General features: G+C 34.2%; 5 protein-coding genes and 1 long non-coding RNA gene across 8 annotated transcripts; 3 read left to right on the forward strand and 3 right to left on the reverse strand.

Moving 5' to 3' along the window:
* Positions 1-13,057: 13,057 nt before the first annotated feature.
* Positions 13,058-14,854, forward strand: LOC133805814 (zinc finger BED domain-containing protein RICESLEEPER 2-like). The gene has a single exon (XM_062243965.1). The coding sequence runs from the start codon at positions 13,058-13,060 to the stop codon at positions 14,852-14,854; it is 1,797 nt and encodes a 598-aa protein (XP_062099949.1).
* Positions 14,855-16,650: 1,796 nt separating this feature from the next.
* On the forward strand, positions 16,651-17,408 carry LOC133805012 (lachrymatory-factor synthase-like). Its single transcript, XM_062243110.1, has one exon. The coding sequence runs from the start codon at positions 16,726-16,728 to the stop codon at positions 17,239-17,241; it is 516 nt and encodes a 171-aa protein (XP_062099094.1). The 5' UTR covers positions 16,651-16,725; the 3' UTR covers positions 17,242-17,408.
* Positions 17,409-18,631: 1,223 nt separating this feature from the next.
* Positions 18,632-21,787, reverse strand: LOC133805011 (uncharacterized). Its single transcript, XM_062243109.1, has 7 exons — positions 20,998-21,787; positions 20,761-20,799; positions 20,562-20,632; positions 20,091-20,155; positions 19,648-19,737; positions 19,474-19,566; positions 18,632-19,360 (listed from the first exon to the last, which is right to left on the reverse strand). Exons 1-7 carry the CDS (start codon positions 21,723-21,725, stop codon positions 18,950-18,952), a joined length of 1,497 nt encoding a protein of 498 aa, XP_062099093.1. The 5' UTR covers positions 21,726-21,787; the 3' UTR covers positions 18,632-18,949.
* A 38,735-nt stretch (positions 21,788-60,522) lies between these two features.
* LOC133805816 (uncharacterized) lies at positions 60,523-61,683 on the forward strand. Its single transcript, XM_062243966.1, has one exon. The coding sequence runs from the start codon at positions 60,523-60,525 to the stop codon at positions 61,681-61,683; it is 1,161 nt and encodes a 386-aa protein (XP_062099950.1).
* Positions 61,684-62,010: 327 nt separating this feature from the next.
* Positions 62,011-64,007, reverse strand: LOC133805817 (uncharacterized). Its single transcript, XM_062243967.1, has 4 exons — positions 63,771-64,007; positions 62,955-63,692; positions 62,374-62,876; positions 62,011-62,277 (listed from the first exon to the last, which is right to left on the reverse strand). The coding sequence occupies exons 1-4, from the start codon at positions 64,005-64,007 to the stop codon at positions 62,136-62,138; spliced, it is 1,620 nt and encodes a 539-aa protein (XP_062099951.1). The 3' UTR covers positions 62,011-62,135.
* Positions 64,008-67,149: 3,142 nt separating this feature from the next.
* Positions 67,150-71,551, reverse strand: LOC133804700 (uncharacterized). 3 transcript variants are annotated; one of them, XR_009878585.1, is made up of 5 exons: positions 71,346-71,551; positions 69,429-69,666; positions 68,327-68,476; positions 68,117-68,238; positions 67,150-67,508 (listed from the first exon to the last, which is right to left on the reverse strand). It is a non-coding gene; the product is annotated as an uncharacterized LOC133804700 (long non-coding RNA). The 3 variants fall into 3 exon arrangements; XR_009878584.1 differs by having other exon boundaries at positions 68,035-68,238; XR_009878583.1 differs by lacking the exon at positions 67,150-67,508 and having other exon boundaries at positions 67,921-68,238.
* Positions 71,552-72,089: the final 538 nt, after the last annotated feature.

Genomic DNA, 72,089 nt, shown 5'->3' on the forward strand with positions numbered 1-72,089 from the left:
TCGTGAATCTCTTAAGGGAGTCTAAGTCCCACCCCTTGAGATGTAGAAATGATTCCATTTGAGTCATTTCTTCTCTCATGTATGCTACTTAAACACTCTCATTATTTTATTCAAACTTTGTTGCTAGTCATAGTTTGATTAAAATAGTTCCCCCCTTGAAAATAGTGATTTTGACCATAATCAACACCCCCACTATTTTATAGTTCAACATCCAAGATAAACATTTGAATATTAATTATAGAAACCTCTTTGTTTCTAAAATTCTCCTTTTTGTTTTAAATTGATTCCTTCATGAATCAAAATATTACAAACAATAACTTTAGACACCAAGCATGTCTAAATTTATCCATTCCATACACATATAGCCAAAATGATTTAGAATGTGAAATTCCAAATCACCTATCTGATATGATGACCAAATTAATCAATTATTGTCAACAAAATAAATTGATTAATTTTGGAGCATCACCCCCACATTTCTCACATAGTGATAATAAAATGTCACTTTAAAATAGAAATCTCTTCATTTCTATTAAGTATTTTATCCTCCAAGATAAATTTAGACTTATAATTCACAAAGTTCATCATGAGTCCTTTAAGCCACATGATAAACTCTCAATAGATCAAGATAAAAACCTCGATGTTTATCTTGATTTATTTACTTGCTAAAGCAAGACACGCTTCTTTGAAAGTAACTTTCACTTAGTTTCTTTCTTTTATGTGAACACTAATGTCATGTGAAAATTTCTCAAACAAATAATCACTAATTTTCACTTTTGGTTGTCTAAATAATCTCAAAATCACTTAAACAACTTTTGTGTATTTCTTAAGAGTCTCTTTAAGATTCTTTTAAAAATACAAATTTTACATCCATTGATTTTCTCATCGAAATCAATTTGAAGATGTCAATTTTTTAAACACTTTAAATCAAAGAAAATAAACCCTCATCGATTTATTAAATACTTTAATTTCTTATGTTTTAGTTTAAAATTATCTCATCATTGAAATTAATTTAAACATACCACCATCTTTAACCAAAATGAATAATGTTCTCTTTTATTTATCATTGGTGTAAAGATTCAAATATGATTATCCAATTTTGTAATGTCTCCTTATTGAGACATTATTTAAGATTTATTGTCACTAAATAATTCTCAAATATTTTTTTTTATTTTCCCACACTTTAGACAATATATTTTCTCAAAATTTTGGATCCATCTTGATCCAATAGAGCAAGATATTTCCACCAAAAGATGTAACCCCCTTAGGTTCATCTTTTCTTATCTGATAAAATGATATGCTCATCTCTTTAAATGAGAAAATTAAAAATTCTCAAATATTTTTTTTTTCATTTACCAAATAAATGGTTACTAATCACATTAATAATCATATTATATGGAAAACTATAAAATCATGATAATTCACATCAATATATTCTTATATATTAACATAATTATGTCTCAATATAAATTCACATAATTTGTCAACATATGTCTATCATATTAACATGCCTTTTGAATCACATAATTAATTGTAAGTATATCACAAATATCATACAATAATTCTCATATACACATATTGATATAATCTATTGATTCACAACATCAATATATAGGCATGTCAAAACTACCAAATTATCATGCTTTATAAAATCTCAAAACATAATTTTCATATCAATGTAATACTATCTCACCTATAGCATATACATATAAGTTTTATAGTCCCCATATTATGAAAATCATATCAAAAGTTCACTTCTAAGGATCACACATTAACTTTCACAAAACAACGTGTCAATTATGTCACAATGTATCTCATATTGTATTAACATGTTAACAACTACACACTTATTCATATAAGTTTCCTTATTTCTATCACCACATAAGAGCCACTAGATCTTCTAAGAGAAACAAAGAAGAATATTACCTTATCTTACCATCTTTTCACAAGATCTCTACGATTTCTCTTTCCATTGAAACAAACAAAGGTTTTAAGCTTTTGATTGTTAGATATATTTCCATTGTCTCAATGGAAAATAAGAAAATAAGAAATACTACTACAACTCTATGCAAAATAATACAAAGACACAATGATTGATTAAATAAGATTACAACTCAATACTCAAAATACAAATAGATATAGAAAAGAAATAGATGAAGAGAATGATAAGGACTACAACTCTAAAACAAAAGATACAAATAAATATATAAAGATAAAATAGAAGAATAGAAGATAAAATCAATGGTAGAAGAAATAACAAAAACAAAAAAGTAAAACACTCTCACTCACACAACCAAAGTGAAGAGCATTGGGGATCACCGACTTGAACAAGGTTTACAACCTTTGCCCAAAAGTTTATTTCCTCTATCTCAAGCACAAAGGGATTCTCTCAATATTGGAAATAACTCTCTGGATTAATCAAGTCTTTTGGTGTATTTCTAGCCAAGTGCTCTAATGGATAGAAATAGAGTTGTCTTACAAATGAGCATTAGGCTTCTATTTATAGAGTTCTGAAACACCCTTTGAATTTCAAAATTCACCAACCTCCATGGTTGTTACCAATGATTAATTGGATGTTTATGGAATTAAAAAAGAGTTTGGGGAGTTACTTGGGATGTTTAGAATCGTTTAAAGTGGAAAAAGGGGTTGAAAATTGGCTGAACACATCTCTGGTCGTGGCCACTAGCATGCCTGGCCGCAGCCTGGCTCTCTGTTCCCCAAGTTGCCGCCACCAATGCTCCTAGCCGCAGCCACAGGCCATTTTCAGCTTAAAAATGTCATTTTTTCAAAACGTTCCAAAATGTCCCAAATCATTTCCCACCTGATTTTGTAATCTCCAAACACCTAATGGGAGTTAAAAGTATGTCTCCAACAGCCATATTTCATAAAGGCTTTGTGAAGTCCAATCTCAAATTTGTAACATACAATCTACACATTATTGGGTAATATTTGGGAGTTACAAATTTGTAACTGATTTTGTAATTCCAAAATATGTCACATTTTGGCACACACGTGTCTAATTTTGTAACTCTCAATAATATGTTACAAGGTGTGACAAACACATTTTGTCACATTATTTAATCTAACAATATATTATATGAAATAATATAACATAACATGCATACATGGGAGGATTCTTTAAACTCGCCTCAAAGTTGGTAAACTCTACTTGTTTATTTTATTGCCACTTTTTTTAAAAATTCAGCAAGAATTGGTTTACCAACTTGTTAACATTACTATATTACCTCATTATGTAATAGGATTTTATTTCACAAAAGATTTTATTTCTAACTAGCCTTTTAGTTGTATTTGCATCAAATTATTAAAATATCATTTATTATTTAAAATATATAATAATTAGCTCATGAGAACAACTTTTCTACTCCCCACAAAATAATTAATTTTGACAAAATTAATTAATTTCATAAAATACTCCAATTCAATTTAGCAAAGTCAATTAAATAATTAATATATATATATATTAACCTTGAAAATGATAAGACCTCAATGTCACAATATTTTACATCTAAGTCATAAATATATAAAAGTTGGAACATTCCAATTTTATTCTCATTTATTAAATAAATTCTTTGGTCACCTTCTAAAAAGAATTTTACTTAATTATTTTGTTAATGAAAACTACATAAATACAAATGAGAAAAATACATATTTAAAGTATGAAAAAACAACATTTATCTTATATAAAAATTAAGGCATAACTTATTAAAAGAGATTTTTCCATAAAACTAAATAAAAATCAGCAAGTATGTTATCACATAATATTTATAAAAAAAATATACTCATAATTCTTTTAACAATTTCCACAAGTTAACCTAACATGTTTTTATGCTTGAACAAAATTTAAGAACACGTTTTTAAACATGTAAGACTATCACAATTCACAACAAGCCTAACTCACAATGCATGATCATGGTCATTTCTACACATCCTAATAACATGGCATATCTCAAATAACAACATGCTCATAACACAAAGTTTAAGAGTAAATCACGAAACCAAAGACACCACTCACAACTTTCTTAGAATACCCTAGGCCGAAACCCATCTTAGCATCTTTCTAATATCCAATTGCATTTTTTTTATTAACAAGATAACAAATTTTATTAAAACAAAAATAACCCAATATTAGTCCTTCAAAAATAAAATCATAACTCTTAAATATTTCACAAAACCCTAGCATGCTTCTATTTTCACAGACATTTCACATAGGTGAGGCCCAAAAATCAAAACAAAAACCAACACAAGGTTTTTCCTCACCTTGAGTACACCCAATGCTGAACCTAGTGTCCTCTCCCTTTTGATTGTTAATTTCTAACACCTTAACATGATAAGCAAATATCATTAGACAAACCAAGACCAAACTCTTATCAACAAACATAAGAGAAAATATATCCTTACCCTTGTATGTGTAGGCCGAAACCTAGCCTAACCCTCTCTAAGTTCTTGCAAAAATCAAACCTATCACCACCATGCATTTCATCTTTCTTAGAAAAGAATAATACTATGAACCTTAAACTCATACCTTAGGACCTCAAGCTTTGGCCTCTTCTTCTTTCTCTTCTCCTCCTCTTTTCTCCCTTACGTTTTCCTCTCTCTCTCTCTTTCTCTCTCCCTCTCTCTCTCTCTCTAGGTATGTCAGCAGCCACCAAGAGCTTTCAAGCTCTTATATTTCCTATATAAGGCCCCTAGTGTTCGAAACCTAGAGCTAGGAAAGAAAAGGAAATTTCCAAATTTCTAATATCCCATTTATTTTGCCTATTAACTCACAAATTTTCTCTCATGAATCAAATATTAGACTTTCCCATTTTCCCTTGATTCCTCACTTAAGTCTAATCCTCCTAAAATAGAAACAAGTCCACCATTGCTCTCCCTAGCCTCACACACCACTTATTCTCTCTGTAATCGGCCAAGCTTGGTCTTTTCACACTACCAAGCTTATATCTCAACTTTCCTGAAATAGTTCAAATCAACCAATCAATCCCTTACCTCTTTCTTCATTTTATTTTCTTTTAAATTTTCTATCAAAATTAAATTAATTAAAATGGAAATATTTTTCCCATTTATACTACAAGTGCTCTAAAATATTTCCTTCTTTTAATTAAATAAAAGAAAAAAAAAAGAAATATTTGGTAGTTTATTGCATGCTCACCATGCCTACCATGCACATGCATACACACAAGTGAGTCCATCACTACTAACATACACCTCCTTGCACACAATCAAATCTCATAAAGATATTTATAAAACAATTAAATTTCAATTCACATAATTACTACCAAACAATTCAATAATTAAAATAAAATTCTAACACTTAACAAAAAACAATTAAAATAAGACCTGATAGCACGTCTTCAGTAACCTGCAATTGAAGACTTGTCGAGGAGGTCCCCGAGGATGTAATCAAGAGCATATTCATGTGCCAATTTCTCAGGAAACCGAGAAGCCTCCCCGAGGGATACACCAACAGATTTCCTAGAATGTGGAGCCCACGAGAGATTCGCCATGTAGTCTCATGTGCCCACCAACTTTTTCCTACGCACAGTGGCAACTGAGTGGTGGTACTAGCACCTCATGATCCCCTCCTCCTTTTCTCATCTTCTTGGCATAGGGGGACCACTCCTTTTCCCAAAAATAAGCGTTCGTGAGGCCAACACAACCCTGTCGACCTCACCATATCAAGCACAGATCCTCCCTCTCGTCGACACATGTCATGCATCTCATGCACGAATTCCGCCTAATCAGAGGATTATTGCTAATCTCTTTACTTAATTATTTGTACTAATCCCTCCTTGCTTCCTATAAATAAGGCATTGAGTGGTCATTTGTATGGGGCTGAAACAACCCTATTTTTCGATCCTCCATTGTTACCTTGGAGCAAGACTATTATCTGCCCAAGTTGTAAACCCTAAAAGGATTGTGATTCCAACAAGCCTTCAATAATACAAGTGACTCATGGACTAAGCCTCGTTACGGCCGAACCACATAAAAACCTTCTTGTTTTTTTTTTTTACAATTTTCTACAAGATTTCCCTTTATTTTGTAGTTCGCATAAATTGGAGTCAATATGTATAATTAGTTTAGGTGTATTTATATATTTGTGGGTGTAAATATAATTCCCCTAAATTAAATTACCATTCAAAGTATTTTTTTTTAAAGACAAAAAGAATACCTTCACTTAAAATATATCCATATACTTATTTTTTTATAAATAATTTTTAAATATATTAACAAAACTTAAAATTTAATTAAAATAAATAAAACTTATAAGACTAAAACAAATAAAAATTATCTATAAAAAAAATCTAGGTTAAGAAGTTTTTCCTCTTTTCTTCTCTCTCGGTGACTCTCGCCGGAGCTATGGCTAAGGCGGCTAGGAATGGGGGAAAAGCTAAGGCAAAGAGCAATGGTAAGAAGAGAGGCCCATCTTCTTCTAATAGAATCATTAACATGCCGTCTATGGTTGCAATTCTGGGGATACATGAGCTGGAAATTCTTGACGATGCAGATTTGGAGTCTATGAAGTTGAGCACGGGTCCGTCAAAGGTGATACATGACTCCATTCCACGATAGACTGAGATTCACACTGATCTTGGGAGTTGGCTGGCTGCATTTGAGCAAGCTGTGCAGGATGTGTTATCAGGTAAGATTGCTTCTACTCCGATTTTGAGATCTCATCAAACTGAACAATCTATTGTCTGATCCAGTGGAGAATCAACAAATGGAGGAAACTCTCCTCTGAACCAGGGTAGGAAACTTGGTATCAAGATCGAACCAGAGGATATAGCTGAGGAGATTGGCTATTGGCAGCCTTCCATCGTTTGTTATGTTGTGGGAGCTAATCCTCCAGTCAGTATTCTAGATGGGTTTGTGAGGAGATTATGGAAGGAAAATGTGGATAAAGTTGGAGTACTTTCAAGAGGTGTTTTCATCATTCGATTCCATAATTTGGACTTCCATGATAGAGTTCTTAATGGTGGATATTTGTTCCTTGGTAAGAAGCCACTGGTTATGAAACCATGGAACTCAATTGATGATTTTACAAAGGAGGATATTACTGTAGTTCCTACTTGGATTCAACTGGGAGGATTGGATATTAAGTATTGGGGTGAGAAATCTCTTTTCAAGATTGTGGGGAAAATAGGGCGGCCAATATAAGTAGATAACATCACCAAACACAGGGATAAACGTTATTATCCTCGAATTCTTATTGAGATTAGTATGGAACAGGAATTTCCATCAACAATTGGGTTCTTGAATGAGTTTGACCAGGAAATTAAATTGCAAGTAGAGTATGAATGGATTCCAATTGTCTGTCAATGTTGTTCTGGGATTGGGCATGAGGCTCAGATATGTCGGAGGAAGAATCAAGGTAAGCAAGTATGGGTTCCCAAATAATTGAAGTTTGATCCAAATTTTGTGCAACCAGTAGTAGATGAGGAAGGTTTTCAACGAGCAAATAAGGGAGCAAAGGTGTCAGTTGTTTCTGCACAAGCAACGATACTGACAAACCAATATGTTATACTGACAGAGGAGCAAGAGGAAGAAGGATTCAACAGGTCGAATAATGGAGAGGGGGGAGATCCCTCTGTAGGACATGGATAAGATTTTATGTTGGAATGTAAGATGGATTAACAGCCAACTTAAGCATCGAGAGATTAAGCACTTAATCATTTCAAAGAAACTTGGGCTGGTTAGTCTTCTTGAAACAAAGGTTAAGAATAAAAATATGGGTACTCTATATTCTAGTTTATTTTCTGGTTGGTGTTTTACTACTAACAATCCTTGGCTAGATAAAGGAAGCAGAATAATTGTAGCTTGGAATCTGACTATGTATATTCTTGATATTAGAGTTTGTACTAGTCAGTTTATTCATTGTTTTGCTCGAGCCACACACACGGCATGAAGTTTTTTTATCACATTTGTATATGGTTTTAATGATGTGAAACTGAGGGATCAACTGTGGCTGGATATTCAGGGGTTGGCATCGAATATTAGTGAGGCTTGGATGATTTGGGGGGACTTCAATGAGATCATACATCAGAATGAAAGAGTTGGTAGGAAGACTACTATGAATCCTTCTTTGAGCCTTCGAGATTGCATGGTTACTTGCCAAATGGAAGATCTGAAGTTTTCAGGATGTTTCTATACATGGACGAACAAACAACAGACTACGGATCAAATTTATTCTAAAATAGATAGGGCTATGGTTAACTTGAAATGGACAGACCAATACCCAAACTCTGAGGCAGTGTTTCTACCTGAAGGCATGTTTGATCATAGTCCCATTCTTGTTTCATTTTATTTAGCTGTGAATCTTGGTAAACAACCTTTTAGATACTTCAGAATGTGGAAGGAAGCTTCATCATATGCAAATCAAGTCGGCACTAATTGGAATATCTTAGGTTTGGGTTCTGAGATGTTCAAATTAATTACGAAATTAAAGAGGCTCAAACAGATTTTCAAGGACATAAATAGGGAAAGATATCATGATATTCAAAAGGCAGAAGCTCAAGCCAAGAATTGCCTGATGGAGATTCAAGAAAGATTGCACCAAGATCCTCTCAATGAGTCTCTCATGTGACAGGAGCAGTTGGTTAGAGCAGAATTCATTCGGCTCAAGCCAAGAATTGCCTGATTGAGATTCAAGAAAGATTGCACCAAGATCCTCTCAATGAGTCTCTCATGTGACAGGAGCAGTTGGTTAGAGCAGAATTCATTCGGTTAAATAGAGCATATATTTTGTTTTTAGCACAGAAAGCAAAAGCCAGCAGGGTGATGAATGGAGATGAAAATACTTCTATTTTTCATGCATCATTGAAAGCTAGAAGGATTCATAATTGAATTTTATCTATACAAACTGAAGATGGCACATGGGTAGATACAGAGGAATGAGTTCAGAGAGATTTTTTAGAGTATTATCAAAACTTATTGGGGACACAATTGCAAAGCAGGAGGAAGGTTTCATAGGCTATTGTTGATTTAGGTCCAATCATCTTTGAGGCACATTCTAGGCTGCTTTTAGAAAATTTTACATCTCAGGAAGTTAAAGATGCTCTCTTCTCCATTCCTGTTCTGAAGGCCCCTGGCCCAGATGGTTATAGTAGTTTTTTTCTATCAGGATAATTGGACTTTGGTAGGTTCTGAGGTCTGCTGTCTTAGATTTCCCAACCACAGGGAAGCTTCTTAAAGAGATTAACACTACAACCATCACCCTCATTCCAAAGACTAAATTTCCGACTAAAGTAAGTGATTTCCGTCCCATTTCTTGTTGTAACGTTCTATATAAAATCGCATCCAAAATGATATGTGCACAGCTAAGAAGAGTTCTTCCTAATTTGATTGCGGAGAATCAGGGGGGATTTGTACATGGGAGGTATATTGCACACAACATCATGATTTGTCAAGACTTAGTTCATAATTGCGGAAGGAAACAATGCAAGCCGAGTTGTATGATTAAGGTGGATTTACAGAAAGCATATGATACAATAGAATGGGATTTCATAGAGGAGATGCGTACTGCTTTTAATTTTTCGAAGAAGATCATTAAGTTAATTATGACTTGTGTTAGATCACCAAGATTCTCCTTGCTCCTTAATGGCTCTATGCATGGATTCTTTGCAGCTAAAAGGGGTCTAAGACAAGGGGATCCAATGTCTCCACTACTGTTTGTGTTAGGTATGGAATACATGTCTAGAATTATGGTTAAAGTGGGCTCCTTATCTGATTACAAGTATCATGATAAATGTATTTCACTGAGACTAAACCACTTGTGCTTTGCGGATGACTTATTACTATTTTGTCATGGAGACTTTATATCCATTATATGGATTCGTAGGGGCCTTAAGCTGTTTTCGGGGACATCTTGTTTAGTACCAAATCTGCTCTATTCTGTAGTGGTATGGTGGAGGCTGAGGTAAATAGAGTGCTAGAAGCTTCAGGATTTACTAGAAGCTATTTACCTTTCCGATATCTTGGTATTCCAATATGTTCTAAGAAAAATTCTTCGGTGGAATGTGGGATTATTTAAAAAAAAAATGGTGCACAAAATCAAACAATGGAGCTCCCAAAACTTATCTTATATGGGAAGAGTTACATTAATTAATGCAGTATTGCTTTCCATTCATTCTTATTGGGCACAAATCATGCTATTGCCGAAGAAGTTACTGAAGGAAATTGATGCCATCTGTAGAGCCTTTCTTTGGAGACGAATGATTGATTACTCAGGGGCTGGTCTTGTTGCTTGGCCTAATATTTGTATTTCTAAGGCAGCTGGAGGATTGGGTTTCAAGAAGGTTATGGACTGGAATGTTGCAGCTTTAGGGAAGTATGTATGGGCTATTGCTTCAAAAAAAGATAATTTATGGGTTAAATGGATTCACAGTATATATTTGAGGCAATTTGATTGGTGGGAATACAAAGCTCCCTCGGATTGCAGCTGGTACTGGATGAAAGTGGTGACTGTTAAGGATCTCTTTAAAGCAAAAGTGGATTTGGCATCCTTTTCAGCATTGAAATTTAGTATTAGAACAGGTCATGACCTGTTGTTTGCTTCTCCTACCAAAGTGCATTGGGAAAAATTTGTTTGGGAGAGATTTACTATACCAAAACATAGGTTTATATTATGGTTAGTTATGCTTCAGAGACTGCGTACCAGGGTATACATCCACAATTACAACTCATCTATGGATCAATCATGTTTATTATGTGGAGATCATAATGAAGACATACAACATCTCTTTTTTCAGTGTACATATAGCAAGACTTGTCTCTTGCAAGTGAAGAAGTGGCTGGGTTGGAGAGTACAAACACAGGAGTATGATAAGTTGCTTCAGTGGATTTTCAAAACAAGGAGATGGAGTAGATTTCGAAAAAGCATTTTGACAGGTTTTGTTGCTTCCTTGGTTTGTCATATTAGGAGAGTGAGGAATGATATGCTATGGTAGGGCTGTGCAGAAATTTTTACAACCCGCCCAACCCGAATAATCCGCCCAAACCAACCCGAAAAAACCGCCAAAAAACGCAACCCGAATAAACCGACCAAAATTTAAACCGCCCAATTGTTTCATTGGGCGGGTTGAAAATATAACCCAACCCGCCCAATATAACCCAACCCGCCCAATTAAGCATTATATATATATATTTAATTAAATTTATATTTAAAAAAATAAAACCCTACTGAACCATATTATTAACTTTGTCTCTGTCTGCCTCTTTTCTTTTCTTTTTTTCCTGTTTCTTTTCTTTCCTCTGGTGTCGTCGCAGAGCTCCATCTCTTTCTCTCCTCTCTCTCTCGACTTTCTCTCAACATTGCAGAGCCTCCCTCCGGCGTCCCTTCTCTTCTTCAGTTCAAGCCTCCGACGTCCCTTCTCTTCTTCAGTTCAAGCCTCCGGCGTGACGGCGTGACAGCATTCCTTCTCTTCAGTTCAAGCCTCTCTCCATGCAACAACATCAAACAGGTATTAAGAGTGAGGTTATCTTAAACTTTCGTTGTAATTCACCCTTGATGTCAATTTGGAAACTCAGTTTTGGTTTTGTTATATTATATTATTTGACCTGTTTAGAACGACATCTATATCAATGAATTTCCATAACTAGCTTTGTGGTGTTTATATATATACACACAAATTTCTTGAATCAGCTTTGTCGGATTCACTCAAATATCACAATTAATCATGTTGTGTTGTTTATTATATAACTACACTTCTAAGCCCAAACACGAAGGGGTGTTAATAAAAACAAATAGAAACCATATACTAAACACAATACCCTTCAAAAAATATTACTCACTTGCAAAGTGATGGTTTGGCCTCTGGTGATGAGATGATCCACAGTCCATTTCAGAGCATATTGGCTGCTTTTGTCCTTGTCAATTGCCACTGCCACAATCTCTTCTTTCTTCTCTGTAACACCTCTTGTCATATTATGTATTAATTTCCAAAAGAGAGAAAATTAGCTTATATATAATATATATATATATTCTTTTGTTAGTGAACAAGATATTTAGAAACCCAAAATATAATGATCAGAAAGAAAAAAGTCAGTTATATTCTGGGTTTCTTCTTGTTCTGGTTTTTTAGTTTTCAAATTAATATATATTGGTCAAGAGCAGCAATTATAAATATGAATTATGGTGTGTTAAGAGATGAAAACAATCTCATTTTTCTCTCTAAGAGAGTTTGTTAGTAGTTGTTGTTATTATTGTTTTGGTAAAAATTAACAAAAGAAGAATTAAGAGATAAACAACTGAAACTAATCTCTTCCTAATCATCTGCTCTGCCTCTGAGATTTAATCCCACATTAGTCGAAGCCAGTTAATATTTGCCTAATTATAAATTATAATAATAATTATTATTATGTTTTTTTTAATTTAATTTTCTCTTCTTTTTGATCCATAATTAGATAATTATATGATCTCAAACTCAATATCTTTACTGTGTAGAACCATACTTCACACACACACGGATGAATGTTGTTCATTCTTTTTCCTTTGTTGTTTTTGTCTTTTTGGCAGTACTTATTTGAGCAAAATTGCTACTTCCTAATTGACAAATTTTAGATTTATAATCTAATATTGTATTTGGACTTGTTTTTGGCTAAATTATTTGAGTTCTTTTTTCAGTCATACATTAACTGCTTTTTTATTTGTAAATTGTAATCCATGTACATCATGATTTGTAAATTGTGGCATAAATCTTGATTAATTTTTGGTGTTTCACTGCTGCAAGTTTGATAATTTTTAAGGGTTCAAATATCTTGCATTCTCTGATTTTTTTTTATGGTTTGCATTTTTATTTGGTTTTCTCTTTTCATCTCACCTTGTGTTGTGTTATGTTTATCATATACATTTAGATAAGAATGTGTATGATATATTTTTTTGCAGATAATTACATATGGAAATTGAAGATGAAAATGTGGATGATTTGGTGAAAGAATGGATTAAATATGTAGAGACTGAAGAAGGGGCTGCTGAAATCGAACAACCGCAAAAAAGGAAGAGGAAAGGGAAAAAACATCAACTATTTGGGAACATTTTACTATGGTTAAGAAAAAAGTAAAAGGTAAAAATAATAAAGAGGAAAAAGAAGAGGATAGAGCAAAGTGCAACTATTGTGGAGCTGATTATGCAGCTGATAGTAAGTATTGTGGGACTAGTACATTGTGGAGTCATGTTGAGAAAAAGTGCAGGAAGTGTCCATTTAGTGATTGGGTAGAGCAGAATAAGAAACAAACGATGATAACTCAATTTACAAAGAAGACTCCTGATTCTGAAGTTAACTCAAGTGGGACTACCACAATGAAGTTTAGTCAGAATAAAGTGAGAGAATTGATTAGCAAGTACTTCATTATTGATGAGCTTTCCTTTAGGCATATTGAAGGGAAAGGGTTTCGCTTGCTTGTTACTCATTTTTTTCCAAATTTTGACTTTCTTTCAAGATATACAATTGCTCGTGATATCTACCAGTTGTTTTTGGAGGAAAAGAAAAAATTGAGAAATGAATTTGTCAATCGTAGGTTGTCTTTACATACTGATTGTTGGACTTCCATACAAAATATTAGTTACATGTGCCTAACTGCTCATTGGATTGATGACAATTGGAAGATGCAAAAAAGGATTATTAGTTTCATTCAGGTTCCTAGCCATAAAGGTGACATGGTTGCAAAAGAACTGATCATTTGCCTCAATCATTGGGGGATTACTCAACTTTTCTCTATCACTGTTGACAATGCCTCTTCAAATGATGTAGCTTTGAGAAAAGTCAAGGAATATTTGTCTGAAAAACCAAATGCTTTAGTTTTGGGTGGAGAGATGTTTCATATGCGGTGTTGTGCACATATTCTGAACTTGGTTGTTAGTGATGGTTTAAAAGAAATGAGTTATGCCATTTCTAGCATAAGGAATGCAGTTAGGTATGTGAGATCTTCACCAGCTAGGTTGAAGAGGTTCAAAGAAGCATGTAAAGATGTAAATGTTGAATCGAAAGCTTTATTATGTTTAGATGTGGTGACAAGGTGGAACTCCACCTACATGATGCTAGAGGCTGCATTGAAGTTTAAGAAAGCTTTTAGGTATTTGGAAGGGGATGCAAATTACACAAAGTATTTTGAAAAAGAAAGAGTAAATGGAGAAAAATTTGATGGCCCACCAGACAATATTGATTGGACTAATGCAGAAGTATTTGTTAAGTTTCTCAAGGCATTTTATGAACTTACATTGAAGTTCAGTGGGTCATTGTATGTCACATCAAACCTTTTCTTCCAAGAGATTCTTGAAGTTCAAGTTGAGCTGAATGATATGAAGAGTAGTACAGATGAGTTGATGAGTAAAATGGCGGGGAGCATGCAGTTGAAGTTTGACAAGTATTGGGGCAATGTTGAGAAGATTAATTTGTTGCAATATATTGCCTCTATATTGGATCCAAGATTCAAATTGGATGTTGTTCTTAACAGTTTCAGGTATCTCTATGATCCCATTCTAGCTGAAAAAATGATAAAGAAAGTTGAGAATATGATGACTACCTTGTATGCATTTTATAAGGGCACTGTTATGACACCTAGTTCCTCTAATGATCAACAAGCAAGTGAAAGTGTCACTTCCAATGCAAGTGGAAGTTCTAGTAGCTCATCATTTCTTATTAAGCGAAGGTTTATTTCGAGTGAAGTAACCAGCAATGATTTGGATGATTATTATGCAGATCGAAAGGAAAAGTTAGTTGAGGCTACTAATTTTGACATTCTAGATTGGTGGCAAAGGAATGGAAACAAGTATCCTATTGTCTCTCATATTGCAAGAGATGTTCTGGCTATTCAAATGTCTACTGTTGCCTCTGAATAAGCTTTTTTAACTGGAGGACGGATTCTCGATCCATTTAGAAGCTCTTTGTCTCCAAAGATGGTCGAGGCTTTAATTTGCTCAAAGAATTGGTTGACTTGTGAATATGATGCTCCTATTGTGTTGAGACAATACATGGACGAAATTGAAGGTTTGGTGACATCCGAGCAAGTTGAGTCAGGTATGTTAATGTTATATTTATCATTTTGCTTAGTTCTTATTCTTAACTAAATTTAATAAATATTAGTTTCTAATATGTTTTAATTTTATTTTTATATTAGAGGAATCGTGTATTACAAACACAGGAACTGAAACTACTACCGCTACTCCTAGTACTTTATGAGCCCTTTGATGGAGGAATCATGAGATGATTATTGGATACTTGGATTGGTATTATCTTTTTATATTTGTATTTGAACTTTAAAGTTTTAACGTGGTTGTATGATTTGTGATGTTTCATGGTTGGACTATTTTTTTTTTTAATTTTGGACTAAGTGTGTAATGTTTTACGGTGGTTGATTTAATTGTATATGGACTTTGGTTTGTAATTGGACTTTGGACTATATTAATTTTCTTTTTCATTTTAATGATATATGTTTGTTACTTTGTTTAATGATGCAATTATTAATATATTGCCAATTAATATATAAGAATTTTTTTCAAATAAATATATAAATTAATTAAGTTTTGTTTTATTTTTTTACTATAAATTTAAAATATGGTTTTAAGTTTAAAAAGATAAACTTCACACTATTAGTATTAGTATTTAAAAGAAAAAAATTACAAAAATTTAAAAAATAAATAAAAAAAAAAACTTCGGTTTGGGCGGGTTGACCCGCCCAACCCGACCCTCGCCCAACCCGACCAACCCGCCCCAAAAAATACCATTTCGGTTTGGGCGGGTTAACCCGACAAACCCGCCCAAATTATTGGACGGGTTAAAAAAATATTTCTTAATTGGGCAAGTTACGGGTCACTTTTGCTAACCCGATTATAACATTGGACGGGTAAAAATGTCTTGTAACCCGACCAACCCGCCCAATGCTCACCCCTATGCTATGGTCCCAAAAGGTTTGGTCTATAACTCTACGGTCCAAGCAATGCAAAGAGATATTAGCCTGCGGGTCTACACTATAATGCCAAACAAGACAAGCAATATAGAAAGAGATTGGTTTCATTCTATTTGTAAGGATATCTAAATTGTTGTATAGAGGATAGGTGTTACCGGGATTTATAGAGTTAGTCATATATGGAAATTGTACATGAATTGGTTTTGAGCAATACAATAATCTTATTCACACAAAAAAAATATATCTATGCCATTTTTTGTGCATTAATTTATTATAATATTTTTTGTAAATAGTTAATAAAATTGATTAATAGGACCTGTTTTTTCAGCAATAGACCTAAACTATAAGATAAATAAAAACAAAACAAATAAAACAATATTTGTTCCAGTTTTAGATTTTTTTTTTCTTTTTTTTTTTTAGTTTTTTTATTAATCAATTTATAAATTATTTACAAAATATATTAAATATATTAATGTATTTTAAGTGAATATATATTTATTTTTAAAATGAAAACTTCTACTAGAATCAGATGGAAGTGACCAGTTTAATTTTTTTATAATAATAGAGAGTTCGTAATCTTAAGTTAAACTTGTTAATTAACTTAAATTTGGGTGACCGAAAGGGTAATTTTAAAAATATATAACATTTTCTTTTTTCTTTTTCTTTTTTGAGAAAAAATATATAACATTTTCAAGACTAAGATTCTTTTATATGATAACTCAAGTTAGCAGTACTAAGAGTTTATTAAAAAAGCATCAAACCATCACTTTCTCCATTTCGCATCTCTTATTCTCACTGGTCTCAATGGCGGAAGAGAAAATACAGTGTAAATGGGAAGGAAAATCCTCTGCCGAATTGAAAGGCCTAACGGCAAATCAAGTTTGGCCTTTCCTAGAAGATTTCTGCAACTTCCACAAGTGGCACCCGACCATTGACACGTGCTACCAAGTAGATCAGGACCCCACCACGGTGGTCGCCGGAACTGGGCTAGGCCTGATCCGTTACTGCTCCTCCACAAGCACATCACCATCCGGCGAGTCCGTATTGCTTTGGGCCAAAGAGAGGCTCATGGAGATCGATCCAGCCCAACGGCGTTTGACCTACGAGGTGCTCGATAACAACGTCGGCTTTAAGAAGTGGGTGGCCACTTTCGATGTTGTCCCTCTCGACGACGGCGGCGCGTGTGAGATACAGTGGTCTTTCGTGGGAGAACCCTCGGAGGGTTGGAGTTATGAAAGCTTGGTAAAGTTCTATGACTCTTCTCTCCAATCCATTTCTAAGAACATCGAACAAGCTTTGTTGGTGACCTCTTCTGTTTAGTGGGTGAAATTAAAATTATTTATCTTTTATTATATTTTTATGGTTGTGTTTTTAAATATGTAATAATAAAAGAAACCAATAATTTTCTTTAATATTTGGTTTGAACTTGTTGTACTAAAAAATGGTTTTAAGGGTTCACTTTAATATTATCTTTTGGGTCAGGGTTACATGGCGGTTTCTCTCTCTTTCCATTATATTTGAGTGTGGATTTAATATTATATGAATGACAATAAACGATGGATAATTAGATTTAGAGCTACTTTCCGAGGAAGAAATATAAAGATACAAAGTGATGTTTGGCAATTAGCATTTAAAGTCTTTGTTTCGAAGTTTACAAAAGGTAAATGGTTGGGGTATGTTTGCCCCTTTCTCTCCACCACCACCACCTGATTGAGGCAAAGTTTAATAATGACCTATAATTTAATGAGTATTTTCTTTTTATGATTGATTATTGAAGCTTTAGCTTAAAACGTAATTGAGAGGTCACGACTTTGGGCCATTTGCAAAAGTTTCTACTTTTTGCGATAAGATTCTTTTTTATGATCTATGATTTAATTATGAATTATAAAACTTATTTTAATTTAGACAATAATTTCTCTAAAAATAATTTTTGAATTTAAAAAATAAATAAAAACTTATCCAAAACACTTTTAAAAGTAGTTTTTGATTTTTTATTGCAAAAACTGAAACAACTTCTAAAAAAAAATCAGACGGAGAAGTCAAAGTCAAAGTAGTTGGAAGTTAGATTTGAGTTTATGAGTATAAAAATATTTATTTAATGAATATGAACACATTACAGTTTAATTTGGAAAACAGCCTAGCTCAGATCTCGAATACGGGAATTGTATTCCACTTGGCAGAAAATTAAAAAAATATAATATTAATTGGATTACTATTATTTAATATTGAATTATAATAGAACAAAAATTTAATGGTGGCAAAGCTTTTGGTCATTGGATATGAAAGAAGTTTGGTTCAGAAGAAAGAAAGCATAGCATGCCAACACAAACACCGGTCAATTCGATCATTTTGGTTTTTTTTTTTTTTCTATTATTGAAAGGAAGGTTAATAAACAATATTACTCCAGTATTAATATTGCTTGTTAAATTGGTTTTCAGCGCCAGACGTTCTATGAGCATCGTTCATATCTTCTTTATTAATATATTATTGGTCAAACAATCAACATCAAAATAAATAGTTTCACGCAAAATAAAACGGTCAACATTATTCCTTTTGTTTTTGGAGTTTTCAAACAAATAGTGCGGTTGAGAAAATCCTTTTATTTATTTATTTGTGTGGTTGAGAAAATCTTTTCCTTCCTTTTCAAGGCTCATACATATCCCATGTATGAACTACTAATTTACCAAAAAAACAAATGAAATCATGCACATCACGTAAGATTCCACAGTTTGATTTTTTTTTTTTCACTACATTATATAACCATACAAGTACCAATTTCCTGGAATTTACTACGGGAATCATTTCTACGAAACCAAAAGACACCATGAAAAATGTTTTCTTAACTACAGATTTCATTGAATATATGTTTTTCTTTTATATATATATATAAATATAGATATAGATATGTATACAGCCTACCCAGCTTCTGCTTCCCTGCACGTGGATTGTCCTCTCCAACTTTCTTAGAAAGTAGAAGAAAGAGAGTAAGGAAAATTCACCTTCACCAAAGATTGGTGCCACTTTTTTATCAAGGCAACATCAGTTTCTTCTCCATCCAGTTTATGATATCCTGACCAATGTCTTCCCATTCAGGCTCAAAGAGAAGATCATGCAAGAAACCGTCATACAGCTTTATGTCCTTGAAATTCGATGCAGCCTCATTGTAGAGATCCTGGGAGGCTATAGGATCAGTGACTGTATCAGCTGTTCCATGAAGAACAAAGAATGGTACAGTGACATTCTTGAAATTTCTCATTAAATGGGATGAGATGCGCAGTATTTCATGCCCTGTGCGGACCCTTATTGGCCCAGTGTAGACTAGTGGATCAGAGTACTTTGCCAACAAAGCAGCAGGATCCCTAGAGACCGGAATGCCTCTTTTGTTAGCACCTTTAAATTGGAACTTGGGAACAACAAGCGAGAAAATTGGTGCCACTGCCTGTATAGGGACATGAGGAGATTGTCCATCATATGATAAACAAGTTGGAAATTAATGAGACTAACTATATAACAAGAGCTGAAGATGTCCGATCAAACATCAAAAGAATTTACCACAACAATTGGATGAGCTGGCTTAACACGCAAAGCAGGTGACGTTAGTACAATACCCTCGACCATTTCTTCAATGTGTGGGTAGGAGGCCGCCTATAGGAGCAAACTTATCAGATAGGAGTTGAATGAAATCAACTAAGAAATAAAATATATACAGAAGTTATAAAGCCTAACCTTCAAAACTACAGCCCCGCCAGTGGAATGACCAAAAAGGAAGCATGGTACTCCAGGGTTCTCAGATTTAATCTTTTCCAAGAAAGCCCCCTAAAGAAAGAGAAAACACAGGTCATACATCACTATGATTGCATACAATAACATGCAACCAAAATTTCCAAGCCAGAGTTCATCAGCAAATTGTAAAAGATGATCACGAGATTTCTAGGCACCATAAACTTGTCAAATAAATTGATACGACTGAAAATTTGCATCGGCAAGTCTATAAACACATGCAAGTGAAATACGGGAAACAAACACTCTGGTAGTTGGAAAATAACAAGTAGAGATGAATTTCAAATTTCAAAAAGAGAGACTTAAAATATAAATAATTTTCTTTAAGTTCCAATCAAAAGTTCAGAATGCATAATCTTCAAGTCATGGTTTGCATTGAGAGAACTTACAGTATCAGCAACAACATGGTCAAGTGAAGGAACATAGCCGTGCAATCCATCACTCCCACCATGACCTAACAAGAAAGGATCATCAAGATCATGCGAACAAAACAATTGGAGAAAATTCATCCTAGATTAACAAATTTATTAACGCTATTTATTAGAAACTTAAGATATATAAGTCATTCAGAAGGCAGAAGTCATTATTCAACTTCCTATCGAAGACTGAAAATTAATTAGATTTAGAGTAAAAAGGGTGAGCTTCATCCAATACAGATGATGTCCTTTCTAAAGTTATAAACAAACACGAATACAATGCATATAACAATCACGGCCTAGTTTCAACTTTAAGAAACCTTGAATTGATCACTCCATGAATATAATTATTTTCGTGAAACTAATTTGAAACTACAGATAAAAAAACTCAGAAACACCAAACTTAGAATCAAACTAGCTAAGAATCTTAAGAAACAAATTTACCTATCCAATCCATTGCATAGACCCCAAAGTTGCATGAGTTTAGTTGCTTTGCAAACTGAACGTATCTTCCACTGCAAAATGAGCAAACCAAAATGCCAATTTGATTTAAGTTAATGTTGCTTCACCACGCAAAACAAAAACATATCAAACAGCTAATTTCAAGTATAGAAAGGACCCAATTAGAACAGTCCAACCTTACCTATGCTCATTAAGGCCGTGTATGATGATCAATATACCCCTGAAATTACAAAAGCAAAAACGTTTAACCAAAAGAACATAATAGAATATAAGTGACATACAAGACTCAAATTCTCCAATCTCAAACAGTTCATCGGAGTATAAGAGCAGAATATTTTTCAGCATAAAGTGCTTTAACAAATTCCAAAAACCCCCAATTCACACAATCAAATCTTTGAAATGAAATCAAAGACCTTACTTCATATCACCGGAAACCGGGACCCAAGACCGGCAAAAGAGGGCGTTCCGTCTAACACCAAAGAACAACGACGAGTTCCAGCGGCAACGGCCTTCCTCGTTCCCAGAATCAAAACTCATGTCCAATCCTTCAGCCAAGGACCTCCTCCTCAAGGTATCCTCGACCTCCCTCCTCCTCCAGACCGATGCCTTCCACTTCTCTGACGGAGGCTTATCGGAGAGAGATAGCGGCGCATGGCGGCGACGGCGGCGAGGGAGGATCAGAAGGAGGATAGAGACAAAGAAGGTGTGAACAAACAGGAACGCTGACCTCAACGCCTTGAGAATCGGAATTATGCGGTTGCTGGCCCCGGAGGTGAGGGGCTCCATCTCGTTCATCGACATCGGAGAGTCAGACTGAGACTGAGACGCAGAGAAGGAAAAGGGGTTTGAGAGATTGGAGGAACGCAGACAAAGAAGAAGATGAGGGAAAGGAGAAGAGAGCGGCTTGTTGCGATTGGTATTTATAATAAGGGAGTCCTCGTCTGACAATCTGGATCGTCTGGGGACGTGGGACCCAGAAAGGTGAAAGGTGGCTAAACGGCGTCGTAGCTGGGAAGGCAGGCGTTGGCGCTGGCGCTGGCGTTGGTGAACGAATAAGGTGTGCTCTGGGTTTGGGCGTGGTGGCGAGTAGGAAAAAGTAAGAGGAGTTTGAGGCTGAGGCCAATGCCGAAGACTTAAATGATGCATTTGTCGTCACCTTAACGAGGCGACTCAAGACTAGTGGTTCGGGTAAATGGTTTTATTTTATGGTTTCTTGGGCCAATAGCTATATAGCTCGCTTCGCTACTCTCTTTGGTTTGTATTTTTTTTTTCTGTATCCAAGATAGTAATAAATGACTATATGCAATGTTTGGTTTGCATGTTAGAAAAATGCATAAAGTTGTTCCGATTTGTACACCATTTTTTTTCTCTCACATCATTCTTTTTTTTTTTAATTACACCCTTTATAAAATTTAAAATTTGAGAAAAACAATTTACACTCCTTCCTAATTTTCATGAGAAATGTGAAGGTGTATTACTGATACAAGTACATGGCATATTTAGTGGTGAAATTTAATATTAGATCTCACATATTTGAATTTAATAAGTATTATGAAGTATGACGGGTTTCACCTCATGTGTTATTAGACACATAAATATATTAAATAATAAAATTCAATTTTTATTTGGGACAAAATTACCATTTTTTTTAAAACAAAATATTTCTACAATTATACTTTATCAAAATAATAAAAAAAAATTGGCACATTTCCATATTTAAAAAACAAATCAATTGTAAAATTTAGTTATTATTCTAGTAAACTCAAAATAAGAACAAATAACATTAATTAAAAGCTTACGATGCCATTGCTTAGTAAGTTTAGCAAGGGAGGCATAGTCCCTACAGAGGTGAAGTGGGTCTTTTCGCTAATGAGATTCAAAAGTTTGAAAGTTTTGGTATACGATGAGTGGCAACAAGCACTAGAGAACGAATGCCATTCTAATAAGAAAAGAAAATCAAGTTTGAGAGTCTTGGGTATGTGATGAGTGACAACATGCTTGATTTTGATGAAAATTTCTAAATCTAACTTGGGTTTTTTTTTTATTATTTATTTTTATTTTTATGGAGATTGGAGAAGCATTAGAAATGTTGTAAGTAAGAGACAGCTTTTCTGAATTGGTTTTAGGAATTTTGAATTCAATTTTCTAGTTAGTGAGACACAAATTATTTGATTTGGTATTTAATTTTAGAGTTTGAGTACGGAGAAGAGAGAGAGGGGATTGCGAATCTTACATTTAATTTGTTTTTGTTAATTTAATTATATTATCAAATATATTTTAAATTTATTAATTAAATAATTAACTTTAATGGTATGTTTACTAAAGGGTAATATTAATCAGTATTGAGAGAAGTTTGTGGGTGTTGGAAAAATTTTACAGAATTTTTATTTATTTTCATGTAGATTTAATATTAAACAAATTAATATGAGATAACCTAGAACTTGTTTCTAAAATTGAATTCAAAGGGAAACAATGATAAGAATACTTACAGTATACGCAGCGGAATGTATGAGTCATTCCTTCCGTTTCTCTAACCCTTGTATCCTTTCTGTCGCAGAGTATTATAAAAAAACTGAACCGATCTTCAATTTTCTTCACAATCTTCTAAAGTATTATTGGAATCACCTAGACTAGAGTGGGCAATTCTCAACACATGAGATAGATACAGAGAGAATAAGAGAAAATAACAAAGAGGCTTAGAAAAGGACTTGTGTTTAGAGAGAATCTAAAAACTGTCGAAAAATCTGACTTGTGACTTTTGAACTTATCTGTTGTTTGTTTTTTGACTTCTCTCTAAGCACTCATTTTATAGACTTAATTATGTTATTTAATTTAATTAAAAAATCAATAAAAGAATAGTCAATTAATAGCCCTAGGTCGAAATTATCATGGGTTTTAGGCCCGTGAAATTTCTCATTTGATTATAAGCTCATTGGACTTAAAATCAAGGCATGTATTATTTTCTATTGATTTAATTATTTTAATAATTATTTAAATCATTTATCAAATTAATTATTTATAATTTGAACATTGATTTAAACTTATTTATTAATTTAGATACCAATTTATCTTAATTAATAAATCTGCCATAATTTCTCTTTTCTTCTCAAAATTACATAACTCTATGAAACTATCCAAAATTGACCTGATCAACTTTCATAATTCTAATTGATAATTAAATCAGTTAAGTGAGACTATCTAGATGATTTTATCCAAGGTACAATGGGGACCATGGGCCTATGAAATCAAGTTCCAATAAGTTATCATAAATCTAACAAATAAATTTACTAACTTTTTAATTCCTCGTGACTCCACTAAAGACTCAGAATTGCACTCTTGAATTCATAGAACGTTATATAACAAATATAGATACGATATTAATTATCCATTATTACAACTATAATTGTCACTCAATCATCTATCTACAATGAGATGGGACTAAAATATTGTTTTACCCCCCCCCAATTTTATTTTATCTTTAAAACACTTAGTTCCTTGTAAATGATAATTCAGTAAACTAATTTAATTACTGAAATGAGATCTATATCATTTAACACCTTGAACCAAACTAAAAGGAAATCATCGTTTCACTTCTTCATCAGAAATTATAGATGTGCATATCTATGATTAAGACTCCCACTCAATTATACTACCGAGTTCCCAAGATGTAAGTATGGGCTGGTCTATAGGGTAACCTAGTAACGAACAAGTCAAAGAACTCAAATAATACAATCAGTTAGAATACTAATCACTCATAATTGAGATTGAATTGACATATGGTCAACTATATGATATGACTAGAATAGATAATAACGGTATGTTTACTTATCTTATCAACTGTCAATATCGGTTTAGTCCAATGTAACAAATACATCCGATCTTATATACTTTGCTAATGTTCTGGAAAGAACATAACACTATATTGTGTAAGTAGATCATATCGTAGATTGGCAAGTCAGTGCAAATCTTGTACACTGACTAATCTTAGGACTAACTTATTTTGAACATATAATCATATTTATATTCCATTGTGATTAGGTCATTATAAATACGATTAGCTATATGCTCGGGATTTAATAAAAGTTTATATTAAACAAATAATCATGAAAATAAAATATGTGAGCAAAGTGATTAACCAAGTCAAAAAATGATTTCTATTCTCTTATTGATAATAAAATGAGATTACAAAAAAATTTAGTTTTAATTAGGGCATAAAACCCAAACAGTGGGACCCACTCAAATTAAGGAGAAATGAAAGGGAATAATTCTCCTTCCATCTCTTTGGGGAAAGACATCACCAGTAAAGACTCTTTTCTTTAATAAATAAAATTTAAAAGACAAATCTACCCTCATAAAATTCTATCTCATCTAACCCTAGCATAAAACGTTATTCACTCTTCTCTTTCATTTTCATAGTAAGTTGTGTAAAAATCTACTTTTACTCCAAAGCTTTAATTTTTTTACAAAGTGGCAAGATTTTATGAATCTTTTCCAATTAAAATGATGTATATTCTAATTTTGATAGTTTAAATGTATATTGTGTTTATGTATTGTGTATTGTATTGATTTTTTCCCCTCAAATGTCATTGAATGAATGCATTTTCAATTGAATTTTTATTGTATGTGTTTTGTTTTATTGATTATATCTTGAAGCTTGTGCCATGAGTTTGTTTTGTTAAATTTTTTTTAAGGAAAAGCTTATATGATAGATGAACATTTCTTAAAAAAATTAAAAACAAAGCTTATATGATAGATAGATGAAGATTTATTTTAAAAAATTGAGAAAAAACTTAGACGATAAATGAAGATTTCTTTTAAAAAAAATAAAAAAAAAACACTTAATTTTACTATTACTATGCAACATGTTACATTCTTTATATTTATATATATATTATATATAAGTTTATTAATTTTGTAATCTCTTACGTATCTTTATATATATATAAATACATACCTATCTTTAAGAAAAATAAAGTTTTAAAAAAAATTAATCTTTTAAAAAAAAATATTCCTTATAGTTAGACTCCATTTTTTAAAGAAAAAGGAAAAAATCTTTAAAAAAATCTTGTTACTATACCTTTCATTAAAAAAAAAAAATCTAGCTTAGACACAAACTAATTTATAGTTCTAAAAATAATTCTAACTAATGTGATAGTTTTCTTAAAAAAAAACACACACACATACATTGGCTTAGATACAAACTTTTGAATTATATTTAGGGAATTTGCCATATATACGACTTTTTAAACTTTTTTTTTCAATTTTTACGGCTTTTCTTTTGTTTTCCATTTTTATATTTTGTTTCTTTTTATTTTTATGTTAAACTTACTTTTTTTAGTTCATTTGTATGATGTCTTCTCCCTTATTCCTCTTTCCATTGTAGTAGACCTTCTCTATTGCCTCTTTCTATTCTTTTGTAATCGGTAACCACACCCATTTTCTACTCCTACTTCAAACCCCTACCCACCCTCTCCTAAACCCTCCCATCCATCTTACTCACACACTCGGTCGAATCACAGAAGCTAATTGCAAAGGTGGCCACCAAAGCTTGAAGCCACTGCCCTTTGTGTCCTAGAGAAGCTTGAAGCCTAAAATCCTTGGTATGGTAATGGACTCCTATTATTTTCCTTCTAATTTATGAGTTTCATTTTTTCTATACTTATTATAGTTCTCCTAGCAATTCAGTATTGTGTGTTATTTGTCATCTATTTTTATATACATGCATATGGTAATGATTTGGGTTCTCAGTTTCATATGATTTGTGGTTTTGTTTTTATGAAAATCTATATTATAGTTTATTTAGTTTATGGTCCACTACTTGTTTGATGAAATGTCTCAATGGACATTACCTTAACCAAGAAAAGTAATTTTCTTTTAGTTATGATACTCATGAGTGATGGATTGTGTTTTCTTGTTAGAAATTGTTGGGACATACTTGACATTAGTTTTATAGGAAATATGTTCATTGGCACCTAAAATGACATGCCCCAAATATGATATTTGCATACAAATGGTATTGCTGAAGTGCTTTTAAGGTTGTGCAAAGGTGTTGTCGGTGAGCATTTTCAGTATGGTTGTAGATGAGAGTGTTATTGGCTAGCTAAACTCGACATGACTCATATGAATTGGCAGTTTCAAGTTAACAAATCTCATAGTGGCGAAAAACCCTCAACATTATTTATGTCTTGGGTTGTAAAACTACTCCCTTGCACATACCTGCTCCCATAATAAATTCTTCTCTTTCATTGTTACACCATACACTTCTGATTTGGAGATTGGTACCTGTAACTTCCATACCAACTCCCTTGAGATGAAGTTATGTGCTACCCCAGATCTATTAGCATAACCACTGACTGTTCTTGTAGGAGACCACAAATAAATAACCCAACTAATTAAAAATACAACTCAGCAACACCTTCTGATTAACATGCATATGAGGCCTAACAATAGCTAGTAGTCTTCCAATTCTACTTGGATTGTTGTAGTACACTATGTGGCAACTGAATCAATGGGAATATATATGAATCCAAAACTAAGAATTGGCAGCTAGTAGTGTCTCCTTACCTCCACCTGTTCGTTATATTATATATTTGTTTGGGATGTATATATTTATACGAATATTGTAATTGGATTAAGTTGCAAAGCCCTTTATTTATTATTTATATAAATAGACATTTATAAATTTATAGTTTATTATTATGAGGTTGATTAAGGTTGCAGTTGCATTTATACTATGCCAGCTAGGCTTTCTCCTTTTAAGCTCATGAACTTGGTTAAATACTAAATAGTTACTCTATTTTCTGGCCCCATCAAAGATGTCTCTATGTTCCTTTGTTTTGGGTTTTTGCTTCTTTGTTTGCTTGTTGTTTTATTTATGTTTGTTTAGTGTATTGGGCTTTGTTTTGGTTCTTTTTATGTTTTAACTTAGTTGGTTTAGTGTTCTAAGTTTGTTTTGAGATTTTTTTTTTGTTTTGTTGAATAATGGTGTGGTGTTCTTTCACCGTTGTCTTCAAAAGAATTTGGCTTTTGGTATTATTGGTTCAGTTTTGTTCCTCGTTTTAGATCGTTCAAGGTTACAGAACTTTTGATGGTGTGATCGTTTCAGTAAGGAGTATCATCACCTGATTGCAATATTTTTAATAGGCGTTCATTGTATTATATATTTGTTTGAGATGCATATATTTATACGAATATTGTAAGTTGGATTAAGTTGCAAAGCACTTTATTTATTATTTATATAAATAGACATTTATAAATTTATAGTTTATTATTATGAGGTTGATTAAGATTGCAGATGCATTTTTTTAGTTGCATATAGCTCAAAGATGTTTTCTTGTTCTCATGATTTGTTTTTTGCAGGAGTACATACTGGGCTTATAATTCATGGTCCATACCAAAATTTCCTCTTCCTCTGGTTCTCCTATTTCTTCAAAAAAGCAGCCCTCAAAATCTAAAATAAAGCTAATAAGAAGAGACCATTGAGTGGTGATGCTAAAGGTAAAAAGGCTATTAGACAAAAAAAAAAGCCAAAATTAGCAACTGATGATCATATAATTCCATCACCACAGGTACATTTTCAATTTAATTATTCATTCATTTTATATTATTTTTATTTTGTTTTGTTTAAAAATGTGTTATTTAGGTTGCAACAAGTTGATATTGGTTGCTTTATGTTTCTTTTTGTTTTATTGTTGTGTGTTTAAAGTCGCCTCAGATTGCATTAGATTGTGGCTGCATGTGGTTGCATCTAGTTGATTGTGGCATCGAGAGATTGCATCTAGTTTATTGTATCTAGTTGATTGTGGCAACATGTAACTATTGTGTAACGCCCTGGATAGCCAAGACCGTTACACTATGTGTTTATAAAGGTGTTGGACTTGCTAATCAAGTCATTTAAGTAAAAACGTGTTACTGAAACTATAATGGAACTAGGGTTAAAAGATTTTGGTCTCAAAAGCCCCATTTCTTATAAATAAACATTTTCTGTTTACACGGGATCCCAAAAATAATAAGATTAAAATCATTTACAAAGATTCAAGATTTAAATACTAGCCACTCTAAGGCAAAATAGACTGTTAAGCATTCCTTGTCCTGATCCACTCCTCGGCCATAGTGGCCGAACAGCTGGCTATGTACATTCAGCCCCGCAGCTCTCCGTCTCAAGGTTGGTCGAACTTGCCTTTGCCTTTACTTGCACCACGTAGCACCCGTGAGCCAAGGCCCAGCAAGAAAATACAATATAGAGCATAATCAATCAACAGACAGTCAAATATCTCATATCGCATAAGCATGTACTTAATCAGTTTAAGCATTCATGACAATCAAGTGTTCATCATACCAAGTATATCAATTCATATCAATAATCAATCCACATATGATAACTAGGGTTAGCGCCCTTAGGCCGCACCCTCTGTTTATCCCACTTACTCCGGCCCGCTTAAACCGAGCTCAGTGAATATTAAGCTGTCCTCGGCTACCAGTGGCCGAGCCGCGCCCTATGCGCAAGTTTTGTTTACGGCACCCTTAGGTCGTTCATCACATGTCCCATGGCATAATACCATCTATGACATCATACAGATCTAGGGAGCTCTTAGTCCCATCACAGACATATAACTGAGAGCAGTTTTCTTACCTTTAAATTTGCTAGCTTCGTTTGCTTTGATCCTTGAGCACGATCCCTCTTGAGCCCTAGCGCACACCTAGTCACAATCATAGATCAAAATCATCACCAAACCTCAAGTCCAAAACCTAGCCTCGGGACCAATCCCGAGCCCTCGGGAAGCCCCAATTCCACCAAACGGGGTGGTGGAATCGAACCCCAAACCCCCGGGCAAAAACCCTTGAAATAACTCAAAAACCCCTTTCTGGAAACAGGGTAGCGCTACAGCGCTCTAAGGAGAGCGCTAAAGCGCTACAAACAGAGCCCAAAATCATCCCAGGGTATATGTCCTAGCACTACAACGCCCAAAGGCTAGCGCTGTAGTGCTAGTCACAGAACAACAAATGTTGTTTTTCCCTCCTTCGATTTTCCTCGAGCCAAACCTTACCAAAACTTCTCCAAACTTCAACCAAACTTAGAATCAATCTTACTAACATGTCTAACTCATCCCAAGCATCCCAACCACATAAAATTTTAACACATGCACTCCCAATATCAAAATTCACCATGGTTGAACCTCAAACTCAAAAACTTTAGCAAAACAACCAAAACCTCAGAATTTAGAGCTAGAATTTCATACCTTCAATGGGGATTCGACCCTAAGTTAGCCTCTACACCTCCTTGGCTTACTCCTCCTCAAACCCTTAGCTTGAATTCCCTAGAATTCCCATCAAATTTAGCTTAGACATCTTAGTTCAACATGAAAACCAGAAACTGAAGAAAACCTCAAAGTCTTACCTCAACTGATGAATAACCCCAACTAGATTTCCCCAATCTGATCAAGACTTCAAGCTCACAATCTCAACCTTAATCTCCTTGGATTTTGGCCTCAAACCCCCAGATGAAAATGATGAAGAGGTCCCAAACCGACCTTGGAAATGCCCTGCTTTTCCTTCCCCTTTCTTTCCCTTCTTTTTCTTTCTTTTCTTTCCTTCAGACTTCTATTTCTTTCTACAAGTTCCACTAAGTGTAAAGCCTCAGTTATACCTATCCTTTATAATCCAAATGACCACAATACCCTCCTCTTTAATTCTAAATATTTTAATCCACCTAGGGGCATTTTGGTCATTTTACCCAATTCCCGCTAATTCCTCGAGTGTCTCTAATATTTACCACTTACTTCCCGACACTTAGCTAGTCACCAATTATATTCTTCAATGTCAAAATTAACCCTAATATATTCTCTGAATTCCCATTTATACCCTAGGCTCGCCCCAAGTCGGGTATAAATCCCCGCCGTGACTTTTTTGCTAACCCGCTCACTAGGATCGTCTTGAATCACATATCACAAATATATCCACATAATAATGTGGTCTCAACAATTATCACGTATATATACAGTTATGCAATCAATGAGCCAAAATTACAATTATGCCCTTTCTAACCTAATCAGGGCCTACATGCATACTAATACACATAGTCATGCATCTCAGATATTCAAATAGTCATATAGCATACTTTTAATCATTAAATCACATATATTCCAATTATGCCCTCCCGACACACTAATCAAGGCCCTTAAGCCTTATTAGTAAATTTGGGTCATTACATATTGTGTGTTTAAGGTTGCATCATGCTGTGTTTGAGGTTGCATCTAGTTGCATTAGGTTCACTTTAAGGTTGCATATAGCTGCATCAGGTTGATTGTTATCTTGCTTTTGTTTAATTATTACTATATGCTTTAGTATGTGGCAGCATGAGGTTACATCTAGTTGATTGTGGCATCATGTAGTTGTGTTTTAAGGTTACATCTAGTTGATTGTGGCAGCATGTTGTGTTTAAGGTTGCATGTAGTTGTTAGGAGTGTGTCCTAAAAGCATGTAAAGACATTTATTTTTCTGTGAATAAATAAATACAATGATTTATTATTATTGTTATATTTAGATTGTTAAATTATTATTTGAATAATTTTGTAAATATCAGAAAAATTCCATATTCACTATTGAGGATGTGATCTTGTATTAGTACGAGAGAATTAAGATCACATGAATGAATAAAAATAGTCAACAACAACAAATTAAAGTTATGGAATTCTTTAATTGGAGATGTAAGTACGGTTTACTGAGTATCATAATGATACAAATAATCTAGATTTGGATTATTGATGTGGTAAGACATCTCGGTAAAGGTGATTTATATAATATGATTATATATGACATGGACCGATATGAATTAAAGTCTTTATCCAAAAACCATTTAACAATAAAGACTTGTAATTCGTATCATAACTGATGATCATTTATAGATCAACCTAAATCCTGAGTGTTCATGAACTCCTGTTCATGTTTATTAAATCTTTTGATTCATTCGTTAAGGTCTCTTCAAAGAATGAGGCTAATGGCTTTTGTTTTGGAGATTTAATATCATGGATGGCTGGGAACATGTATCAACAATACGAAATCTAATATTTCCTAACGGATCGTATATTAGTTCCCTTAAGGGTTAATTCTGGAACTGAATGATTTTGAGCTCAAATCTATAATTAGATTATAGATTAATTATTCACTAGTGAATTAATGGTACTTAAGGAATAAGAAGTAAATTAGAAAGGTAAAATGGTAATTCTTCCATTCTAATTTATGAACTAATTAATTAGAGGGTTGAACTATTGTAAGATGGTTATATCAATGGACGACTTAAGAAAATATTTCTGTAAAAGTATATCTCTAACATAAAGAGTGCAATTCTGAATTTATAGTGGAGTAATATCAGGATTAATAAATTAACTATTATAAAGAGTTTAATTATTTAGTTTATTTATTGGAGCTTAATGTTATAGGTCCACGGTCCCCGAAATGGCTCAAACAATCACTGACAAAGGTAAATACAAAAATGGGGAAAAAAAAAGGACTTATGTGATAAGTAAAATATTTTTCTATGTATCAAACATAATTATTGTTTAATTATGTGTAATTAATTAATTAAGAATTAATTAATTATTTGATTTGACAAAAATATAATTAATTTTGAACTAATTTATTAATTTTTTTGGGATTTTTGGTATTTAAATAATAATAAAAATTGGGAAAAATCACATGCCATCACTGGCATGTGATACACGTGTAGCACAGTGCACAGTCACTGTGATACGCGCATAATGGACTGTAATCAGTTTCTAGGTTCCACAATTTTAGTTATTTAAATATTAAATAAATAATGAGATATTGTAATTTGATTAAAATATTATTATTTAAACAAAAATCTGATAACTGATTAGTGATTTTCAAATTGTTTAAAATAACTAAGATTTTATTTTAATATATGGGATATATTAAATATAGGATATCAGTTTTACAGAACGTAACTTTTCAGGGATAGAAAAATATCTAGAAATCTCTCTCAGAGAAAGAGAACAGTGACACAAACAAAAGTCACTATTCTTCACAAAACATGGGTCCAAAATTTATCAGATCTCATGTGTTGAGAATATCTGATAAATAGTTTTTTGCCTATTGTTTGTATAGCGAGCCCACACTCGTTCTTTGTGTGCTGAGAACATTTTGGAAGATCTTGGTGTGAGATCTCAAGGATTTAGCCATACAAAAAGATAGCAGCAAGGAAGGACCTGAGGTCATTTTTCTATTCATGTCTTTGATTCAATATATATATATATATGCATGTGAAGAAGTAGATCTACAAATCTTATGGGATTAAACTAACAATTTGATTGTTGTTCCGCTGCGTATAATCTCTGATTTGATCAATAAAAACCAACAGTAGTTGCATCAGGTTGCTTTGTGATCTTGTTATTGTTTAAATATTACTATATGCTTTAATTTGTGCCATCATGTAAATGAATCTAGTTGATTATGGTTGCATTATGTTAATGTGATTTATTGCGACTCATTATTCTATAGTTTTTTTCATTATTTTCCTGTGCTTATTTTGCAGGGTATGCAATTCATTGTGCCTCCTGAAAATCATCATCGAGCAAAATGTCATGCCATCATCAAGCACAACCAGATTACTGCTATGCATCAATTGTTATCTCCAAAACAAATTTATGATTTTGCTGATTCTTGCTTTGGACATTTTCTGTCCTTGCCATCCTTCGTCATCCAGTATTAGCTAATTCATAATTTGTTGCTTAGGGAGTTGAAACAACCCAACCCTCATGAGATTTGGGTTGGTGTAGCTGGTATGAAACTTTGTTTTGGGATATAGGAGTTTGCACTAGTCATGGGCATTCATTGTGTTGGATCATACGACAAGCAGGCATATGCTAGGTCAAGCAATATTTTCCTTAACACCTATTATAAAGGTATGAAAAAGGTAACTGAGGAAAATGTTCGTGACATTTTTTTAATAAAGGGTGGAAGAATGATGAGGATGCAGTGAAGCATACCAACATCTACTTGCTGCACAACTTTTTGCTTAGCTCCTCTTCTTTGGATGCTGTAGTTCCCCAAGCTGACTTTGATATTTTAGACAGTGGGGAATTTGGTCTGTTTTCTTGGGGTAAGGAAGTGTTTAAGGTTACTATTGAGTCATTGAAGAACAATGTAGGAAAGAAAAATAAAGATTATTATTATAGGCTATATAGATTTCCATATGCCTTTCAAATATGGTTTTACGAGTGTTGCCCATACCTGAATGGAAACTTTTCTCATCTCAATGTTGGATCTATCTCGCGCATCATTAATTGGACAAATAATGAAAATATTAAGTTTGATAAAGTATTTTATACTTTATTAATGGGTTGTGCTGATGTATGATTTATTTATTTTTTTCTCACAATTATTTTTGTTTTATATTATATATATATATATTGACAACTTTTTGTTCTTTTATAGCTCCAACTAAAAAATAAAACTCCAACTGCCAAGGAAAGGAAAAAAACTTCACTTGGAAGAGTTATTTCTAAAAGGCAAGTAGTTGAAAGTTGATGGTAACCTTGCAACTAATATTGGTGCTAGAGTTGCAGCATCTGGTTCTGGAGTTGCACCTCATTTTGCTAGAGTTGCAACATGCTAATGTTAGCGATGATGATTTTGTGAACCCTCCTCCCCGATCATTCACAGGTGCTTCCTCATCTTCTATGCCTCAGTTCTCTGTACGTGAAATGCAAGGCCAATTGTCAAGATTAGAAACAAGTCAAAAGGTTCTTGTTTCTGAGGTTGCTTCTATAAAGACAATTGTTAATGGATTAAGTTTTCATTTTGAATCATCCATTTTAAAGCTGCATGAACTTATTATTTCCCATATTTTGGGAAAACAAGTACTTGTCTATATTTTTTTGTAAGGTTTTTTGACACTATATTATTGTATGTTGTCTTATATTTTTATTGTTTATCTAGTTATTGTTTAGGGTGAAAGTTTTGATGATGATATTGAAAGAAGAAGTAAGGCAATGCATGATGAATCTAATGTTGTTGAGTTGGATTCTAAGAAAGTTGGTGATAAGGAGAAAGAGGTTGCCACTAATTGTGTCATTGATGAAAAAGATGATGATGAAGATGATGAAAAGGATGATGTTGAGGATGAGGATGAGGATGAGGATGAGTCTGATGAAGAAAATAATGGTTTTGATCATGATGATGATGATCCTATTGGAGAAGAGAAAAATAGTGAAGATAGAGAAAAAGAAGAAGATCATACTTATATTGCGTGCACTAGTGGAGTCAAAGATGCTAGTAGTGGGCACAATAAGGATGACAATGTTAGTGTTATTTTCTATTTTTTTAAATAAAAAATATATTACTTGTTTTTCTTTTTCATGTGTTATGTTTATGATCTCATTTCTAAGTTATATTTTTTCTTTGTAGGTTGTTGATTTTTCTGATGATGTTGATAGTTCACATTAGGTTGCACCTAAGATTTCGGAGGTTGCATATTTTGCAACAGAGGTTGAAAATGTTCCCACGGTGGTTGCAAAGATTGATAAAGAGGTTGCACCTCAGTTTCCCAAGGTTGCAAAATTAGCAACAGAGGTTGCATCCCATCGTGTATCTCGTATTCTGAAGGTTGCAGAATTAGGAACAGAGGTTGCACCTGATCTTCCAAAGGTTGTTCCTAATCTTCTAGAGGTTGCAGAACAGAGGATGTCAGCAAGGCTACATAGGTTGCTGGAACTATTGCATCCCAATCTTTTTTTGATAGTATGTCTGACACGGCATTGGAGGAGGCTATGCAAAATGCTATTAATGTTGTAAAAGCAATCAAGACCACAAAGGTAGTGTTTTTTTGGTTCAAACTATAGATTTTGTTTTTTCTTTCAAATGTTTTATTTTATTTTGTTTTTGTTACTGTATTCTTATTTTTCTATATTTATTTTTTCTACATAGGAATCTGCTCCTCATTGCACTGCTATTGTTCCATATGTTGGTAGTGGTGGGAGTAACTTGGGATATGTTACTCATATTTTTGCCAAGAAGAACAATCCAACTGCCTTTATACTTGCAATCTCCATTTGTGCAGAATTTTGGTTCTACTTCTAGTCAAAGTAGTGAGGCAACATCTGGTCGAGAAATTAAGATTATCAAAGGTTTTTCCTCATTGGATGACAAAATTGGGGAATTGCCAGACTATGAGCTATCCCAAGATTTCAACAAATGACTTGATTATGGAATGATAACCAAGAATAAGTAAGAGTCTTCAAGTTATTTATTTTGTTTTTAATTTTACATGTTTATAATTGTGTTTTGTATTGTGATTTTTTAGGGTCAAAATGTATTCAAAGAAAGACAACCTCATTATCCCTGGTCTACAACTCGGTGTAGATGTCATTTGCCAAAAGACATGGTTCCATACCCTTCAATATAGTGGCAAAAATCTCTTCAAAATAGTAAGTGTTAATGTGTACTGCTGTTATTTTTGGTTGATTATGATTTTAAGTTTGCTTATGTCTTAATATTTTGGAGTTGCATTTGGTTGATGTGGGTTGCTTAGGGTTGCATTTGGTTATGCTTCGTTTTATTGTTAAGGTTATTTTTTATACATTAGGTTTGTTTTGTTGTTCTAATTGCTATAATATTGATTTGTCTTGATTTTATTGTGCATCATGTTGATGTGTCTTTTTATTATTTGAGGAAGAAGGCAAAGTACTGTGACAATTGTACTATCAAGTTTATCACAACTGATTCTCATTTCCAGACTAGAATCTATTCTATCTACGAGACATATCTAAGTTGGAAAAGTGATTTTGCGGTGTTGAATTGCAATCAATATGTTGCAGAAGTTATCATGGGCTATGCCTTGCCTTGGAACATTTCTTGGTCTATGGTTGATCATGTCTTATTTCCTATCTTGCTTATGAAGGAAAAACATTGGTTGTTGTGTAGATTATCATTTAAAGACAGGTCAATGTATGTATATAACACACTGACGTGTGATAACAAGGATCACATTGCTTTAAAAGCAGTAGAGCCATTTCGTATATTGCTTCCTCATTATTTGCATATCACTGGATTCTATGACTGAACAAACATAGACTTCTCATCTGAGGCTTATGCTGGGAAGTCAATGAGCGCTACTTTTGATGTAGTGTTGGATGATGATTTTCTATGTAGGTTGTCTTGGTGAGTTTTATGTTTTCTATGCTTTTTTTTTTTTTTTCATTTTTTTCATGGCTCTTTTTTATTATTTTATTTTCATATTCTAATTTATTTGGTCTATCCTACATGTCTTTATGCAGTGATAGTGGCATACACATGTTCTCATTCGCTGAGTACTTTGTTCAAGATAAGGATATTCCAACATCTACTTTTGATGTTGATATTCATAGATCTAGGCTTGTCTATTTGTTTTATTCATATGCAAAGGCAAAGGAATTTTATGGATATGAGAGTGAGTTTGAGTATTCAGGTCGGTATGCTGCACCTCGCAAGACTCAAGCAAAGAAGATAAAAGAAACGAGAAATGATAAAGGCAAATGTATTTCTTAGCTTTGTTTATGGTGTAGAATATTTATTAGTTTTTTTAGAAGGAATATGTTTCTTCTATCTAAAGCAACTTTAAATTTCTTTTTTGCATATTGATCAAATATCTTAAGCAACAAAGAGATTCAAATGCTATTTTTTTTCTTATATAACTGAAGCAACTTAATGCAAAATCAAATGAAGGCCAATGAAATTCAAATAGAAGCCCACTGCAACCACATGCAACCTAAAGCAACACATGGCTAGCTCAAGTGCAACCCAATGCAACTCCTAATGTGAGTTATCCATATGGAAACGAATGCAACCCTATGCAACCTAAAGCAACTCATGGAAAGCCTGAGTTACCTCTATGCAATCGAATGCAACCAAATGCAATCCTTAATGCAACCTAAAGCAACCCACATGCAATTTCAAATGGAATCTTACATAAACGCCCACTGCAACCATGTGCAACCTTATATACACGCTCAATTAAACTAATGCAAGCGTAACCTACCCCAATGCAACCCAATGCAAATTCAAATGTAACCCAATACAAAATAAATCATTAAAATTTAACCAAGTGCAACCTCAAATGTAAGCCCAATGCAACTTAAAGCAACCCCCTACGATCTCAAATGCAATCTAATGCAACCTACAATAACTTTAAGTAATTCTTTTGTAAATGCAACCGAATGCAACTGCAAAGCAATTTCAAATGTAACACCATGCAATATTGTACATGTTGCAACAAAAGTTGCACATGTTTCAACACTGGTTGCAATAGACATTGATGAGGTTGCATACATTGCTATAAGTTTGCATCTTATATGCAACCTCAAATGCAAGCCTATTTCAACCTAATGCAACCAATTTTGCCACCTTAAATGCAAACTGTTATGCCATGGTTACCCCAGAACAGTTACGGTGAACCCGAAATTTGACTTGATACCCGAGTCCTTTGGTTAAAAACTTGCATCTAAGTGTTATTAACAGGCTAAGGTGGAAAACCAATAAAAAGGAAAGGATATATATATTATTTAATACATAAAACTGTTCATGGGCCCATAAAAACTTTTACAAGTTATTTACAACTCAAAATAATCAATACTGTTTCAAATTCACAAACTCGTCGAACTAAGCGGCAAAAATAGGGTAGACCCCCTAGTTCCTCTGAGAACTCCTTGGCCGTGGTGGTCAAGTAGCCGCATATGTACACATCACCACCTAAGCTCTCCACTCAAGGCTGGGTGAGCTTTTCTTTCCCTTTACCTGCACCACATAGCACCCATGAGCCAAGGCCCAGCAAGAAAACACAATATAGCATGATATAATATCAACAATGATCATAATAATCATTCAGGACTTTCAGTCCAAAACAAGTAAGTGACAGTCGCAAAAGTCACTAAGATGGGTACAACTTCCTTCAGCCTTGTGAAGATAGGATCACCGGGGCTTAACAGGTAAGTGAACCTTTCATTAACTTAACCAGGATAGGTGCATGGTGACTAGTCAACAACATAACCTTCCTCATGACTCTAGAGTCATAACTATGGAACACGGTTCCCTAGCCGTGTGACAAGCGGTCACCTGAGCCTTAGGCCCTGGCTCTGAGTAACTAGTCTTAGACTAGCCAAGCGCTTATAAGATTCATCGACCTTAGGGTCGGTCCAGCATTAATGCCTTAGAGTCATTCAATGTTGATATCGATTAGATCTAATCTTCATTTGGCCCCGCGTTCATGACGCTATGCCATTTCTGACTCTTAGGTCAGTATCCCTGACTAGTCAGTGCCATATACAAATAAAAAATATTCACTAGCATTTAATATGCAATCCATGTCCACATTTATCAACCAACATGCCTCAATAACAGTCATGCATGTCACATACACAGGGTGCATTTTTCTTACCTCAGGTTCGAGTGAGAGATATTATAAGGACGACCCCTGAGAACGATCGATCTTTAAGTTCCTTAGCGGTTACCTAATCACAACCAATTATAACCTCCATTAATGAGAATCAACATGGATAGGGTCTTCACCGAAGCACCACTCTCGGGACCTCGAAACATGCCCACACGGTGAGTAGATTCGATCCCGGGCTTTAAGGATTGAAACCCCAAGTTAAAAACCCTTAAAAACACTCAAAACGGGACTTTGAAGGAATAGAGTAGTGCTACAGCGCTGATCCCTAGCACCCCAGCGCTATACTCAGAACCTCCAACACGCCCAAAAGACCCCTATGTAGCACTATAGCGCCCTAGGGTGGGAACTATAGTGCTACCTCCAAACCTGATGCCCCCTAAAACCTCCTTCTTCATCTCCTTCGATCCTAACCTGTTTCCAATGCTTCCAAATCCCATTTTTTATGCCAAAAGAACCCAAAAACCATTCTAACATATCCCAAACATCACAACCATAAGAACCTTAGCCAAAACTCCCATCAAAACCAAGATCTCAACCTAGAAATCTCAGCTGCAAAACAGAACTAAAACAGGGCAAACCAGAGAATTCAATGGTTAGAAACTTACCCAAAGTTCAGCTTATGATGCTCTTCAATGGAGGAACACACTCCCAAACTCCCAAGGCTTACTTCCCAAGCTTGAATCCTCAAGAAGGGCTCAAAAATCTCAAAGGAAAATGAAGAAAAAGAAGGTACGGGAAAGCTCTCCAAGTTGCTCTATTTTTCTACCTCTTTCTTAGCCAAAAATGGTTATATCTATCCTAGGGGTGAAATGACCATTATACCCCTAGGTCAATTTAAGGCTTCTAAAGGCTCCCAAGGGAAAAATTGGTATTTTCCACCTATCTCGTTAATCATAATTAACGCTCTCCAATTCCCGCTATACTAAATAATCTCAAACACCAATAATTCATATTCCGTTACCCTCTAATTCCCGGTAACACTCTAATCATTAAAATCACCCCGAGACTCAACCCGAGCCCTGAGCTTAAACCTGTTGTGACTAGACCGCTAATCAATAATCCAAGATCGTCTCATACCGAATAGCTCGATCAAACCCACATTATAATGTGGTCTCAACATATATCATCAACATGCATACAAATATACAATTATACCCTCAACGGGCCAAATTACCATCACACCCCTGTAATTAAAATGCAGACCCACATGCATACATTTAACATCATATTATAATATAATCCACATATACATGCATATTATCGTTTAATGGAATAATTAAACAAGTATGGCCCTCCAGGCCTACTAATCCCGCCATTAAACCACATCGGAGAATTCGGGGCATTACACCTGGTCATAACCAAATATGGGATTCCATCAATAAAATGAACAACAAAGGTTCCCAAACCAAAACCTAGCCTCCGGGACATCAAATCCTAAGGTTTGAATCCCCAAGCCAAAAACCCATTTCTGGTCAAAATGCCACTAAGGGCCGCGGCCCGCCCCTCAAACAGAGGCGGCCTCCCCCTAGCTCCCAGCACAGGCCGTGGCCCGCCCCTCAAACAGAGGCGCCCTCCCCCTAGCTCCCATCATGGGCCGCGACCCTCCCTGGCCATGCCGCGACCCTTCAGCCCTTCAGCCACTTCCTCCCTTTTTCTTAAGCTTGGGTCGCGACGCTCCAGAACAGAGCCGCAGCCCCACCTGGAACTCAGCCAAAAACCTGGTTTTCCTCTCTTCAAACTCATTCTAAAACCCCATTAAAACTCCCCCAACATCACCAAACAAAACCACCAATTGATACCACAACTTACCCACCATACAAGCATCAAAACCCAAGCTTTACACCAATCAAAACTTCCATTAATTCCCAACTAACCACATCAAACCTCTTGACTAAAACCATAAAAAAACAGAGTATAGCTTAAATTCATGGATGAATTTCTTACCTCAAACTGGGTTTGAGTCCTCTTCAATGGATGAACTAAGGTTCTAAGCTCCAAACCTTGATTCCTTAGCTTAGTTCTTCAAATGAAGGTCAAGAATTCCAAAGGAAAATGAAGGAGAAGGAAGGTACAGGAGATAGAAGGAACTTGCTCTGTTTTTGGTAACTTCTACTGCCTTCAATGGCATATATCAATCCTAGGGGTGAAAAGACCAAAATACCCCTAGGTCAAATAAAGGTTTCTAAAGCTCCCAAGGGTAAAACCGTCCTTTCCCACCTATCTCGTTGATCATAATTAACACTCTCCAATTCTTGCTATCCTAGATATTCTCAAATACCAACAATTCATATCTTGTTACCCTTTAATTCCCAGCAATGCTTTATTCACAAAAACACCCCGAGACTCACCCCGAGCCCCGAGCTTAAACCTGTTATGACCAAACTGATAGTTTATATTCAAAGATCGTCTCATGCCAACTAGCTCGAACAAATCCACATTATAATGTGGCCTCTAAAATATATCACCGACATGCATACAAATATACAATTATGCCCTCAACGGGCCAAATTACCAAAATACCCCTGTCATGAAATGTGGACCCACATGCATGCATTTAACATCTTTTTATAATATAATTCACATAACACATGCATATAATCATTTAATGACATAATTAAACAATTATGGCCCTCCTGGCCTACTAATCTAGCCATTAAACCACATTAGGGATTTTGGGGCATTACAACAAGTGTGAATGTGGCTGAACTTTCTAATTATGAATTGATTCATGTTTCCATTCCTTGATGCTCGTAACATCCACTTGCAATTTTTGTCAAGGCAAGCAACAACATACTCTTTTTTGCAAGACTTTTGCACACAATATTGGAAATGATTACTGATTGCATAGTGGCTCAAGACTGTCTTCAAAGTCTCTTTGTCTTTATAGATTTGAGACAAAGCGATCTCTTGGTGGTGCTTGTTGTTGATCACCAAATCTTCATCAATCTCAATCACTTCTTCTTCATCATTTCTTTTGTCTAGCAATTCTATAATCTGATTGGACACCAAGTTTGCATAATCAATAAAGTCTACAACCTCTTTGGCGCCACAATCAAGAACTGGTTCATCATCTGAATTTGATGCCTCTCCTTCTGCTTGTGCAACTTCATCATACGGTTGATTCTATGTTGTTGTACTCCTAGTTGAGAAGAACGATTTCCTAATTGAGTTGATCTCAGTTGTGAGGCACAATGGATATTTTGTTAAATCTGTTTCCTTTTTCTTCAAGTCCATGTAGAACATCAATTGCGAATCATCAACAATTTTGAAAGTAGGGTATCCTTCTCTAAATTGATACACGATTTTTAAAACTGTTGATTCTGGTTGCAACTTCAACTGTTCACATATTATTCCAACTAAGTTGTTGTAGGTGCAACTATTTGGAATGAGTAGTCCACATACTTCAAAGTTGATGTAGTTTCTTCTATTTTCATCCCATTGCCCACTGTGTTGGATTAAAATTGCAACGCTATCCATTTCCTGCAATCAAATTAACCTAATAAACAACAAATGAAGTACATATTATTTTTTATTAATATGGTAAAGAACCCAAATCAATATCCTAAGAAACCTAAAGCATTTCAAAGAAATTCACTGCAATCTCAGCTTCAATCCCATTCAACCTACTATAGCTCTATGGAACCATGGAGTGCAATTTCAAATGTAATACAACAAACCACTACAACTGCATTAACCGCATTATTTGCAAATTATAAAACAAATCTATGAAACCAAATGCAAAATATAGCAACTTAAAAACACTCATCTCCAACCTCAAATAAAAGTCTACTGCAACCCCATGGCAACATAAAGACTAGCGTCTAATATCATTCATATGCAACTCATGTAATCCACTATAATGAATCTCACTCAACCTGAAATGCAATCCAATGCAATGATTTGCAACTTATAGAAACACATGGCAACATATACAACCCTATGCAACTCCAATGAATTTTCAAATGCAACCTAAAATAACCAAAATGCAACAAAAGTTGAACTTCATGTTATCAAAGATGTTGTAGATATTTCAAAAGAGGTTGCAACAAAGGTTGCATAGAAGGCAACCCCAACCCCTAATTTGAGATATTTATATGCAAATGAATGCAACCTAAATCAACACATACAACTTCTATGCAACCAAATTAAACCCAATGCAATTCTTAATGCAACTTAATGAAACCTAAAGCAACCCACATGCAAGGCCAAACAACCCCAATGCAACTTAAAACGTAAACCTAATGCAACTTAAAGCAACCCAATAGTATCTCAAATTAAATCTGATGCAACCTAAAATAACTTTAAGTAATTATTTTGCAAGTGCAACCCAATGCAACTGCCATGCAATTTCAAACGAATTTCAATGCAATGCCATGCAATATTGTAGATGTTGCAAATGTTAGGACAATATGTATTGCCTCAATGGAAATGGTAAGAAAATATTACAACTCTATGCAAGATATTACAATAGACAAGGATTGATTAAATAAAGTGTTACAACTCTATAACTGAAAAATACAAATAAAAGGAGAAGGGGATGTAAGATGATAGAAATAGAAAGTACAACTCTATTACAAAAGATACAAGTAAACTAGAAGTGTTTGAACAAAGGAAATAAAAGGATTACAACTTTTAAACAAAAGAACAAGTAAATAGAATAAGAAGAAAAGAAGAAAGAGCAATAGAAGAAAATAGAACAAGAACCAAAACAATAAACTCTCACTCACACAACCAAAGTGAAGAGTGTTGGGGATCACCAACTTGAACAAGGTTTGAAACCTTTGTCCAAAAGCTCATTTCCCCCTAACTCAAGCACTAAGGGATCTCTCACAGATTATAGGAAATTCTTTCTGGAATAATCAAGCCTCAAGTTGTTTCTAGCCAAGTGCTCTAGTGGATAGAAAAGTTGTATCTTACAAGTGAGCATTAGGCTCCTATTTATAGAGTTTAGAGACACCCTTTGAATTTCAAATTCCACCAACCCCCATGGCTGTTACCAATGATTAATTGGGTGTTTTATGGAATTAAAATAGAGATTTGGGAGTTAATTGGCTGTTGGAATCGTTCAAAATTGGATAAAAATTGAAATTGTATGAAGCTGTCAGCCACTAGGGCCGCGACGCTTGTTCCAGGCGTCGCGGCCCTCAGTCAAGTTCAGCAACAAATTTTTCAGTTTTTTCCAAAACGTTCCAATTTATTCCCACTTGATTTTGTAACTTCCATATACAATATGAGAGTTAAAATCACATCTCTATCAACCATTTCTCATATGGCTTTAAGAAATTCATCTCAATATTGTGTAACAACAAATCTACACAATAATGGGTGATATTTAGGAGTTACAAATTTGTGATGAATTTGTAACACCAATTATGTTACATGTTTGGATATTTCACATATATCCAAATAATGTAACTCTCTATTATATGTTACAATATGTGACACTCTATGTCACATTTATTTAATCTAAAACATTATATTATAAAATAATATAATATTACATTATATTATAAAATAATATAACAGCAACTAAAGTTGCACATTTTTCAAAACTGGTTGCAACAAAGGTTGAAGAGGTTGCATAAAAGGTTGAAGATGTTGCATAAGAGGTTGAAATGTTGCAACATTGCAACAAATGGAACATGTCAACAATTGGTACATCTCACTTTTAACCTTAAATGTAAACCAATACAACCTCATTGTAGAGTCCCAGAATATTTACTTAGCTAGCTAGATAGTAGTAGTAGCAATAGTTAGTATTAGTTAGTAGTATGTTAGTTACCGTGGATTTTGGTTCAAGTCAGGACTTAGTTGGAAACTCATAGCAACAATTATGGATTTTATAAGTTTAACATATAGTTTAAGAATATTAATTATAACATAAGGTTTGATTAATATTGCTGGTTATAGAGATATTATTTATTATAACCTAAGGTTTAGATAGAACCATTAAGAGCATGACACTTGTCATAATCATGATTATTAAGGAGATTAAGTATTTTGATGAATAGTTCTAATAAAAGAAAGATCAAGAAGCTCTAGAACCTTCCAGCAGCTGTTAGGATCGTATTATGACTTAGTTAAAGATGTTTATCCAATTCAAATTATGCTGAAAAAGTGCAAATGCATGTTTAATAACTCTACGTATGCCGATATATCGCAGCATAGGGGTCGATATATCGCCTACGGAAGTTACGGAAAACACGTCGACTTTGGACGAACAACCGAACAAGCCTTGGGAATACAGAGGGAGGCGATATATCACCTAGGGTGGGCGATATATCGGCTCCATGAGTATAGTTTTGAAAGTTTGACTTTTTGAATTTTAAAAATAGTCTTAACCACTTAGACCCGCCTTTGAAAGATTTTGACCGAGTTCTGGGCATTAGTTGAACGAAAATTCAAATCTTTTTCATTTTTATAATCATTTATTTATTCAAATTAAAAGGGGTTAGTTTCACTCCTTGAACTCTATAAATAGGACCTAGTACTCAGCCATTTTCTTCATTCTTCAAACATTTGATCAGAGCCTCCAAGGTGCTAGTGTTACTATAGAGAGATACACTTGGGTTTTGGGTTAAAGTTTTTTCATTCTAAGCTTTTAAAAGCACTTGGGAAGTGAGAAATAGAGTGTTTTCGGTATTGAGGTTTAGACCAATTCATAAGGTCATTCAAGGTATTCCTATTCCTTAAGTCCAGTTCTTTATAAATCTTTAGTTTCTTTTATTCAGATTCTAACTCTTGTTATTGATTCTTGATTAAGTATTTAAGTTCTTGAAACTTAAAGTCCTTCTTGGTAAGTTTCTTCTTGATGGTTTAGTTCTCATATTCATCTTTATTCTTAAAGATTCTCACCCTTTTCTGCTGTTGGTTTATAGGAGTTTCTAAATCTCGTTTTTGTTCCCAAATATCCCGGCTTTTGGTAAGGAAAATAGGATAGGCTTTATGTGCATATATGTTATGTTATGTTATGTTATGTTTATGTTATGATATGTATATATATGGTATGTTTTATAGTCCTTGGGCATATGACTTGTTTAGCTAGCAAGCCCCAATAATTTATGGGCATATGACTTGCTTAGTTAACAAGCCCCAAGAAGTATGATGACCATTGTAGTCTTATATGATATATGTTCTTGATAGTATATGTTATAGTCTTATGATGTATGTTTTTAATAGATTTTCCTTGCTGGGCATTAGGCTCACTTCTTTATTTTATTTTAGTGTGATGCAGGAAAATGATTATGGAGGCGGAAAGATTCTTGGTAGCTTGGCTTGTGTGTTGAGGATGAATGGAATGAATGGTCTGCGTGTCGATCGAGGACGAAGTTATTTATTTGTAGTCTTTTAAATTATGTTTTCTTAATGTAATTCTGCAATTAGCATTTAAAATTATGTTTTATGTTTTGTAAACAATGGGATCCCATACCCTATAACATTTAATTATACACTTTTATGTTATATTTTTTAGAGTTTTAATAAAGTTATGATTATTTCTTATTTATGTTTTCTCCAAAATTAGTAGCTAAGTCTAGTAGTTTTTAATGGTCCAATGTCTTAGAAATAGTTGGGTCATTACACTCATGCAACAAAGAAACATATGGCAACATAATACAATTTCTAAAATGCAACCCAAGTAATATGTCAAAAACAACGTAATAAATTTTTCAAAAAAAGCTTCATGCAACACGTAGGAATAAAGTGCAATCTAAAATGCAACACAACAACTAATGCAACCAAATACAACATATTGCAACCATATGCAAAAAATATAAAACAGCCCCATTATTTGCAAATTATAAAACAACCCCATGCAACCAAATGCAACATATAGCAACTTAAAAAACTAATTATTCAAAATTAATCATGTTAAGCAACTTACCTTTGCTGACTGAGACTTAATGCCACCTAGCTTTGATGGATTTTTTGCATTTTCAATTGGTATTGACAGGAATTGAAAAGTGTGATTAGCTTGTTGATTTAGATATGACAGGAGCAATTTCTAGTTGAAAATAGAGCTCACATTGTGTTGTTGCTTCAGATGAAAATGGAACTATATAATTGAAAAAGAAACCCTAAGAATATATAAATAATAAATAAAGTGTTTTGCAATTTAATCCAACTTACAATATTCTCATATGCAACTTACCTTTTGCTGAAACTATATTTGAATTGATTATAATTCACCTATATTCTAAACATCCATTATCAATTAAATGCAACCTAAAATGTATAACAAATTGACAAATAAGTAAGAATAGATCATCATAAACTTCCAATTAATCAAAACAAAGAAGAAAATATAGCTATCTAACATAATGCAATCAACAAGTAAAACCCACAATCTTTTAAAAGAAAATTACCTCTGAAATGGAGATTCTGACATTAAAAAAGAGCAATTGACTTGAGTTGCTCATTTTTATTGAATAATAATATATAGTACCAATAATTGGAATGTAGAAACTCCTAAATTGGGATAGTAGATCTATTTTACAACTTTCTTCAGAGAATCTGAAATGAAAAATTGAATCGTTAAAAAAAATTCTAAATCGTTAATAAAAGTTGAAAAAGAAGAAGAAAAACTGAAATAATATTTAATTGAAGATTACAGAATACCCATTGTTTCACATGTTGTTGGATTTGTGCAATTTTAGATTTTTTTTGGTTGCATTATTTATTGGATTTCGTTTGCTTCGGTTGCTTCGGAATGGATGTCGTGGAGGAGATGAATTTGTTTGCTTCAGCTACTCTGGAATGGAGGACATGGAGGAGAAGATGGCTTATCGCTTGAAATGGTGGAGCAGAGAGCTCTAATTTTTCATAAAAAACTAGAAAGGAAGAGAAGAGAAGGATACCGTATTTTTGGAATAAAAAACTTTAAATTAGTATATTTTAATAGATTTTTTATATACCGTATTTTTGGTTATTAATTTGCTACTTAGTGTATAAACAAAAAATTCCCTTATATTTATTGCAAACTCCTAAGTTTATTTAATGGTTATAAGCTAATTAATAAATTTACATAAATGCATATATACATTAAATACATAACACTGTGAGCACTATTTCAAGTACTTGTTGAGTGCCTTTCATGTTATTAAATCTCTTGTAATTTTTGTTTTCAAATATATTAATTAAGATGAAGTGACTTTTATAAATATGTATATTTTCAACTATCCATTAGTTTAGTATATGTCTATATGCATATTCATCCAAACTAATGTTATCATAACATTTTTTATAGTGTGCCTTAAGAAAGTTCACATGTCTTTGTACACTCTAGAATTTAAAATATCTATTAATCAAGGGTTTATATTTTTTTGGATCCTGTATTTTGTCTCATTGCCTATTTGGACCCTGTGTTTTGTAAAATAGTTCAAATAAACCCCTAAACCCGATTTTGATAAAAAAAAATTTGAACTAAAATTACAAATAATTCATCAAACAAACAACTCAAAACAAAAATACAACCATTCTGTCTAAGAACTGTATTGTTATGTTCAATTTTTTGTTCATCAAAATCAGGTTCAAGGGCCTATTTGAATCATTTTACAAAATACAGGGTCCAAAAAGTAATTTTTCAAAACACAGGGTTCAAACAAGTAATGAGATAAAGCACAGTGTCCAAAAATATATAAACTCATTAATCAAATATGTAATTAAATACATTCTTAGTACAAGTTTGATATAAAAAATTAAGGATTAACATTTTGTAGTTAAATTATGATAATTGCATTGTTTTTTATGCTAACATATTGTAATTTTTTTTTGTAGTCAAATGACTCGTTTAAGTTTAGCAAGAAAGCAAAAAACTATTATTGTGATACAAAGTTTGATTGTTGTAACGCCCTGCATAGCCAAGACTGTTACACTGTGTGTTTATAAAGTGCTAGACTTGCTAATCAAGTCATTTGATTTAAAACGTGTTATGAAACTATAAAGGAACTAGGGTTAAAATGTTTTGGTCTCAAAAGTTACATTTTCATAAAGAAAATTTTCTTGTTTACACGGGATCCCAAAAAATGTTAAGATTAAACTGTTTACGAAAGATTTAAGAACTAAATATAATATCAAGCCATATTAAGGCAAAACAGACAGCTAGGCAATCCCTATCCTGATCCACTCCTCGACCATGGCGATCAAACAGCTGCCTATGCACATTCAACCCCGCAGCTCTCCATCTCAGGATTGGTCCAACTTGCCCTTGCCTTTACTTGCACCACGTAGCACCCGTGAGCCAAGGCCTAGCAAGAAAACACAACAACAGAGCATAAGCAATCAACAGACAAACCAATATCTCATATTGCATCACATGTTCTCAACCATATAATCATTCAGTATAATCAAGTATTCAACATACCAAACATATCAACTCATATCATATATCAGTTCACAAATGATAACTAGGGCTAGCGCCCTCAGGCCGCTCCCTCTGTTATCCCACTGACTCCGGCCTGCTTAAACCAAGCTCAGTGAATATTAAGCTGTCCTCGACTACTAGTGGCCAAGCCGCACCCTGTGCGCAAATATTGTGTACGGCACTCTTAGGCCGCTATCACATGTCCCATGGCATGATACCATCATTGACATAATACAAATATCGGGAGCACTTAGCCCCATCACAAACATATAACCGAGTGCAGTTTTCTTACCTTTCGATTCGTAAGCCTCGATCACTTGACTCCTTGAGCACGATCCCTCTCGAGCCCTAGCGCTCACCTAAACACAACCATAGGTTAAAGTCATCACCAAACCTCAAGTCCAAAACCTAGCCTCGGGACCAATCTCGAGCCCCCGGGAAGTCCTAGTTCCACGAAACAAGGTGGTGGAACGAAACCCCAAACCCTTGGTCAAAAACCCTTGCAAATAACCCTAAAATCCCTTTATGAAGATAGGGTAGTGCTACAACGCTCATTGGAGGGCGCTACAGCGCTAGAAACAGAAGCAAAATCCCCTAGGAAGCTTGGCCTAGCGCTACAGCGCCCCAAGGCTAGCATTGTAGCGCTAGTCACAGACATGCAACTTCCAGATTTCCCTTCCTGCGATTTCCTCGAACCAAACTCAACCAAAACTTCTCCAAACCTTCACCAAACTCAAAAAAAACCTTATGAACATACTCCACTCATCCCAAGCACCCCAAATACTCAAAACCCAAACACATGCATCCCTAATCTCAAAATTCACCATAGCTAACCTTAGGCTCAGAAACTCAGCAGAAATCAGTCAAACATCAAAGTTAAAAGCTCAGAGTTTATACCTTTAATGGGAATTCGGTTTCAAGAAAACCTCTAAAACTCCTTAGCTTGCTCCTCCTCAACCTTTGGCCTGAATTCCCTAAAGTTCCCATCAAATCCAGCTTATACACCATAGGTCAAAAACTAAAACCAGAAATTGAAGAAGCCACAAAGTCTTACCTCAAGTGATGGTGTGCTCTTGCTAAACCTCTATCAATTCTTCAAGCCTAGCTTAGGATCCTTGATGCCCAGCCTAACCTAGCTCTCCTCTGAGCTTTGCTCCAAAAATACTCAAGAAACTGATGAAGAAAGCATAAACCGACCTTAGGAAACTCTCTATTTTCTCCCTTTCCTTTTTCTTCCTTTTTCCTTCTTTTCCCTCTTTCAGACTTCTATACTTTTATACAACTTCCACTAACATAAAGCCTTAGCATATCTATTCTTTGCAAGCCAAATGACCTTACTGCCCTCCCCTTTAATCTCAAGTCCTTTAATCCACTTAAGGGCATTTTAGTCATTTCACCCTAATTTCCGCTAACTCCTCGAATGTCTCAAATATTTACTGCTTAATTCCCGATACCTAACTAATCACCAAATATATTCCTCGATGTCAAGATAGACTCCAATATACTCACTAAATTCCCATTTATACCCCTAAGCTCACCCCGAGCCGGGTATAAATCCCCACCATGACTTTTTCGCTACTTTGCTCACTAGGACCGTCTCGAGTCACAGATCATAGATATATCCACATAATAATGTGGTCTCGACAATTATCACATATATCAATACAGTTATGCCCATAATGGCCAAAATTACAATTATGCCCTTCTAACCTAATCAGGGCCTACATGTATTCTAATACACATAGTCATGCATCTCAAATATTCAAATAGTCATATATCATGCTTTAAATCATAATCATGCATTTACTCATCAAATTCACATATAATTCTCATTATGCCCTCCAGGCACACTAATCAAGGCCCTTAAGCCTTATTAGCGAATTTGGGTCGTTACAATTGTACTTTTAGAAGTTATTTTGTCTGTATGTACAACTGCATGTACTTATGCATGGATAAATTATAAAAGTCGTCTCAATTGTCCATTGTCCATTATCCATTATGAGAGTATATAGAAAGTTAGAAAACTTACATGATTTAGTTTATGAAAGTGATGCAAAATGTGTTTCACAATTAAGAATTGATAGACAAACATTTTTAAGATTATGTAACATACTCACTACAAGGGGAAATTTAAGGAGGACATGAAATGTGTCGATCGAGGAGATGGTGGCAATGTTCCTATATATTATAGCACACCATCATAAGAACCAAGTTTTTGGTTTTAGTTTCAAAAGATCAGGAAAACATATTAGCAAATATTTCCATGAGTGTTAAAAGCAATGATTCGCTGCCAAAAATAATTTTGGAGAAAACCTGAACCAGTATTAGAGACCTCAATCGATCCAAGGTGGAAGTGGTTTAAGGTATGAATTATGAATTCAAAATTATAGTTGTTAATTGTTAACTAAAATAATTCATAATAAGTTTAATGAATTTGATGTAGAATTTTTTGTGAGCATTAGATGGAACCTATGTAAGAGTACGTGTGCCTGAAGCTGATAAACCGAGGTATAGGACAATAAAGGAGAGATTACAACCAATGTTTTGGTAGTTTGTTCAAAAGACATGCAATTTATATATGTCCTACCAGGTTGGGAAGGTTCAACACATGATGGACGTGTATTGACAAATGTTGTGACTTGGAGAAATGGGTTAAAAGTCCTTCACGGTAAAATTAATTACAACAAACTTGTAAAAGTTTGATATCAAACTAACAATATAGTTTTCCATTAAATAACATAATATATTTTATGTTGTTGATAGGTTATCATTATTTAGTTGATGCTGGATACACCAATGGTCAAGGTTTTCTTGCACCTCTTCGAGGCACACGTTACCATCTTAGTGATTGGGATGATGGACACCTTCCTAACACATTAGAGGAGTTCTTTAATATGAAGCACTCAAGTGCTAGGAATGTAATTGAGCGTTGTTCTAGATTGTTGAAAATGCGATGGGCCATTCTTAGAAGTCCATCTTTTTACGACATGAAAACACTACGCTGTATAATTTATGTTTGTTGTATGCTACACAATTTTATTCGAAGAGAGATGAGCATTGACCCAATAGAAAATGAGATGAGTGTTTTAGCAAGAAATCAAACTACAACAAATAATAATTATATCAATATTGTTGAGCCCTCAAATTCATGGACTACATGAACACAAAATTTGGCAGAAGAAATGTGGAATACATGACGAGCAAATAGATAATTAGGATAAATATGTTGTTAGAATTTATGATTATTACATTTGTATTTGAACATTTTTATTCATAATTTGATGTATTTAAGACATGCCTAATATAAATTATTTTATATGTTTGATTTTTGTTCAATTTTGTTGTGCTTAATTTTCTTTATATTAGTTTAAAACTACTTTGAGTTTAAGTTATACTCTTATACTCATAAGGAATTTTATATAAATATACAGGATGAGTTCTAGCTCTAATGTTGGTCAAAGAGGGAGAGGTCAAAATAAACATTGCTGGACTCCTGTAGAAGGCAATGCATTGATCGAGTGCCTTTTAGAGTTGAGTTAAAATCCTACATGGCGAGCTGATTGTGGGTTTAAAAATGAATATTTGCAGCAATTGTAGATTATGTAAGAGACAAAATTACAGAGTTCTAGATTAAAGGCCTCAACTCACATTGACTTTAAAAGGAAAATATTGTTGCTTGACAGAATTATTATCTTTAAGTGGTTTTGGCTGGGATAATGAATGCATGATGCTACTATGTGAGAAAATTGCATTTGATGAGTGGGTGAAAGTAAATTTAGTGTAATTACTCTCTGTGTGTGTATATAAATTACTTATAAATGAGAATATATGCTTATATTGTTTTATTTTGAATATATGCAAATGGTAAACCATTTCCTTACTACCACAAGCTAGCATAAATATATGGTCGAGATCATGCTACAGGGACAAATGCTGGTAATGCTGATGATGATGAAGAGGAAATACGCCAAGAGGATATAACTGGCATGGATTTTGAAGTTGATGATAATATAGCTGGTGGTGGGGATGATGAAGAAATAGATGAATTTGATGGTGTCTCAAATACTCAACAACCAGGTAATATGCGTCGCAAATCCACCGTGAGTACTGCTGGTGTCCAACAACGTAGTAAGAAGAAAAAATCCAAGGTCATGGATGTTATGTCCACTAATATTGGTGCATTAGCAGAGTTTGTATTTGAAATCATCCCTAAGCTCCAAGGATTGATAAATGCATTATCAAATGATAAAGAGGTAGCTGAGATGCAAGCCAAATTATACACAAAAATAAGAAAGCTTAATGGCCTAACTGCAATGCAATGTATTCAAGCCACCAACATGTTAGCGAAAAACCCCCATTGATGCGAGTTTATGCAATGTCAGATGAGGTGAAAATGCAATACATTATGAATATGTTGCAGAATGATGCGTAATTATATAATTGCTAGACATTTGAGTTTGTGTTTAAGTTTATCATACTTGAAAATTGTTATTGTCAGATTATATTTATGGTTTGGTTATATTGATTATTTGAATAATATGCTTATGATTTTTTTTTCTTAGCAATGTCTTTTCTAAAAAAAAACATTGTTATATTTATATTCAATATTTGTATGTATCCTTGATTTTAAAAGATATATCACCCATAGTATATAATCATTTATGAAAATTTTATTATTTTTACAATTTAATTCTTCTAATAAATAGGAAAAAATATTAAAAAAATAGCTTTTAGAAAGGGCAAAAAAGTCACATTAAAGCATTCTGATTACATTTCCTGGTTATGTAAACAAGATAAAATGATTCTAATTCCCTTTCTGACCAATTTTGTAAACAACATAATGCTAATAATGATTCCCATTCTTTTTTCTTTTATTCCCATTCATTTCTCTATTGATTTATTCCGATTACGATTACGAGTTAGTAAACGTGCCATAAGGGTATTTTGATCATACTATTTTGACAAAATTCCAACCAAATATACACACTACAGGCATCCAATTAGTATTACCAATTACAGGGGATTAATTTAGACAGGCCAATACCAAATGCATAGCTATTCTATGGAAGCACGAGACGATGTTAGATTTCATTTTGTCTTAATATTTTTAAGAATAAATAACATTTTCCCCCCAAACTATGACGACTATATGATTGTGCCCTCCGAATGATTCGTGATGTTAAAAATTCTCCTCGAACTATACATGTTACTGAAATATGAGACTTCTGTTAGATTTCGTCCTAGGTCGTTAGTGAATTAATGGTACTTAAGGATCAAGAGGTAATTAGAAGGGTAAAACGAAAATTTTGACCAACTCTGATTAACAAACCAATAATGGAGGATAGAACTACAAATATATTGATTATATCAATGGACTACAAGAGAAAAATCTGTAAATATAATTCTATAAATATTTAGAGTGCAATTCCATATTTATAATGGAGTAATCATGGAATTCATAAATAAGAATATTATATTAAAGAGTTTGATTAATAATCTGATTTATTGGAGCTTCGTATTATAGGTCCATGGTCTCAAGATCACCTCTGTCCTACACTGTCAAGGGTAAGGATGTCAAAAGAAATATTTGTAGAGAGAAGGACTAAATTGCAAAGGAATTAATTTTCTAGGGCAAGGAAATAATTATGGGTAATTGATGTGAATTAATTAATTATTTAACTACATAGTTTTTATTTTGAAAAACTATAGGTTATAATTAATATTAATCTTGTTTGAAATAATATAAAGAGAGAGAATAATATATATCTTATTTAGAATATGTTATTTGTTTATTTAATTTAAAAATGATATTTTAAGATAAAGCTAAATTTGAATTAACTGATATTTATGTTGGGATAAATATATTATCTTAAAAGTTGATTAAACAAACAAATGAGAAAAATAGGAAAACCCTAATAGGGCTAGGCGACACACACTATAATGCCCCAAAATCCTTAATGCAATTTAATGGTTGGATAAGTAGGCCGGGAGGGCCATAATTGATTTATTATGCCATTAAATGATTATTTGCATGTGTTATGTGGATTACATTATAATATGATGTTAAATGCATGCATGTGGGTCAACATTTCATTATAGGGACATTTTGGTAATTTGGCCCATTGAGGGTGTAATTGTGTATTTTCATGCATGTTGGTGAATCATTTTTTAGGCCACATAATAATGTGGATTTGTTCCAGCCATTCGGCATGAGATGATCTTTGAGTGCAAGTTAGCGTTTTGGTCATAACAGGTTTAAGTTCGGGGCTCGGGGTGAGTCTCGGGGTAAATTGGTGAGTAGAGCATTTCCGGGAATTAAAAGGTAACGAGATATGATTTATTGGTATTTAAGCATGATGGGAATTGGAGAGTGTTAATTATGTTTAACGAGATAGGCGGGAAATGACGGCTTTGCCCTTGGGGGTTGTTAAGAGATGAATTAAGCATGGGGGGTATTTTGGTCATTTGACCTAGGTTATATATAAGTTGAAGGCTGTAGAACCTGCAAAATATAGCCTTGTCTTTCCTCCCTCACGATCATCATTTCCCTTCTCTTTTCCTTTGAATTTTGAAGCAAGTTTGGGGATTCAAACTTGGAGATTGAAGCTTGAGGTCTTAGGCTAGTGTTCAGCCATTGAAGAGGTTTCAATTCAACCTTAAGGGAAGATTTTAGTTCAAGTTTATGGTTTCTTGCTCTGTTTTTATGTTAGTTTTGAGATTGGAGTTTTGATCATTGAAATGGGAATTTGATGAAGTTTTGAATGGTTTAAGGCATAGGTTTTGTTGGTTGTATGGTGAATAAGTTGTGGTAATAGTTGGTGGCTTTGCTTTGTGATATTGGGAGTGTTTTAATGGGTTCTTGAAATGAGTTCGAAGGGAGAAAATAGGGGTTTTGGCTGACTTTCAGGTGGGGCCGCGGATCTGTTCTAGAGCGCCGCGACCCAAGCTCATTGAAGATGAAGGGTGCCTCGGATGGGTTGTTGGGCTGCGGCATGGTGAAGGAGGGACGCAGCGCGTGTTGGGGGTTGGAGTTTGGGCACCTCTAGTTGAGGAGGCGGGCCGCGGCATGGTAGTGTAGGGTCGCGGCCCTTAGTGGCATTTTGGCCAGAATGATGTTTTTGTTGTGGGGATTCAAACCTTAGGCCTCGGGAACGTTCCTACTACCTGGTTTAGTAGGATTCGTTGTCTCGGAGGCTAGGTTTTGGTCCAGGAACCTTTTGTGATCCATTTTATTGATGGAATCTCATAATTGGTTATGACCAGGTGACCGTCAAGGAACTAAAAGGTTGATCGTTCTCAAGGGTCGTTCTTTTACTAATTCTCGCTCGAACCAGAGGTAAGAAAACTGCATCCCATAAGTGACTTGAATGACTATCATTGAGGCATGTTGAATGTTTAAATGTGGACATTGATTGCATATCAAATGCTTAGAAAATCTTGCTCACTTGTGCATGGCACTGACTAATTAGTCAGAATTGGCAATGGTGTCAGTATTAACTGTGAAGCTGTGACTCACTAGTCAAGTTCGGCAGTAGTACTGAGCACTGGTCATATGATATTGACTAATAAGTCAAGAACAGTCTTAGCGTGTTTAACACAAGCTGACAAAGATTAGATCTAATCGACATCTGCATTGAATGACTCATCATGAGCATTAATGCCGGACTGACCTCAAGTTCGATGAAAACGAAAAGCGATTGTCTAGCCTATGGCTAGTCAGTTAGAGCCAGGGCCAGAAGGCCCAGGTGACTGCATCATCACATGGCTATGGGTGCTGAGCCCCGTAGTGACTACTCATCAGTCACTCATCTGTTTAAGCTAGTGAGTACTCATTAGTCACTCATTTGTTTAAGCTAGTGACTAGTCATCAATCACTCATCTGGTTTACGTTAGTGACTTACTCATCAGTCACTCATCTGATTAGGTCTATAAGCCCCATCATGGTTAACAGAACCTCAAGTGTTAAATCACTCATCTGATTAGGGCTAAAAGCCCCATCATGGTTAACAGAACCTCAAAGTGATATTCACTCATCTGTTCAGGGCTATAAGCTCTGTATGATTATCATGATCATCATTTGATATTATATACATGCAGTAATGAGTTTTCTTGCTGAGCTTTGACTCATGGTGCTATGTGGTGCAGGTAAAGGGAAAGAAAATCTCACCCAGCCTTGAGTGGAGAGCTTAGGTGGTGATGTGTACATATGCGACCGCTTGACCACCACATCCAAGGAGTTTCTCGGAGGAACTAGGGGGTTAACCCTATTTTTATCGCTTAGGTCGGTGGGTTGTAAATTTTACACTGTAATGACCATTTTGTATTCTAAATAACTTGTAAACATTTTTATGGGTCCATGAACAGTTTTATGTTTTAAATAAAATATATCATTTCCTTTTTTATTGGTTTTCACCTTAACCTGTTAATGACACCTAGATGCACGTTTATAACCAAAGAACTCGATTAGCGAGTTAAGCACGGTTCAAAGTTCACAGTAACGGTCTTGGAGTAACTAGGGCGTTACACACACTATACAACATATTGTGTGGCGCCTAACTCAGGGAATTTTATCCCTGAGATTTGAATTTTGAATTTCAAATAAATTTTTTTAATCAGTTATTTTATTATTCTTTTTAAATATGATTTAAATAAATAATTAAATATAAATATCAGATCAGTTTTAATTTGAATTTTAATGTTAATAAAATAAAGATTATCTAATTAGATTAAATGCTTTTATATAAGTCAGATAGTACGTGACTTTCAGAACAAGCCTTTTATTATTTTATGAGAATAAAAATATAGACTCTCTCTAAAGCGATAGTTTTCTCAAAACTTGAAAAATATTCTAAACCTCTTCTCTCAGTCAAACCTTTGTAGATCTCATGTGTCGAGTACATCTAGAGAGTCACATAAATCAACATTTTGAATCTTAGGTGCCCACACACGTCCTTGTGTGTTTGAAGATTGGTCTGAAAGATCAAGGTGTGAGCTTTCAGATTACTGGATAGGAAGATCGTTGATTTTATACAAAAAGATTCAAGGACACTTGATAGGCTACAAGAGGTAATATCTGATCTGTTTATTATGTGATTTAATGTTTATATATGTATAGGGGTCCTTGGAAAAATGGCCTCTTTTTTTAGTGCAATTTTCACTTTGGCCTAGTTTCAATAGTTTTTAGCTAAATGACATATTTTATTAGGGGAACTCCATGAAATGACCCTATTTTATAGGGTAATACTAACTCCAACCCCACATTAATGTTTCTCATATTTTTAACCTTATACCCATGTGAAAAGACTAGCTTACCCTTATTAACATTAGGCTTCTTCCTCCCATTTTTTCCCTTCCCATTTCATCTTCAGCCCCTTCTCTCTCTTCCTTCTCTCTCATAAAGAGAATAAACACTCTTCCTTCTCCCTCTCTCTCAAATCATCATCAAAGAGAATCATCACAAATTTTCTTCTCACGAAGCTTTGGAAAATGATGTAATCTATCATAATTTTTTTTTTCTTCTCACCCAAGTTGAAGAAGATTGAAGATTCTCAAAACTTGAAGAAGTTTGAACATTTGATTTGATAATGAGTAAGTATTTTATTTATTTATAGGTTATGGGTGTCTTGTGTAATAGTTTAAATAGAATTTTGGAACTACTATACACTAAAAAATCTGTGAAAAGAGATAATTTTATGTTGAGATGACGAATTTTCGAATGATTTTCGCGATTTAAGTCACTGTGTTCTCACTTTGTTCACACATTATTCACACTTTGTTCACACTTGGTTCACATTTTCGCAATTTTGGTCACTTTGTTCACACATTATTCACACTTTGTTCACACATGATTCATACTTGGTTCAGACTTGGTTCACGAGTACTTAACACATGATTCACATTTGGTTCACACATAATTCACACTTGGTTCACACATAATTCACACTGGGTTCACACACAGTTCACACATTGTTCACACACGTTTCACACTTGGTTCACACATGCTTCACACATGCTTGCTTCACACATTTATTTCTTATTTCTTTTGGCTAGTTTTACCTAATAACCTTTGGATTTCGAACCTTTTGTCATATGTTATGCAGGTCAAACACATATAAATATTGTGGTGTTATATAATGGATCGTGGGAACAAGTTTTGAACGAAGGTTGGTCATTTAGTGCTAAACAAAGCAAGGGTATGAAGGTGCCAAAGACTATCACTTACAATAGTCTTGTTGATCAATTGTATACTTTAATCGGAGCTGACAAGTCTCGTATTGATCTTGACTTAAATGTAATCTATCATTTTGGAAGTAAAGGTATCCCTCCATCTTTAATTAGTAATGATGAAGATGTTGATTTTTTTCTTGATGAGATAGGAACATCTATCAATCATCGGACACCCCTATGTGTGTCTACTATAGAGAAGAGAAGTAATGATCCTTTGATTACTAAAACACGTGAGTTGTATACTATTCCTCCAGTTGAAACCAAAGTGAATGATGATTTTTGCATTGATGGCAATGAAGACAGTTGTGATGATGATAATAATGATGCAGATGGCAATGAAGAGAGTTGTGATGGTGATAATAATGATGCAGATGGCAATGAAGACAGTTGTGATGATGATAATAATGATGCATTAAGCTCAGATGATAATGAAAATATTGATAGGTCTACCTGCAATGATGTACTTATGAAGCATAATTTACAACAGTCAACCTCCAATGAAGTATTGAAGAGCCATGATTCCTCAAATAATAGAGGTCGTAAAGTAAGACAGGTTGGCGAAGATAATCTATGGAGTACTCCACTTTTGTTGAATCAAGGGGAAAAAGGCTCTACTTCAGCCTCAACAGCTCAATTACTGACATTTTCTTCGAGTATCAATTCGTGGGAAATAAAAGAGGGTCAAATATTTGAGAACAAGCAAGAGTTGAAGATGAAACTCCATCTTTATGCATTAAAGAAAAACTTTGAGTTTAAAGTAAAGAAGTCTGCGAGGTACACCAGAATCATCATTTCAGAAACTTCCCTCATTTCTATACATGATGGAGCAAAAAAATCCTGGAACTGTTACTCATTTGCAGATGGACAATGAAGGTAGGTTCAAATATTGCTTCATGGCCTTAGGTGTTTCTATAATGGGGTTTAAAACATATATTCGCCCAGTTATATGTGTAGATGGAACCTTCTTGACTACTCGGTGTGGAGGTACTTTGTTATGTGCCATGGGACAAGATGCTAACAAGCAAATATATCCAATTGCATTTTCAGTAGTTGACTCAGAGAATAATGAATCATGGTTGTATTTTCTACTGAGGTTGAAGGAAGCGATTGGTGAAGTGGAGAATCTAGTATTCGTGTCTGATAGACATACTAGTATAGCAAGTGCCTTGACTAAAAATTTTCCTGAGGCACACCACGGTGCTTGTATACATCATGTTAGCATGAATATCCGTGTGAAGTTCAAAACTGACCATTGCCATGAAGAATTCTTCCTTGCAGCGAAAGCTTATAGAAAGCGAGAGTTTTTACGCCATTTTGAGAAGATTAAATTCAAAGATCTTGCAATTGCTCAATACTTAGAGAATCAAGTGGGTTTTGAAAAGTGGGCTCGTTCTTTCTTTCCTGGTCATCGATATAATTTAATGACTACAGGTATTGCCGAAAGCTGGAACAATGTCATTGCTGAGGCACGTGGGTGGCCAATTACTTGTCTCATGGAATTTATGAGGCACACTTTACAAAAATGGTTTTTCGAGCGTCGAACTGCAACATCAGCGGCTACAAGTCCTCTTGCCACAGAAGTGGAAGCTGATTTACGAAAGTTAGCAGACAAGTCCACTACCTCGTTCTCTTTTCCGTCTAGTCAGTATGAAATAATAGTATTGGATGGTGATCTTGATGGAGATGTCGACCTGAGGAGGAAAACATGTAGTTGTAGAAGATATGATTTGACAGGTCTTCCTTGTGAACACGCTCTAGCTGGTGCTCGAGATCGTGGCATTAGTCCATATAGTTTATGCTCCAGATTCTACACAGTTGAAGCGTGGTTGTCATCCTATGGTGGATCTGTATATACGCTGGGTAATGAAGAATCTTGGGTGATACCAAATGACATAGGAAGTATGATGATAGCTCCTCCTTTAGTGAAGCAGAAGGCTGGTCGTCCAAAGAAGAAACGACGTTTATCAAAGGGTGAGAAGAATAGCAAACAACATAGATGTAGTAGATGTGGTGTCCTGGGCCACAATCGAGTGACGTGCACCACTGTTTGTCCCCCGCCGTCTAGACATGCTTAGTTTGTACTTTTATTGTTTTACTTTGTACTCTTCAATTGCGGAATTTGAATTTTTAGATTGGTTCAGTAATACGACTTTTTGTGTTAAAGTTTGTTGTTTCGGACACACCTAATTCATATTCACACATAATTCACACCTAATTCACACATAGTTCACACATTATTCACACATATTTCACACGCGGTTCACACATAATTCACACATAATTCACACCTGGTTCACACCTAGTTCACACATAGTTCAATCCCGGTTCACACATATTTCAATCCTGATTCACACTTAATTCACACCCAATTCACACATAACTTAATAAGATAAAAGTGACAAAGATTTATCCATTCCACTATTAAGATGAAATAAACGAAGTCATTCAATACCATTTAATGAGATGAAGTTGACATAGTTTCTTCATACATTCAAAAGTAAGATACATATATTTAAATAAAAGACAACTATGGTTGTAAGTTATGGTAAAACAAATCTACACAAGTCTTTTTTCTAAAGAAATCCATGTTGTCGTCATTCACTTCGGATAGCGGTTTTTTGGCTAGCAAGTACTCCAGATGTTTGATGACATATACCCCACAATCGCCACTGCAAAGGAAATAAAGTTTTTTAATTATTGGAAGACCATATTGATTATTGGAAGACCAAAGTCTTTTAATATAAATATGGTTAACAGAGTTATACCTAGTTTTGGTCTGTGGCACTTTTTCTGTGCCAAGTCTTGTGAACTCAAAACGCACTTTCTGTGCTTGTAGTTGGACATCTTTCCTATGGCTTAACAGCCCACTGGATTGAATTAGAAATGGTAGCATTTTTCCCCATCTGCTCATTTTATTCTCAAACTCCTTGTTGGAGACCACAGTGATATCAGAGTCATAAGCTTTTATAAGACAGCTTGTCAATGATATCTCTAACAACACCCAATGTGTCCCAGAAAAATTAATTGGGGTAAACACTTCGTCAATGTCTTTCCAACTCCTTTTGAAATTGTTATCATCACCTACCAAGTAATCAAGCACTTCTTGTGGCCAAATGTAGCTTGATTTGATTTTCTTCTTGTTGAATTGTTCCCAATGTGGTTCGAAGAACTGTTGGAACATAGAATCCATGATGGTGAATCTTTCGGAGTAAGTCTTCTTGTAAGTGTACACTCGTTCTTTCATCAACCCTAAAGCTGCATCAATGTGCTGCATGCAAAATATTATAAGTATATATACATTCAAATTATATATATTTTTAAAAAAAAATTATTTCAGTAGTCTTACCAGTCCGTCCAGCCATGTACGTGGTGTAAGTAGCTGAATAAACCATTTCGCAGTGCATGAACCAGCCAAGAGAGAAATAGGCTTATCATTCTTTTTTAAACCAATTACCCATTTCTTAAAACGTTTCATTTGCTTTTCGTCATATGGCTGTAGGGGATTAATTTCACAAGGATCAGTTACAATTGTCTTTGCTTTCTTTTTCTTCTTAGTTGGATCAGTAAACTCGGAACCAAAAATTCTTTTCGTTGGAACCCTCCTTCTCTTGAATTCCACCCCAGCCATATCTCCAGGAGATACCACCTTACAGCTAGGGCTATCTTCTCCAACAACGTGCTCCATAATAAATGTACGGTGTGGTGAAGCAAGATGCTCATCTGATAATGAATCCTCAGAATCACTACCTTTACGTTGCGAGAGCACTAATTCAATTAGATAATCCAACTTCTCCTCCATTCTTTGTTGGTTACTTTTCAAAGTGTCAATATCAGCTAACAACTTTTCATGGTGGGTGTTAATTGGAGTTGGTATCTCTTTCTTGTCTTGCTCGTGACGATGCCCATCTGCTACATCTGGCTTTGTGGGAGATTCCTCACGTTCTTCCCTTTCAAACTCCAATTCCACATCATCGTCTACAAAGCTAATAACACGTCCCATGAGTAGTTCATCTGGTCCTTGAATAATAGAGTCATGAAATTCTTTCTCTTCAGGTCTTGGATTGAGCGTGGCCTTCACAATATTCTGCAACAAAATAATAAATTAATAAAGTATAAACATTACTTATAAATCACAAACTCAAATAAAATCTTAACGACTTACACTTTTTTTCTTAAATACACCTTCAATATCTTTCTCTTTCAGCATTTTATGCGCTGACCAGCTAAGCATTCTTGGAAAGGCCAGGGGTTGTTGATCAGCAAATGCAGAGAACTTTGTGAAAATTTCATAGGCCCAATATTGCAGAGCAATGGCATAACCATAAATTGTGTACTGAGGTGCTGGTCTTTTTCTCTTTTGCTCAACATTCTTCAAGTATTTATTCCTTAGCCTTTCCATATCTTTTGCCAAGCCGAATAATGTCTTCTCGTACGATTATCTCCCCCAAGGATAGTTGAAGAAGTCATCTTCATTTTCCACGATGGAAAGGACATCAATAAAGCATTTCTTCTTTGGTTCACTAGGTAATAAAAGAGAGTCTGCCAAAAAACATAGACCTAATTTCCATACATCTTCTTTCACATCGCACCTTTTGAATCCATATTCCAACTCTTCAGAAGACAAACATTCTTTATTGTTCAAGTATGTCTGGAGAAGTCTTTTACTCTTGGTCATTTCTTTATACTTTTCCTGATCCGGAGAAATTCCACAATTCAATCCAGTGATCAAACCAAATTCACTAATTCCAAACCTTGTATTCTGACCACAAATATTAAAATTCAAGCAGTATTCGTTCTTTCCTCTACCAACAACTCTCCTAAGCAGTAACTGGTGAATAATAACTCCAGAATATTGTAGAGGCGGAGCTAAGAAGAATTGCTTGAATGGTGACTGTTTCGCTCTTTCCAATAAGTCAAATGTCGTGAACTTCGCTATTATTGTACTCATAATGCTCCCTCCCCTATACGCAGCCTTTGCTGGATAATGCCTTTCAGTAGGAAGCATGAGGAGTGACATCTGAAAAGGTAAATTAAATAAGCGCTTAATACATAACTCATATATATTCACACTTTCTTCACATACGGTTCACACATTATTTACACATGGTTCACGCATAGCTCACCCAAATTCACACCAACCTCACATAATTCACACATAGTTCACACACAGTTCACACATATTTCCTCAAAAGTTCCCAAAATATAGTCCCAATCCTCATTCTAGTCAACCTTTTCTTGGTTATATTAAAGAAATATATGTATATATATATTCATGATTTCAGCCGAGGCCATACCATAATACACATCACTTAGAAATTATTTCAACATTTCAAAATAAGACAGTACAATTTAATATTGATAGTATGTACAAGTTTCTCATCATACTCTTGCCTCACTACAAGGAAATAAGTCTAATAATGGCTTATTATAATCAAGAAAAGGTTCAAGAATCACTTTTAATAGGGTTAGTTAGTGTAGTTTCCTTTTATAATTCACACATTATTCACCATAAGTTCAAAACATGGTTCACACACCATTCACACCAAATTCACACATGGTTCACACATCATTCTCACATTGTTCACCATAATTTCGGAACATGGTTCGCACATCGTTCACACACTATTCACACCAAATTCACACACTATTCACACTAAAATCACACATGGTTCACACCTTCACTTCATACATGGTTCACACTAAATTCACACCACAATCACACATGGTTCACACCAATTTCACACATTGTTCACACTGAAATTACATATGGTTCACAATAGCTTCACTTCACACCAAATTCACACTAAATTCACTCCTTATTTCCCAATTAAAACATGCCTCAAGTAGTTAGAAATTTAACCAATGTACAAATTCAAAATAAACAAAGGAGTCATAATAACAACAAGGGATCCCAACAACAATACATTGGGCTAGGGTATCGGGCTTGCAAGGGGAGTGTGGGTTCTTAGGTGTTGTAAACCTTTGGCTCCGGCGACGTGGGCTCGACGATATGGCTGAAATGTGGGTGGGTTCGGCGTCGGGACCAAGCGGAGGGGATGGGTTCGTGGGTTCGGGACACAGAGTGTAAAAGGGGCTGGTGGCTGTGGAGATGATGACGCAAGTGGGAGGAGGGACGAGGGTGGGTGCTGGCCGGAGTACCACCGCAGCTTCGACGGGAATAAATCTGGGTTTGGGAGGGAGGGTTTTCAATGGACGGGAAGGGGGAAGGGGAAGAAACCAGAGTTTTATTTGGGTTGTTTAACAAAAGGGGTAATTTTGTCTTAAAAGGTTAAAAATGTGAAAAACTTTAACTAAGGGTTAGAGTTATAAATATAGGGCTGAATAAGGTTAGTTTGTGGAGTTACCCTTTTATTAATGAATTTTTTGTATTATCCATTTTACCCTTAAAATAAAATAATAATAAATTAAAACAAAAACCCTAATAACTATCATCTTCTTCCTCTCACCCATCCATCCACACCCATCCACAACCACCCACTATCATCCCCCGCCGCCACCACTACCACCACCGGTGACCACTGCCCCCTACCGCCGATGAACACTGCTCATCGCTGTCTGTCGCCATTTCTCCACAAATCCGGCCACTACTCATTCAAAATGTTGGTTTATAAAGCTTTTTTTTTTTATATATATATATAATATGAGATTTTTGATATTGTTTTTGTAGATTTAAAATGCAAAATGATTGTTTTAGTATATTGAAAGTACAACTAAGGATTTAGTTTTATTTCAAGAGTTTTATGGAGGTTAAAGCTTGAAAATCTGAAAAAAAAATTAATGGTGGTTTTGGCTATTTTCAAGATAAAGAAATCCAGAATTTTTTGATAGCTTGTCTAAGATTTCGACAAGGAGTCTAATATTTTAGACCGATTATCTAAATTTCAGACCAATAGTCGTATTTTTTTGACCACATGTCTAAATTGTAGACCACTTGTCTAAATTTTAGACCATCTGTCAAATTTAGATAGGTAATTTAATTATTAGACAGGTTGTCATATATTTTCAACCACCTGTCGAATTTTTAGACGGGTTATCGAATTATCAGACAGGATGTCTAATTTTCAGGCATGTTGTCTAATTTTCAGACAGATTGTCGAATTTCTAGATTTTTCAACTGGATTTTCATTTTTTATATAACTTTTTAATCAAAGTAATACCAATAATTTATATTTGTTTATTGTATTATGTTTTTCAAATGTCATTAAAATTTTTTGTAATATTATGTGATGGAATGTGGAAAAAGAACGAGAACTTGTGGAAATGGATTTCAAATGGCTCACAATCAAGATCAAGTTTTGTACAAACTAACCTAACTTATGAGGAGTTAGTTGAACATATTTATGAAGTTACCGAAATCAATCGCAACCTCTTCGATATAGAATTAACTTACAAGATAACGACAATGGTGAAGATTGAGCCAATTGCAATAAAAAATAGTAGAGACATTATTAGTTTCTTTACATGGCAAGAGTGTGATTTGGTTCCATTATGTGTGGGTTTGATCAAGAAGATGGAAAATATGCTCTTTAAGGATAAACTTGTTACTAATATTGATTCTATTACAAATGTTGATTCTATTGCAAATATTTCTATTGATGATGATTTTGATGATACTGGTTTAAACAATGATAACAATGTTGATTTAGATGATGACAACGACAACGACAACGATGATGATGATGACAAAGATAGTGACGATGAAGAGGGGGAAAGAAACAATATTGATGATGGTTTTGTTGAGGTAAATTTGAATGTCCCATGTCCTGAAAATAAAACTTTTGATGATTACTTTGACGATGCATACATATGTAATGTTCTTGATGCTAGTTCTGCACCTCACACTCTTGAAGATAGCCATTTACCACTTCCTCGTGTATCCCTAGTGATCATTGTAATGAAAGAAGTCATGTTAGTAGTACACCAAGCTCAAATGCAACAAGTATTGATACAAATGTTTTTTGTGTTGGTCAATATTTTGTGGATAAGAGAGAGTTGAAGATGAAAGAATACACGCTTGCTATACGACGAAACTTTGAATTCAAAGTGAAAAAATCAAATAAGAAATTATTGGTTTTGGTTTGTGTTGACCCCAATTGTAAGTGGAGAATTCGTGCGACAAATGCATATGCAACAGGTTTGTTTGTTATTCGCAAGCATTGTAATGAACACACTTGTTCTTTAGAAATGCGACAAAATCATCATTGGCAAGCAACTTGTTCTATTATTGGAAAGCACTTGATAGCGAGATATGAAGGTGTAAAAAAATGTCCAAATCTAGCACATATAGTTAATGAGATGAACAAGAATCTTGGTGTAAAGTGTAGTTATTGGAAGGCATGGAAGGCAAGAGCGTGCGCACTTGAATTTATAAGGGGTTCAGTAGCAAACAGTTATCCAAAACTCACCTCTTACTTGTACATGGTCCAAAAGTCTAATCCTGGTACGTACACTAGATTAATTGTATTCACTCAAAACAGGATTGCAAACCTTAAGATTTTAACAAAGGTATCAATCAAGTCATCGACTTTATCATTCAATAACTCAAAATCCTTCATGTATGGTTGACACTTCTCTAACTCAGATGCATGGAGGATATTATGTACGTCAATCTGTCAAACAAACAAATAACGACTTAAATTTACCTTACCCATATTAAAATTAAATTCACACATCACCAGAATGGTCATCTTGACATACTTTTCTATGAATATGCTTCAATGCCTGACTAATCTCTTCTTTGTATTTGGGCTCTTTTGCTTCCCAATGTAAGCAACGAGGAGTTGCATTTCCTTCTTTTTGGTTTGCAAATAAATTTCCAAGTAAATATATTGCTTCATAAATCCAAACCTAAAAAACCAAAAATCAAAAGAGATAAATAGACAAACTAAAGACAAGATACTAATGTTTAAATTCATTCAAATATATTAAACAACTAACCTGAACAATATAAGGAAAACCATATAATTTGTATGATTCTTTGCTTTTTTTCTCACCAACCTTATTTTGGTACTTAACAAACTTTTTCTTCAAATTTGTCTTCAAACTATCTAATGTGAGATTATAACATAACTTACCCCATGGATATTTGTTAAAGACATCCAAGTCCTCAACAATATTCATGTTTTCCTCCCCTATAGGTTGTGTAAGCTTATGTCCAAGCACTACTCCTTCCAAACAATAAAGCAAAGCAAGTCTTAAATAATCCCGATTTTTCTTTATACATTTCTTCTTTTTTTTCAACTCCCTTGCTAGATTTTCTTCACTCATATCCACAAATATAGTTTCCAAATCTTTAAGAATAATGTGTGCTTCTACATCCCTCCAATACTCTTTTTTTAGCCTATTACCCTTTCTTAGACTACTCAAGTTTGGGCCATTGGATTTTCCGCAATTAAAGCCACTAATCAATGCAAACTCGTGCATTGAAAACCTAACAGGCTAACTATCAATATCAAACCACAACTCATTTTCTTTATTAGTTTGTACCCGCTTCTGTAAAAGAAAATGTATCAACTGTCCACTACTCTTCGCTAGATCAATTAGTTTAAGAAGATGACCAAAACAAGAAGCTGTGAATGCTTCCAAATCTTCATAACAAAGTAGTGATCGTATATTCCTCAACACTTGTATTCTATAGGCTACAGATACACGACTTGTAAAATGCTCATTCTCCATCAATATCGGTCTTAGTAATAGTATGTCTAAAGATTTCACCAGTAAAATTATAACATTATGAATCAATTATATTCTTATTCTTACTTATCCAACAATGATATCATTCTATTATTTATTTATATACCTTAGACAATAGCGATGATGGTTTCAATGAATATTTTTCATGTCTCTTTCTCTTGCATGTATTGGAAGAGAAGATGATTTCTGTGGAGACTTTCTAATTGCTTCTTCTATTGCTTGAGTTGGAGAGGACAATGTCATTAGAGACTTTTAGGTTACTTCTTTTATTGATTGATTTTTAGGAGATGCCACTAATGAAGTGCTTGAACATCCGGACATCATTTTTCTTGTAATAATACTTCCTGTAAAAATATTCAGCAAGACCTGAGATAAGTAATTTACAATTTGACAGTCCAAAACTAAATACCTATTAAAAAAAATGAGACAAACAATTTACAACTAACAAAAAAAATCTTATTATAAAGAGTAATTAGTAAAATTAAAAATTTTAATATATTATTTTGGAGAGAACAATAGTCAATATTAATAATTTTTTTGGAAAATCTTTATTTTTTTAACACACTCGATACTTTGTTTTCGTTTTATAAATAATTTATTAAAATAAGTTTCATTTGCAAATAATATCATTTAAGAAAATATTAGTTCAGAAAACATTATCCTTATTATGTAACAGTAGACTTTAATGATAAGGGTCTATCTGTAATTCAATTGGTTAAGAAACTGACTTAATACAAATATGTAAAAAATTAAGAGAATCAAAAAGCTTAGAATTTTGCTTGAAGAAGTTCAATGATTATTGTAGCAAGGAAGGTATTGGAAGGCACTATACAATAGCAAGTACAAGTACACTTCAACAGAACGGCCTAGCAAAGAGAATGAATATAATTCTATTAGACAGGATTGGATTTTTCGACACTCAAGAAAAGTGCCCTGGCCATCATGCTCCAAAATGTGATCACCTTAACATGAATATTTTCTTATATGGTTAAGCAAACTTTAATCGATCTGAATTATATATAATCTCAAGGGTAGCTAGATTTGATCTTGAGTTGAATAAAATGGAAGTGAGGACAACCTTTCTACATGGAAAAAACTTGATGATAAAATCTATATATATAAAGCAACTCGAAGGGTTTGAAAGTAGTGGTCAAAACATATCATATTATAATTGTTGGAAAGAAGAAATCAGACATTAATAACGCAAACTTAAGAGTGATCACATATTAGTTCTTAACAAAATAAAGATGAATGTATATATATATATTCATGTTGAACTATTAATTTTGTCGAACACAATAATAATATTTAAATCACTATATGATCTTATGGATTAATTACAATTACAATAAATTGGTTAATTTTCTAAATAGAACAAAGACATACGATGAGGGACCGCATTGAGCAAAGGAGGGATATTGGAAGAGAATAAGAACAAGACAGAACAAGCGTAAAGTCACCTTCATCATCTTCATCATCATCATCATCTTAATCATATATTATGATCATTTCCTAATTGAGTAACCTTCTTTATTGTATATGTGTATTGAAAATCTGGGTATATATATATATATATACATATATCACCATCATTAGTCAATGGAGGAAATTAATATGTGCCTCGTTAGTCTTTTGACAACCGATCTAATACTATGCTTCTCTCAGTCATTTTATCAAACATTTTGCATCAACCTTGTTCTTGTATATTTCTTTTTGGCTGCCAAGGATTTTCTTTTACTAGTACTTTTATCTCTCTTGATTGATCGGTTCTCTCTTATCTATTATATGCACTTAGGAAAACAAAACATAAATTAAAAAAAAAAATACATAAACACACATATATAGAGAGACGGGAGGGAGGGAGAAGAGTGACTGAAGGAGGAGAAGAGTAGGGTCGGGTGGCTTGCCGTGAGTGAGGGAGAAGATGAAGGTCGGGTAAAATAGAGAACAAAGGAAAGGGAGGGATGGGTGGCTCGGGTCAGTGAGAGAACATAGAGACGAGGTGGAGGGATGGGTCGCATACCTGGGTCGGCGCCGTGAGCAGAGGAGGCCAGTGATGAGCCGAGCTGCGTCGCCGTGAGTGACCCTGAAGGAGAAGGAGCCGTGCGTGAAGGAGCCGCCGTGAGTGACCGTGAAGGAGAAGGAGCCGCCGTGAAGGAGAAGGAGCCGTGCGTGAGTGACCGTGAAGGAGAAGGATTTGTGTTTTAGGCTTTTTTCTCTCGAAGTAAATGAAAGGGTGGAGGGGTAAAATTATACAACCTTATTTAAAAAAGAGGCGACTTAGTTAAATTGTTTTGAAAGTAGGTTATTGTGCAAAATACACAATAAAAATTGTCTATTTCCACCAATCATGGTTGGTATTATTAATATTTATTAAATTGTTCTATATATTGCGCTACACAACTTTGATTTGATAATTTAATACCAATAATTGGTACCAGAGCAGCCTGCACACACACACACATATATATATTAATAGTGTGTGGGTTTCTTGCATTGGTTATATGTATGTTGAATGGGTGGATATTTTTTTTTAATGTATGGTTTAATGATGGATTGTTAATTATATGAAGCTATTGGGTTAGGAATTTGGGTTTCTAAATCTTGTATAAGCCATAAATGGCATATGATTTTTTTGTAAATTTTATTTTTGAAATATGTAATTTTAAAAAATCTACACACAAAGAAAAGGAGGACCCAAGCCACCAACCAAGCCAGTGACCTGAGCCCTCTCCAGCCACGTGCGCGCAAGCACAGGCCCGAGCCT

The sequence above is a fragment of the Humulus lupulus genome, chromosome X (genome assembly GCF_963169125.1).
Source record: "Humulus lupulus chromosome X, drHumLupu1.1, whole genome shotgun sequence".
Classification (NCBI taxonomy): Eukaryota; Viridiplantae; Streptophyta; class Magnoliopsida; order Rosales; family Cannabaceae; genus Humulus; species Humulus lupulus.

Coding starts and splice junctions, on each gene's coding strand:
- LOC133805814 (XM_062243965.1), top strand. CDS start 13,058: ATGGTTAAGAAAAAAGTAAAAGGTAAAAATAATAAAGAGGAAAAAGAA.
- LOC133805012 (XM_062243110.1), top strand. CDS start 16,726: ATGGCGGAAGAGAAAATACAGTGTAAATGGGAAGGAAAATCCTCTGCC.
- LOC133805011 (XM_062243109.1), bottom strand. CDS start 21,725: ATGCATCATTTAAGTCTTCGGCATTGGCCTCAGCCTCAAACTCCTCTT. Junction 20,800..20,997: donor CCGGTTTCCGGTGATATGAA/GTAAGGTCTTTG, acceptor TTGTAATTTCAG/GGGTATATTGATCATCATAC. Junction 19,361..19,473: donor CAGCTCATCCAATTGTTGTG/GTAAATTCTTTT, acceptor GTCCCTATACAG/GCAGTGGCACCAATTTTCTC.
- LOC133805816 (XM_062243966.1), top strand. CDS start 60,523: ATGGGGTTTAAAACATATATTCGCCCAGTTATATGTGTAGATGGAACC.
- LOC133805817 (XM_062243967.1), bottom strand. CDS start 64,007: ATGGAAAGGCTAAGGAATAAATACTTGAAGAATGTTGAGCAAAAGAGA. Junction 63,693..63,770: donor GTGTATTTAAGAAAAAAAGT/GTAAGTCGTTAA, acceptor ATTTTGTTGCAG/AATATTGTGAAGGCCACGCT. Junction 62,278..62,373: donor GTGCCACAGACCAAAACTAG/GTATAACTCTGT, acceptor TTTCCTTTGCAG/TGGCGATTGTGGGGTATATG.